The sequence below is a fragment of the Salmo trutta genome, chromosome 3, assembly GCF_901001165.1.
Source record: "Salmo trutta chromosome 3, fSalTru1.1, whole genome shotgun sequence".
NCBI lineage: Eukaryota > Metazoa > Chordata > Actinopteri > Salmoniformes > Salmonidae > Salmo > Salmo trutta.
The window spans coordinates 70,700,610-70,771,090 of record NC_042959.1 but is presented as its reverse complement, the minus strand read 5'-3'; the positions used below and the strand labels follow the sequence as shown (position 1 = coordinate 70,771,090).

The 70,481-nt window shown below is 47.0% G+C and overlaps 4 protein-coding genes and 1 long non-coding RNA gene across 10 annotated transcripts in view; 1 reads left to right on the top strand and 4 right to left on the bottom strand.

Moving 5' to 3' along the window:
• The window catches only part of LOC115165922 (uncharacterized), a 19,057-nt gene extending 14,375 nt beyond the window's left edge, over positions 1–4,682 (bottom strand). The window contains exon 1 of the mRNA XM_029719443.1: positions 4,160–4,682. The gene's annotated coding sequence lies outside the window, so the exon portion shown is untranslated. The remainder of the gene's footprint in view (positions 1–4,159) is intronic.
• A 5,879-nt stretch (positions 4,683–10,561) lies between these two features.
• Positions 10,562–11,114, bottom strand: LOC115186651 (uncharacterized). The gene is made up of 2 exons (XR_003875821.1): positions 10,966–11,114; positions 10,562–10,741 (listed from the first exon to the last, which is right to left on the bottom strand). It is a non-coding gene; the product is annotated as an uncharacterized LOC115186651 (long non-coding RNA).
• Positions 11,115–11,144: 30 nt separating this feature from the next.
• Positions 11,145–16,306, top strand: LOC115186632 (uncharacterized protein C1orf43 homolog). Of its 2 annotated transcripts, none has more exons than XM_029746205.1 (7): positions 11,145–11,380; positions 13,388–13,489; positions 13,577–13,676; positions 13,785–13,838; positions 14,268–14,434; positions 14,568–14,626; positions 14,708–16,306. In XM_029746205.1, the coding sequence occupies exons 1-7, from the start codon at positions 11,318–11,320 to the stop codon at positions 14,934–14,936; spliced, it is 774 nt and encodes a 257-aa protein (XP_029602065.1). In that variant the 5' UTR covers positions 11,145–11,317; the 3' UTR covers positions 14,937–16,306. The 2 variants fall into 2 exon arrangements, with proteins under 2 accessions (XP_029602065.1, XP_029602069.1); XM_029746209.1 differs by having other exon boundaries at positions 11,148–11,380; positions 14,726–16,306.
• A 1,964-nt stretch (positions 16,307–18,270) lies between these two features.
• On the bottom strand, positions 18,271–44,682 carry LOC115186608 (tuftelin-like). Of its 3 annotated transcripts, XR_003875804.1 has the most exons (13): positions 44,430–44,682; positions 31,178–31,255; positions 29,611–29,721; positions 29,432–29,518; positions 29,259–29,321; positions 28,419–28,505; positions 27,069–27,179; positions 26,662–26,885; positions 26,329–26,434; positions 24,406–24,489; positions 22,543–22,637; positions 19,755–20,458; positions 18,271–19,709 (listed from the first exon to the last, which is right to left on the bottom strand). XR_003875804.1 is itself a non-coding variant. In XM_029746190.1 (12 exons), the coding sequence occupies exons 1-12, from the start codon at positions 44,490–44,492 to the stop codon at positions 20,386–20,388; spliced, it is 1,182 nt and encodes a 393-aa protein (XP_029602050.1). In that variant the 5' UTR covers positions 44,493–44,682; the 3' UTR covers positions 18,271–20,385. The 3 variants fall into 3 exon arrangements, 2 of the variants coding, with proteins under 2 accessions (XP_029602050.1, XP_029602056.1); XM_029746190.1 differs by having other exon boundaries at positions 18,271–20,458; XM_029746196.1 differs by lacking the exons at positions 18,271–19,709; positions 19,755–20,458 and adding an exon at positions 22,249–22,455 and having other exon boundaries at positions 22,520–22,637.
• A 17,490-nt stretch (positions 44,683–62,172) lies between these two features.
• The window catches only part of LOC115186570 (cingulin), a 24,967-nt gene continuing 16,658 nt past the window's right edge, over positions 62,173–70,481 (bottom strand). For all 3 annotated transcript variants that reach the window (XM_029746172.1, XM_029746166.1, XM_029746177.1), the window contains 13 exons: positions 70,451–70,481; positions 69,015–69,163; positions 67,690–67,810; positions 67,400–67,612; positions 67,076–67,297; positions 66,714–66,962; positions 66,382–66,552; positions 65,844–66,095; positions 65,546–65,629; positions 65,347–65,465; positions 64,935–65,043; positions 64,684–64,847; positions 62,173–62,465 (listed from right to left, as the gene is read on the bottom strand). The exon at positions 70,451–70,481 is cut by the window's right edge and continues 182 nt beyond it. In XM_029746172.1, coding sequence (XP_029602032.1) covers positions 62,327–62,465; positions 64,684–64,847; positions 64,935–65,043; positions 65,347–65,465; positions 65,546–65,629; positions 65,844–66,095; positions 66,382–66,552; positions 66,714–66,962; positions 67,076–67,297; positions 67,400–67,612; positions 67,690–67,810; positions 69,015–69,163; positions 70,451–70,481 — 2,023 coding nt within the window. In that variant the 3' untranslated portion in view covers positions 62,173–62,326. The remainder of the gene's footprint in view (positions 62,466–64,683; positions 64,848–64,934; positions 65,044–65,346; positions 65,466–65,545; positions 65,630–65,843; positions 66,096–66,381; positions 66,553–66,713; positions 66,963–67,075; positions 67,298–67,399; positions 67,613–67,689; positions 67,811–69,014; positions 69,164–70,450) is intronic.

The window sequence follows — 70,481 nt, the reverse complement described above, 5'->3', positions numbered from 1 at the left end:
TCCTCCAGCATGACCGGTTTGGCGGTGGGTCAGTCATGGTGTGGGGTGGCATTTCTTTGGGGGGCCGCACAGCCCTCCATGTGCTCGCCAGAGGTAGCCTGACTGCCATTAGGTACCGAGATGAGATCCTCAGACCCCTTGTGAGACCATATGCTGGTGCGGTTGGCCCTGGGTTCCTCCTAATGCAAGACAATGCTAGACCTCATGTGGCTGGAGTGTGTCAGCAGTTCCTGCAAGAGGAAGGCATTGATGCTATGGACTGGCCCGCCCGTTCCCCAGACCTGAATCCAATTGAGCACATCTGGGACATCATGTCTCGCTCCATCCACCAACGCCACGTTGCACCACAGACTGTCCAGGAGTCGGCGGATCCCTCAGGAGACCATCCGCCACCTCATCAGGAGCATGCCCAGGCGTTGTAGGGAGGTCATACAGGCACGTGGAGGCCACACACACTACTGAGCCTCATTTTGACTTGTTTTAAGGACATTACATCAAAGTTGGATCAGCCTATAGTGTGGTTTTCCACTTTAATTGTGAGTGTGACTCCAAATCCAGACCTCCATGGGTTGATAAATTGGATTTCCATTGATTATTTTTGTGTGATTTTGTTGTCAGCACGTTCAACTATGTAAAGAAAAAAGTATTTAATAAGATAATTTCTTTCATTCAGATCTAGGATGTGTTGTTTAAGTGTTCCCTTTATTTTTTTGAGCAGTGTATAAGAAAGTTTGAAGATCCCAAAAATGAATAGAACAGGGCTCCGGGCAGCCGAGCGGAAATGGAGGAAAACTCGCCTCCCTGCGGACCTGGCATCCTTTCCCTCCCTCCTCTCTACATTCTCCTCTTCTGTCTCTGCTGCTAAAGCCACTTTCTACCACTCTAAATTCCAAGCATCTGCCTCTAACCCTAGGAAGCTCTTTGCCACCTTCTCCTCCCTCCTGAATCCTCCCCCCCCCTCTCTGCGGATGACTTCGTCAACCATTTTGAAAAGAAGGTCGACGACATCCGATCCTCGTTTGCTAAGTCAAACGACACCGCTGGTCCTGCTCACACTGCCCTACCCTGTGCTTTCACCTCTTTCTCCCCTCTCTCTCCAGATGAAATCTCGCGTCTTGTGACGGCCGGCCGCCCAACAACCTGCCCGCTTGACCCTATCCCCTCCTCTCTTCTCCAGACCATTTCCGGAGACCTTCTCCCTTACCTCACCTCGCTCATCAACTCATCCTTGACCGCTGGCTACGTCCCTTCCATCTTCAAGAGAGCGAGAGTTGCACCCCTGAAAAAACCTACACTCGATCCCTCCGATGTCAACAACTACAGACCAGTATCCCTTCTTTCTTTTCTCTCCAAAACTCTTGAACGTGCCGTCCTTGGCCAGCTCTCCTGCTATCTCTCTCAGAATAACCTTCTTGATCCAAATCAGTCAGGTTTCAAGACTAGTCATTCAACTGAGACTGCTCTTCTCTGTGTCACGGAGGCGCTCCGCACTGCTAAAGCTAACTCTCTCTCCTCTGCTCTCATCCTTCTAGACCTATCGGCTGCCTTTGATACTGTGAACCATCAGATCCTCCTCTCCACCCTCTCCGAGTTGGGCATCTCCGGCGCGGCCCACGCTTGGATTGCGTCCTACCTGACAGGTCGCTCCTACCAGGTGGCGTGGCGAGAATCTGTCTCCGCACCACGTGCTCTCACCACTGGTGTCCCCCAGGGCTCTGTTCTAGGCCCTCTCCTATTCTCGCTATACACCAAGTCACTTGGCTCTGTCATATCCTCACATGGTCTCTCCTATCATTGCTATGCAGACGACACACAATTAATCTTCTCCTTTCCCCCTTCTGATAACCAGGTGGCGAATCGCATCTCTGCATGTCTGGCAGACATATCAGTGTGGATGACGGATCACCACTTCAAGCTGAACCTCGGCAAGACGGAGCTGCTCTTCCTCCCGGGGAAGGACTGCCCGTTCCATGATCTCGCCATCACGGTTGACAACTCCATTGTGTCCTCCTCCCAGAGTGCTAAGAACCTTGGCGTGACCCTGGACAACACCCTGTCGTTCTCAACTAACATCAAGGCGGTGACCCGTTCCTGTAGGTTCATGCTCTACAACATTCGCAGAGTACGACCCTGCCTCACACAGGAAGCGGCGCAGGTCCTAATCCAGGCACTTGTCATCTCCCGTCTGGATTACTGCAACTCGCTGTTGGCTGGGCTCCCATCCTGTGCCATTAAACCCCTACAACTCATCCAGAACGCCGCAGCCCGTCTGGTGTTCAACCTTCCCAAGTTCTCTCACGTCACCCCGCTCCTCCGCTCTCTCCACTGGCTTCCAGTTGAAGCTCGCATCCGCTACAAGACCATGGTGCTTGCCTACGGAGCTGTGAGGGGAACGGCACCTCCGTACCTTCAGGCTCTGATCAGGCCCTACACCCAAACAAGGGCACTGCGTTCATCCACCTCTGGCCTGCTCGCCTCCCTACCTCTGAGGAAGCACAGTTCCCGCTCAGCCCAGTCAAAATTGTTCGCTGCTCTGGCACCCCAATGGTGGAACAAGCTCCCTCACGACGCCAGGACAGCGGAGTCAATCACCACCTTCCGGAGACACCTGAAACCCCACCTCTTTAAGGAATACCTGGGATAGGATAAAGTAATCCTTCTAACCCCCCCCAAAAGATCTAGATGCACTATTGTAAAGTGGTTGTTCCACTGGATATCATAAGGTGAATGCACCAATTTGTAAGTCGCTCTGGATAAGAGCGTCTGCTAAATGACTTAAATGAATAAATAACACCTATCAACAAGAAGACTAAATCCATGAGAGTGTATTAATTCCATATGGATGGTAATGTGTGTTTTTCTATGTGTGTACCAGTTATTTTTTGACTCAGGTAAGTCCCAGTGTCCGTTTACAGAAACACCTGTTCTCCCAGCTCTCAAAGCCTCCCACCTGCGTATCCGTTGGCAACAACATGGCCCCATTCACTCTAAAGCCAAATTAAACAAAAGACACAGAAACACACCTTACCTTCAGAGAAACTTAGGAGTCCAAGCTGATCCAATTAGAAGCTGTGTTTTGGGGTAGTAGTGGGAGAGAGTACTGTTACGATCATCCTCCTCCCAGCTCCCTCTCCCAGCTCTCTCTCTCTGTGTGTGTTCTCTGTCATCTTTGCATTATGTATCTATACAGTAACACAAACCTACCCCACTGGTTTACCCCCCCCCTCTCTCTCTCTCTCCTCCCCCTTCCATTGTTACTCCCTCCTTCCTTCTTGCTCACAGGATGGCGTTCCAGACTCGCTCAGTGTGTCACCTTCTGACCACACACACACACACGCACTTATACTGTATGTACACATGCATATGTATCATCCCCTTCCACACACACATACAGTACAAACACACGCTGCCATTTTGTATTGATCAGTTGACCCTGAAGTCAGTCAGTAGATTTACAACTACACTACATGAGATGTGACGCTGTACAACACACACACACACACACACACACACACACATCAAAATCAATCTCTCTGTGTCCTACTGTGACATCACCACAGCCAGAGGAAGAAGGGACAGGGTTCTGATAATGATGTGAAACTGAGAGAAGAAAAGAGAGAAGGAGAGAGGGAAAGGGAGAGAGCGAGAGAGAGCCTAACCCTTCTCAGCCCACCCTAGGTAACCTTTCCAGGTGAAACAACATGGGATGTATAACTCTAACTGTACAGAGTGAGAATGTTAGATTACATGAGCGGAGACCAAGCTGAGTCGGGTTACCTGTGTAATGGGGAATCGACAAAGGCTTGCATTAGGAGACCTCCACACAGCTCATATGAGCCTATAATTTCAACACTCCTTTTCCCCAAGGGAGTTCCTTTTTGGAGATGTCTAAAAGATAGGTAAGACAGAGGGAGTCTTGGGGCAATGTGAGGGTTGGCCAGTTCAGGGCTCTGACTGAGATAAATAATATCAACTTATCAATAGCACAGGTCAATAGGTCTAAAGGTACTGCCACATATTGATTATATATCTGTCAGTGTGTTCAGTGTCATGTTGATGCCCTGGAACAGAGCAGATCTAGACAAGACAATATTTGCATTATAATAAATATATGAAAAGGTTGAAAATGACTTTAAAATTAGGGTTAAAAAACATTTACCTCAGACTTGTAGATGTTCCGCTCTGCCGTCTGAAGCGTGAGCTGAGAGACTTCCTTCCTGAGGGTACAAAGAAGCATCACACCACCGGTAGAGACATCAGTATCACACTTTCATTTACATATACAGTGTGATGTGTCCCTAACAGCATCCTTTCCTTGTCTCCTTTCCTTTATGACCACTGTCTCGTTAGCAGTATTCCTCCTTCATGACCACTGTCTCGTTAGCAGTATCCCCCCTTCATGACCACTGTCTCGTTAGCAGTATTCCTCCTTCATGACCACTGTCTCGTTAGCAGTATTCCTCCTTCATGACCACTGTCTCGTTAGCAGTATTCCTCCTTCATGACCACTGCCTCGTTAGCAGTATTCCTCCTTCATGACCACTGTCTCGTTAGCAGTATTCCTCCTTCATGACCACTGTCTCGTTAGCAGTATTCCTCCTTCATGACCACTGTCTCGTTAGCAAATCAAATCAAATCAAATGTATTTATATAGCCCTTCGTACATCAGCTGATATCTCAAAGTGCTGTACAGAAACCCAGCCTAAAACCCCAAACAGCAAGCAATGCATGTGAAAGAAGCACGGTGGCTAGGAAAAACTCCCTAGGAAAAACTCCCTAGAAAGGCCAAAAACCTAGGAAGTCCTCTTCTGGCTGTGCCGGGTGGATATTATAACAGAACATGGTCAAGATGTTAAAATGTTCATAAATGACCAGCATGGTCAAATAATAATAATCATAGTAGTTGTCGAGGGTGCAACAAGCACATCCGGTGAACAGGTCAGGGTTCCATAGCCGCAGGCAGAACAGTTGAAACTGGAGCAGCAGCACGGCCAGGTGGACTGGGAACAGCAAGGAGTCATCATGCCAGGTAGTCCTGAGGCATGGTCCTAGGGCTCAGGTCCTCCGAGAAAAAGAAAGAAAGAGAGAATTAGAGAGAGCATATTTAAATTCACACAGGACACCGGATAAGACAAGAGAAATACTCCAGATGTAACAGACGGACCCTAGCCCCCCGACACATAAACTACTGCAGCATAAATACTGGAGGCTGAGACAGGAGGGATCAGAAGACACTGTGGCCCCATCCGATGACACCCCCGGACAGGGCCAAACAGGCAGGATATAACCCCACCCACTTTGCCAAAGCACAGCCCCCACACCACTAGAGGGATGTCTCCAACCACCAACTTACCGTCCTACGACAAGGCCGAGTATAGCCCACAAAGATCTCCACCACGGCACAACCCAATGGGGGGGAGGGGGCGCCAACCCAGACAGGAAGACCACGTCAGTGACTCAACCCACTCAAGTGACGCACCCCTCCCATGGACGGCATGGAAGAACACCAGTAAGCCAGTGACTCAGCCCCTGTAATAGGGTTAGAGGCAGAGAATCCCAGTGGAGAGAGGGGAACCGGCAAGGCAGAGACAGCAAGGGCGGTTCGTTGCTCCAGCCTTTCCGTTCACCCTCACACTCCTGGGCCAGACTATACTTAATCATAGGACCTACTGAAGAGATAAGTCTTCAGTAAAGACTTAAAGGTTGAGACTGAGTCTGCGTCTCTCACATGGGTAGGCAGACCATTCCATAAAAATTGAGCTCTATCGAAGAAAGCCCTACCTCCAGCCGTTTGCTTAGAAATTCTAGGGACAATTAGGAGGCCTGCGTCTTGTGACCGTAGCGTACGTGTAGGTATGTACGGCAGGACCAAATCGGAAAGATAGGTAGGAGCAAGCCCATGTAATGCTTTGTAGGTTAGCAGTAAAACCTTGAAATCAGCCCTTGCCTTAACAGGAAGCCAGTGTAGGGAGGCTAGCACTGGAGTAATATGATCACATTTTTTGGTTCTAGTCAGGATTCTAGCAGCCGTATTTAGCACTAACTGAAGTTTGTTTAGTGCTTTATCCGGATAGCCGGAAAGTAGAGCATTGCAGTAGTCCAGCCTAGAAGTAGCAAAAGCATGGATACATTTTTCTGCATCATTTTTGGACAGAAAGTTTCAGATTTTTGCAATGTTACGTAGATGGAAAAAAGCTGTCCTTGAAACAGTCTTGATATGTTCTTCAAAAGAGAGATCAGGGTCCAGAGTAACGCCGAGGTCCTTCACAGTTTTATTTGAGACGACTGTACAACCATCCAGATTAATTGTCAGATTCAACAGAAGATCTGTTTGTTTCTTGGGACCTAGAACAAGCATCTCTGTTTTGTCCGAGTTTAAAAGTAGAAAGTTTGCAGCCATCCACTTCTTTATGTCTGAAACACAGGCTTCTAGCGAGGGCAATTTTGGGGCTTCACCATGTTTCATTGAAATGTACAGCTGTGTGTCGTCCGCATAGCAGTGAAATTTAACATTATGTTTTCGAATGACATCCCCAAGAGGTAAAATATATAGTGAAAACAATAGTGGTCCTAAAACGGAACCTTGAGGAACACCGAAATGTACAGTTGATTTGTCAGAGGACAAACCATTCACAGAGACAAACTGATATCTTTCCGACAGATAAGATCTAAACCAGGCCAGAACTTGTCCATGTAGACCAATTTGGGTTTCCAATCTCTCCAAAAGAATGTGGTGATCGATGGTATCAAAAGCAGCACTAAGATCTAGGAGCACGAGGACAGATGCAGATGCAGTTAGCAGTATTCCTCCTTCATGACCACTGTCTCGTTAGCAGTATTCCTCCTTCATGAGCACTGTCTCGTTAGCAGTATTCCTCCTTCATGACCACTGTCTCGTTAGCAGTATTCCTCCTTCATGACCATTGTCTCGTTAGCAGTATTCCTCATTCATGACCACTGTCTCGTTAGCAGTATTCCTCCTTCATGATCACTGTCTCGTTAGCAGTATTCCTCCTTCATGACCATTGTCTCGTCAGCAGTATTCCTCATTCATGACCATTGTCTCGTTAGCAGTATTCCTCCTTCATGACCACTGTCTCGTTAGCAGTATTCCTCTGTTTCCTCTAGATGTTTCAGACTGCCAAGGCTGTGAAGGCAGCATGGTTTATTCTCAGTAGCAGAATGTGGTCTGAGAGGGCAGCTGAACAACCACACCGGTTTATACTGCATGGGAATATAAACAGACACAGAGGCAGGCGGGCGAGCAGACATTTACTCAATCAGTCACTGTCTTACTCAGGCACTGTCTCACTCACTCATTCATTCACTCAGTCACTGTCTTATTCGGTCACTGTCTTACTCAGTCACTGTCTTATTCAGTCACGCGCTCGCTCACTCACTCACTCGTATGTTCAGGAGACATAAGATTTGGCATGAGTCCTCAGATCCTCAAAAAGTTCTACAGCTGCACCATCGAGAGGATCCTGACTAGTTGCATCACCGCTTGGTATGGCAACTGCTCGGCATCCAACCGCAAGGCGCTACAGAGGGTAGTGCTTACAGTCTAGTACATCACTGGGGACAATCTTTCTGCCATCCAGCAGTAGGCTCCCAAGTGGCGCAGCGGTCTAAGGCACTGCATCTCAGTGCTAGAGGCGTCACTACAGACCCTGGTTCGATCTCGGGCTATATCACAACCGGCCGTGATCGGGAGTCCCATAGGGCGCACAATTGGCCCAGCGTCGTCCAGGTTAGGGGAGGGTTTGGCCAGGGTAGGCCATCATTGTGAAATAACAATTTGTTCTTAACTGACTTGCCTAGTTAAAAATATATATATACCAGGCGGTGTAGGAGGAATACCCTAAAAACTGTCAAAGACTCCAACCACCAAAGTCATAGACTGTTCTCTCTGCTACCGCATGGCAAGCTGTACTGGAGTGTCAAAGTCCAAAAGTCTCCTTAATAACAGCTTCTACCCCCAAGCCATGACTGCTAAACAGTAAATCAAATGGCTACCCAGACTATTTTCATTGACCCCCTTTTTTAGACTGCTGCTTGCTGTTTAGTATCTATGCATAGTCACTTTACCCCTACCTACAGTCATGTCCAAACGTTTTGAGAATGACACAAATATGAATTTTCACAAAGTTTTCTGCTTCAGTATCTTTAGAAATGTTTGTCAGATGTTACTATGGAATACTGAAGTATAATTACAAGCATTTCATAAGTGTCAAAGGATTTTATTGACCATTACATGAAGTTGATGCAAAGAGTCAATATTTGCAGTGTTGACCCTTCTTTTCCAAGACCTCTGCAATCCGCCCTGGCATGCTGTCAATTAACTTCTGGGCCACATCCTGACTGATGGCAACCCAATCTTGCATAATCAATGCTTGGAGTTTGTCAGAATTTGTGGGTTTTTGTTTTTCCACCCGCCTCTTGAGGATTGACCACAAGTTCTCAATGGGATTAAGGTCTGGGGAGTTTCCTGGCCATGGACCCAAAATATCAATGTTTTGTTCCCCGAGCCACTTAGTTATCACTTTTGCCTTATGTCAAGGTGCTCCATCATGCTGGAAAAGGCATTGTTCGTCACCAAACTGTTCCTGGATGGTTGGGAGAAGTTGCTCTCGGAGGATGTGTTGGTACCATTCTTTATTCATGGATGTGTTCATAGGCAAAATTGTGAGTGAGCCCACTCCCTTGGCTGAGAAGCAACCCCACACATGAATGGTCTCAGGATGCTTTACTGTTGGCATGACACAGGACTGATGGTAGCGCTCACCTTGTCTTCTCCGGGACAAGCTTTTTTTCCGGATGCCCCAAACAATCAGAAAGGGGATTCATCAGAGAAAATGACTTTACCCCAGTCCTCAGCAGTCCAATCCCTGTACCTTTTGCAGAATATCAGTCTGTCCCTGATGTTTTTCCTGGAGAGAAGTGGCTTCTTTCCTGCCCTTCTTGACACCAGGCCATCCTCCAAAAGTCTTCGCCTCACTGTGCATGTAGATGCACTCACACCTGCCTGCTGCCATTCCTGAGCAAGCTCTGTACTGGTGGTGCCCCGATCCCGCAGCTGAATCAACTTTAGGAGACGGTCCTGGCGCTTGCTGGACTTTCTTGGGCGCCCTGTTGCTTTCTTCACAACAATTGAACCACTCTCCTTGAAGTTCTGATGATCTGATAAATGGTTGATTTAGGTGCAATCTTACTGGCAGCAATATCCTTGCCTGTGAAGCACTTTTTGTGCAAAACAATGATGACGGCACGTGTTTCCTTGCAGGTAACCATGATTGACAGAGGAAGAACAATGATTCAAAGCACCACCCTCATTTTGAAGCTTCCAGTCTGTTATTTGACCTCAATCAGCATGACAGAGTGATCTCCAGCCTTGTCCTCGTCAACACTCACACCTGTGTTAACGAGAGAATCACTGACATGATGTCAGCTGGTCCTTTTGTGGCAGGGCTGAAACGCAGTGGAAATGTTTTTGGGGGACTCAGTTCATTTGCATGGCAAAGAGGGACTTTGCAATTAATTGCAATTCATCTGATCACACTTCATAACATTCTGGAGTATATGCAAATTGCCATCATACAAACTGAGGCAGCAGACTTTGTGAAAATTAATATTTGTGTCATTCTCAAAACGTTTGGCCACGACTGTACAGGTTACCTCAATTACCTCGACTAACCTGTACCCCCGCACAGTGATTCGGTACTGGCACCCCCTGTATATAGCCTCATTATTGTTATTTTATTGTGTTACTTTAAAAATCTGAATTGTTGGTTAAGGGCTTGAAGGTAAGCATTTCATGATAAGGTCTACACCTGTTGTATTCGGCACATGTGACATATAACATTGTAACATTTATGTATAATCTGTAATAAGAAAGGTACAGTACTTACATATGTTTGTGCAATCTGTAGTGAAGCAACAAGTCACAGCCATTACCCCTTACATCCACCAATAACAGATAGTCAGCCAGGGGTAGTCAGCCAGGGGCAGTCAGCCAGTAGCTTAACGGAAGCAGGGAAGTGGTTTGGGTTATAGATGACTTGACTGTCACAGTGTACAGACAGATATCTCGTGGCTGTGTGCAGATACAGTATCAGCCAAATGAGCCAATCTCAAAGTCTCCCCATGCTATCATGGACTATGGAAGGTTGACATTAGCCTATATCTATATCATGAATGACCAAAGTCCATGCAATGACAACACATAGGCAAACTTACTTGTCACCTATATATCACAGAAAAACAAAAAAGAGAAAAATATAATGTTTATGCAGAAACAGTTCAGTTTCAGGAGATGCCAATTAAGATAAATGGTTTGCTTTCTTGACAGTTCAATGTTTGTATAGGCCATTGTATAGGCTAGGCACCATCTCTGTTGACCACTACCCAAAAGCATTAGCTGTAAATGGAATGTTTTGGTGTCAGAGGCCCTGGGTTTTGCTTTGAGAGATTTCCCACCCAGCCAAGCAATAATCAATAGGGGAAACACTGTAGAGTCAGAGAAATCAGATGGGTGCTACACATTGGTAATGGATGAGGCGAGTTTCTGTTTCCACCCATGTACAGCTTTATTAGTGCTATATAAAATGTAAATGAAGATCTCTGCTGGACAGAGTAGCGCTGGTCTGGCTATGTGAGGGTATGATCCCAATGTTCACATCTGCAACTCCGAAATCTTTTCAGCCTCCCACCGCAGTCTCCTCCAGAATAATGGCTTCTCTGTCTATTGGGACAAATAGGATCGTAAATCATCAACCAACTCACATTGCCTTCATAGAGAACTGACAGATTCTTAGTATTTCCCGTAGGCTTCAGAGGATAAGATAACCATACCCCTTCACAAAGGCAATATTAGGCCTACTACAGGCCTATCAAATTAGCAGTTGCAAATGACATTAAACAGTTCATGGCACATGAGAAAATTGTAATACTGTTCTTGTTTCTCACCGACAAACTGGTTCGTAGAGAATGGAGACCACTATAGAGGTTGATACTCACTCATTGGAGAGGAGCGCCTGTGTTTCGTGGGGTTTCGAACAGCAGGTGGCGGTGAAGGACCTTTGTAGGCTACGTCATCGAAACCAGAAGGCAGGAAATAGATCACGTGACAATCCCGGATGTCAACAAACGATATCAACAACAGGGAAGTGTCAACGCTTCGTTGTTACAGATTTTACAATGGATTAACCGACATTTGATAATTACTTAATGTTACAGTCACTCGTGTACCTTCTGAAAGGAACTATGAGTGCGTTCTGTTGATTCTACGCTAGTTTAGCTTTTGACGAAGACTTTCAACATGAGGTCCGATTCTCCTCTCTCCAGCGTCAACGTAGTGCTTGTTATGGCCTACGGAAGTCTGGTAAGTCTTAAATGAATGTGTTCTCGTGTTTTTCCTTAATATAAAGAATGCTTGACAAAACTAGCTAGCTGTTGCGTTTCTCAGGACTCCTGTGTAATGGAATTAGCTTGCTAGCTACAGTATAGAGACAGGCAACACAGCAGAAGTGTCAAACAATGTGTAACAAAAAACAGGTTATATGACAGGCAATGAAGACGAACTGGGCACTTGTACGGAAAGCACACAACACAGTAAAATATAGCTAGCTTTTATTAAAGGTATAATTCTCCCAAATTACAAAATGACACATTGGTTTCCTTACCCTGTAAGTTGTGACAACAACCCACGCCTTGGTTTGATTCCCCTTGCTTTGGTTTTGTTTCTAAATGCTGACCTTTTAGCGTTTGTGGCACAAACCCCATTCAAGTCATGGGACCGATGTTAGTATTTTTTTGCGCATCACGTCCAAATCATCCGAAAGTATCTCAAATTGATTCTGAAGCTCATCAAAGTCACTTCTAGATGATTTGAACATGCTAAATGGGATTTGTGTCACATGCATTTGGAAACAGTGCCAGGGAAACTTAACTAAAGCATTGATTGCGGTCATACCATAGACTGCTTACAGGGTATTGACACCAAAATGTCATTTTGTAATTTAGGTGAACTAAGAATGTATCTATTGTGGACAGGGTTTACGTGAGATTTTAGGTTCAAAACGTTTTGCAACGGAATCCGACTAATGAATACCCCCAAGTGGAAGTGCATTCTCCAGAGTGATACCTGCAACTAATCATAACACAAACAATAATTCAAACGGACCAATAAGATGACACTTACAAATTATATGATTACTGTAATTGACTTTATGGAGGCACCTCCACCCTGTTACAGTACATGCAAGCTGTGTCAGAGTATGCTGAACAAAAATATAAACGCAACAATTTCAAAGATTTGACTGCGTTAAAGTTCATATATGGAAATCAGTCAATTTAAATACATTCAATAGGCCCTTACCTATGGATTTGACATTACTGGGAATACAGATATACATCTGTTGGTCACAAATACCTTTAAAAGAATGTAGGGGCGTGGATCAGAAAACCAGTCAGTATCTGGTGTGACCACCATTTGCCTCATGCAGAGTGGCACTGTTGATTGTGGCCTTTGGAATGTTGTCCCACTTCTCTTCAATGGCTGAACAAAGTTGCAGGATATTGGCGGGAACTGAAACACGTTATCGTACACATCGATCCAGAGCACCCAAACATGGTGACATGTCTGGTGAGTATGCAGGCCATGGAAAAACTGGGACATGTTCAGCTTCCAGGATTTGTGTACAGATCCTTGCGACATGGGGCTGTGCATTATCATGCTGAAACATGAGGTCATGGTGGTGGATGAATGACACAACAATGGGCCTCAGGATCTTGTCACGATATCGCTGTGCATTCAATATAATGCAATTGTGTTCATTGTACGTGGTTAGAGCGTTGGGCCAGTAACCGAAAGGTTGCTAGATCGAATCCCCGAGCTGACAAGGTAAAAATCTGTCGTTCTGCACCTCAACAAGGCAGTTAACCCACTGTTCCTAGGCCGTCATTGTAAATAAGAATTTGTTCTTAACTGACTTGCCTAGTTAAATAAAGGTTAAATAAATAAAATAAAAAAATTATGCCTGCCCATACCATAACCACACTGCCACCATGGGGCAGTCTATTCACAACGTTGACATCAGCAAACCGCTGGCCCACACAATGCCTTACAGGTGGTCTGCGGTTCTCTCTTCTAGGACACACTCCTCTGGATAGGTTGATGTCTCTTCTAGGACACACTCCTCTGGATAGGTTGATGTCTCTTCTAGGACATACTCCTCTGGATAGGTTGATGTCTCTTCTAGGACACACTCCTCTGGATAGGTTGATGTCTCTTCTAGGACACACTCCTCTGGATAGGTTGATGTCTCTTCTAGGACATACTCCTCTGGATAGGTTGATGTCTCTAATGTACAGAGGTCTGTGTCTCCAGGTGTTTGTGCTGCTGTTCATCTTTGTGAAGAGGCAGATCATGCGCTTTGCCATGAAGTCTCGTAGAGGACCACATGTACCCCTGGGCCACAACGCTCCAAAGGTAAGACACACACACACTCAGTCTGACTTATTTTTACATGACTTTTCTATACACGTGTTAATTTTCTCTACTTCCTTTGTCCTTTAGGAGCTGAGACAGGAGATAGACTCTCGTCTGTCCAAGGTTCAGGAGATCCGCTTTGAGCCGCGCCTGCTGTCTGAACAGGACGACAGACTACTGAGTGGCGGTGAGAGAACACATATACACACACCATGCAGATATCTTTTCTACCCATTCTTTAGCTACAGTAGCCTTCTGTGAACTAAAAAAGATGATCAATGTGTGTATTTTGCAGGTTGCTATGACTACCTGTACAGAATGAGGGCACTAGATGCCATAAGAGACTCTGGTAAGTCCTCTCCTGCCGTTTCACCCTGGCCTGTACATCTCACTGTCATCATCCCAGTCCAACAGCACCCCCTGCTGGGGCATTATGTAGTAACTATGGTATACTTAAGCAATAAGGGCTGTTCTTATGCACGACGCAACGCGGAGTATATGGATACAACTCTTAGCCGTGGTATATTGGCCATATACCACAAACCCTGTTGCTATTATAAACTGGTTACCAATGTAATTAGAACAGTAAAAATACAAGTTTTGTCATACCTGTGGTATACCACGGCTTTCAGCCAATCAGCATGCAGGGCTCGAACCACCCAGTTTATAATGCTGCACATCCTCTTCACCTACTGTACTACCTTATGAATCAGTGGCCTTCGACCTCTAGATCCATAACTCCAATTTGATCATAAAACATATTCTCATCTCCTGTCAGATATTCCGTTCAGTGAGTTGGGAGGGACTCCCACAGCTGTGACAGGGAGGAGATTCCGCGCCTGGCTTCTAGATCTGAGGAGTTCCCATTCCCTGTTCCGCAGCAGCCGCAGTTCCCTCATAGACACACTGCTGGAGGGCTACCACAACGCTCGCCACGGCACCGGGGTCAGTGTGTGTGTCTCTCTTGATTTTATCTGGGGGAGGGGGAGAGGAAGATGCCTGTGTCTCCACATGACATTGTGTCTGCCACTTACTGGTCTATAGTGTGTGACTCCTGTCTGTCTCTCTGTGTCTGAAGGTGTTTGGAGAAGCAGAGTTTGTCAAATACAAGGAAGCCCTGAACGAACTGGCCTCTGTGTGAGTATAGACACACACTGCCATTTATTTAAGCACTACTCATGTGTTTTAATGAAGGTTTTTCGTGTTTGACTCGAGTAGTTATTCTTCTCTCCCCAGTGTGAAAAGCCACTCCAGCTCCACCAGTCTGGACCAGCATCACCAGTTAGCAGCTAAAGACCTGACCAGTACCCCAGAGCCCACCCCCCCCTCTCCCCCCTCCCAGGTCACATACCTACCGTCAGCTGGGCAACGCACCAAACGACCAAAACACTTCCTGGAACTCAAGAACTTTAAAGACAAGTACAACACCTTGGAAAGCACATTCTGAGAACTACAATCTCCTATGGCATAACACGAGAAACTACAATTCCCTACAGCATACCTTGAGAAACCACAACTTGCTGCCTCTGACAACTGCAACTCCCTACAACCCTGAGAACTTACAACTCCCTAGAAAACAACCTGAAAACTACAACAACTTCTCTGCTACCACTTTAAATCTGCTTTGTTACGAGTACTGGACTCACTTTTCCTTCTCTATTTCCAAAGTAGATAGCCTAGTGAAAAAAAAATCTGTCGTTCTGCCCCTGAACAAGGCAGTTAACCCACTGTTCCTAAGCCGTCATTGTAAATAACAATTTGTTCTTTTCTGACTTGCCTAGTTAAATAAAAGATAAATTAAGGTAGTGATGATAAGTAGAGCTCCTGGAGGTGACAGCTCCTGGAGGGGACAGATACTGGGGTTTGTGGTTGGTGAGTTAGTTTAGTGAGAGACTTGTTAGTGCCAGCGGAGAGAGAAGAGACTTGGTAGGGTTGGTACTTGGTACAGTTGGGAAGACTGGAGCACAGCAGGATTAACAGTAGCATAGCACAGCAGTATAGGAATGACAGTAACATTACGCTGCCTTACTAGTCCTGAGGAAAAACACTGCCTACTATCTGTCATGCGTCTCACATAATAAATAGTGCACTAGATTTAAGCTTATTTGACCTTAAACATCGTTGTGAACTTTTGCACAGACTTTGCAGGTAGATCATCATGTAGGGCTATGCAAAAAGAGATGAGACCAGACAAGCTACATGCAGTTTCTATGCAGAATGCATTAATGCAGGGTTTCCCAAACTTGGTCCTGGGGACCCCAAGTGGTGCACGTTTTGGTTTCTGCCCTAGCACTACACAACTAACTCAAATAATCAACTAATCATTTAGCTTTGATTATTTGAATGAGCTGTGTCGTCCCGGGGCAGAACCTGAAACGTACATCTCTTTGGGTCCCCAGGGCTGAGTTTGGGAAACCCTGCATTAACGCACAGTGTTAGAGTAAGACTTGTTTATAGTGTGTTCAGTGCTAACTAAGCTATTGATGGACTAATGTTATAGCAGACCAGCGTTCCTCACAATGGCCCTGGACAGCTACAGTACAGGCTGTGCAGGCTTTTGTTCCCGCCTAGCACTAACATACCTCCAATCAAGATGATGAGTAGAATCCGGTTAGTCACTGTTGAGCTGGAACAATACAGCCTGTAACTCTGCAGGACCAGGACAGAAGAACTATGAATTATTCAAGTATTACTGCTAGACATTTCCAGTATTATTGTCCTGTTGCCAGCACTTGTTTAGGGCAGAGCCATGTATTTACATATATATTGCTCTGGTTTAGGGCTAGTGTTACAAGGAAATAAACATGCTACACAGTTTGACTGTTGTCCATTTGCTGCATAAAAATTGTACTTTTTATTGTACAATTCTTTTTTTTTGCAGATTTTTTTTTTTGTATTCCATTTTTAAAGATAATATGAATGCTTTATTCTAATTAATGAAGTGCCCTTTTTCCTGAATGGATGATTTTAATACAATTAACTTATTACGTGTCTGTATGGTTGAATACTAAAACCGTAATATATTCTTGAGGTGTGAGTTGGCTATATAGACTGGGTTCTAGTCCGATATATTCATAATGAGGTGTGAGTTGGCTATATAGACTGGGTTCTGGTCCGATATATTCATAATGAGGTGTGAGTTGGCTATATAGACTGGGTTCTGGTACGATATATTCATAATGAGGTGTGAGTTGGCTATATAGACTGGGTTCTAGTCCGATATATTCATAATGAGGTGTGAGTTGGCTATATAGACTGGGTTCTAGTCCGATATATTCATAATGAGGTGTGAGTTGGCTATATAGGCTGGGTTCTAGTCCGATATATTCATAATGAGGTGTGAGTTGGCTATATAGGCTGGGTTCTAGTCCGATATATTCATAATGAGGTGTGAGTTGGCTATATAGGCTGGGTTCTAGTCCGATATATTCATAATGAGGTGTGAGTTGGCTATATAGGCTGGGTTCTAGTCCGATATATTCATAATGAGGTGTGAGTTGGCTATATAGGCTGGGTTCTAGTCCGATATATTCATAATGAGGTGTGAGTTGGCTATATAGACTGGGTTATAGTCCGATATATTCATAATGAGGTGTGAGTTGGCTATATAGACTGGGTTCTGGTACGATATATTCATAATGAGGTGTGAGTTGGCTATATAGGCTGGGTTCTAGTCCGATATATTCATAATGAGGTGTGAGTTGGCTATATAGGCTGGGTTCTAGTCCGATATATTCATAATGAGGTGTGAGTTGGCTATATAGACTGGGTTATAGTCCGATATATTCATAATGAGGTGTGAGTTGGCTATATAGGCTGGGTTCTAGTCCGATATATTCATAATGAGGTGTGAGTTGGCTATAAAGACTGGGTGCCAGTCAGTTTCTGCTTTAACCAATCCCCACTCTCTTACAGCAGAAACAGACTGGTATGGTACCCAGGCTCATATGAATCGTCAGTGGAGTTATCTAAAGCACCTACAGATGTGGGACCAGGCTAGAGATTTATGGATTGAGTAATATTGATGTATGATTGTAGCACAATGCTCCTCCAATCAAATGTGAACAGCTTTAGAAGTGTGTTCGAATCTAATGGGTTGTGTGTATGATTGATGTATGATTGGGACCAGAGGAGGCTGGTGAGGAGAGTACGCCTCATAATGGATGGAATTGAATGGTAACAAACACATGAAAAAAAATCAAGTGTTTGATTTGTTTAATACCATTCCATTTATTCCGTCCCAGCCATTACTATGGCCTGATAATAGTGCTGAATAGGCTGCTTTGTTTTAATGGACTCCCCTGATCTATCCTCTGTGCATTGTAATACATACTGTAGCTGCCATTCCATTAAAGTGGTACCACTGGACCAGAGAGATTATTGACTGATGATGATATCTTGTGACATTGTTTTCAAAGAACATTTGAGATACAACTCAATTCTAGTGGTGTAGGCTACATTTCTCCCCCAAGAACACAAGTTGCTCATTTCTTTAATAGCCTTCATCTGTAAAAGGGGAACATGCCCAAGTGTTATGGCTTCATGTGCCTTTTCTCCCAGCACTTGTTGGTCTATCTTGTGACTCACCACCAGGGGGCGAACATTCACTATGCATAACCTACAGTGCTGCACAAACTACAGGACATAAACTACAGTACTGCACTATACATAAACTACATAATATATAATTCAATTATAATGAATTTAGATGTAATATAGAAATGTGAATGAGAATATTTGACTCACTAGTACCCCCTCAAAAAACATTAAAAAAAAAACAATTATTTTCATACATTTATTAAAAAACTAAAACAAAGTATATGTTGTTAGCACACACTAAAATGTCTACTGAAGTTGTATTTTCGCATAAATACATAAAGATGATTGTCAGGCCAAACATTCCTGTCTGAAGGATAAAACAAACAAAAGAAATCCCAGAGTAAGACTACAGGGATACCAAAGAATACCACATAAACAAATAAATATAGTTATGTACAAGAGCTGGTGATAGTGGATGAAACTTCAGGTAACTGAAATGCATGCAAAAATGTGGATAATGTCAACAAGACTTCTTGCAAGGTTAGTAAGTACTTGTCAGAATGAATCATCTTCATTTTCTTCAGACTTTAAAGTGACATCAGTATTGGTGAGGGGGACTTCTAATCCACACATATTAGACCAAACATCTCACTTTCTCAATGAACAAAATAACAAACATGGGCTTTAACTTTGTATTCAAACCATGACACATCACTGTGGCCGCTGCGTGACCATATAAGTATATTTACAAAAAGTCAAAGATTGTCTTCCTCCCTTTCAGGTGTCAAATAAAGAGGATTCTAACAGTGGACTCTAGGCCACAGACACAGGAAGTAGGTTAATGGGTTACAGAAGGGTTTGATGGAAAACTATATCCTCTATCCTTAATGTGTTTCTGCTTCTCCAATACCTATATACTGTAGCAACACTCCCTCTATCCTGCCTTGGTGCCATGGTAAAATGATGACAAACTGGTTGTATTCTGATCCATTAATACAGATTTCTTACCCTCCATCTCTCTTGCTCTCTCCGATCCCCCTCTCACTCGTCGGCCATTTTATTTCTCTGTTATGGCCCAACCTGGCATGGTTGCCTCCTCTCTGAGGCCAAAGTACTCGGTCTGTTATCAGACCCTCACTGACCACAGGGTACTGCTATCACACTGTCTCTGGTCCTCTCTCTCAGTAGTAAAGTCCTTCAGACTGACTTCAACAGATGACAATAGATTATGACACTGGGTTAGAAAGAATAAATCTGTCTGCTATGAATAAATAGACTTCTATTGTGAATCAACTCTATCAGTATATCTATCTACATCAAAGTCCATACACAATCCAAAACCGTACACACACACACACACACACACACACACACACACACACACACACACACACACACACACACACACACACACACACACACACACACACACGAGGAGGCTGGTGGGAGGAGCTATAGGAGGAATAAATGGAACGGTATGAAACACAGTAAACATATAGAAACCATTTTGACTGTTCCATGCATACCATTCCAGACATTACAATGAGCCCCTCCTCCTATAGCTTATCCCACCAGCCTCCTCTGACACACACACACATTGCATAGTGTCCTATCGAAGGAGTGTGGCCATGGGTGGTTGATGGTCGTGGCTGGTGGTCAGTTGATGTGATGTTGTGGTCACCTCAGTTTAAACTTCACACGTGTACTGTGATGTTGTTGTGGTCACCTCAGTTTAAACTTCACACGTGTACTGTGATGTTGTTGTGGTCACCTCAGTTTAAACTTCACACGTGTACTGTGATGTTGTTGTGGTCACTTCAGTTTAAACTTCACACGTGTACTGTGATGTTGTTGTGGTCACCTCAGTTTAAACTTCACACGTGTACTGTGATGTTGTTGTGGTCACTTCAGTTTAAACTTCACACGTGTACTGTGATGTTGTTGTGGTCACCTCAGTTTAAACTTCACACGTGTACTGTGATGTTGTTGTGGTCACCTCAGTTTAAACTTCACACGTGTACTGTGATGTTGTTGTGGTCACTTCAGTTTAAACTTCACACGTGTACTGTGATGTTGTTGTGGTCACCTCAGTTTAAACTTCACACGTGTACTGTGATGTTGTTGTGGTCACTTCAGTTTAAACTTCACACGTGTACTGTGATGTTGTTGTGGTCACTTCAGTTTAAACTTCACACGTGTACTGTGATGTTGTTGTGGTCACCTCAGTTTAAACTTCACACGTGTACTGTGATGTTGTTGTGGTATTTATGTGGTGGTGGTCTACTTCAGTCCGTTGTTGCTTAGCTTAGCAGGTTTGGTGTCGTTAGATTAGCCCCTTCTCCCTCGCTTTCACCAGTTCAGGACTTGGTCTCAATGATTTTGATGAAGGGAAGAGGCTTGTTGGACGAGTTGGTTGGCTTCAAAGGCTTACTGTGGAGGAGAGGGAGAAAGAGAGAGAGAACAGAGAGAACAGAGAGAGAAATGAGATCGATGCCAAGGTTTTACTCTGGGGAACACATTACTAGTGAACAGTTGAGGGACACTATGGGGATGTGCTGGGGTTAGAAGTGTGTGTGGAGGGCTGTGTGAGGCCAGGCGGATGTTTCTGGTCAGTCAGGGGAATGAGGGGCCAGGTGTGTGGCGAGTTGATGACAGGTCAGGTGTGTGGTGAGTTGATGACAGGTCAGGTGTGTGGTGAGTTGATGACAGGTCAGGCGTGTGGTGAGTTGATGACAGGTCAGGCGTGTGGTGAGTTGATGACAGGTCAGGCGTGTGGTGAGTTGATGACAGGTCAGGCGCGTGGTGAGTTGATGACAGGTCAGGCGCGTGGTGAGTTGATGACAGGTCAGGCGCGTGGTGAGTTGATGACAGGTCAGGCGCGTGGTGAGTTGATGACAGGTCAGGCGCGTGGTGAGTTGATGACAGGTCAGGCGCGTGGTGAGTTGATGACAGGCCAGGCGCGTGGTGAGTTGATGACAGGCCAGGCGCGTGGTGAGTTGATGACAGGCCAGGCGTGTGGTGAGTTGATGACAGGCCAGGCGTGTGGTGAGTTGATGACAGGCCAGGCGTGTGGTGAGTTGATGACAGGTCAGGCGTGTGGTGAGTTGATGACAGGCCAGGCGTGTGGTGAGTTGATGACAGGCCAGGCGTGTGGTGAGTTGATGACAGGTCAGGCGTGTGGTGAGTTGATGACAGGTCAGGCGTGTGGTGAGTTGATGACAGGTCAGGCGTGTGGTGAGTTGATGACAGGCCAGGCGTGTGGTGAGTTGACAGGTCAGGCGCGTGGTGAGTTGTTGACAGGCCAGGCGTGTGGTGAGTTGTTGACAGGCCAGGCGTGTGGTAAGTTGTTGACAGGCCAGGCGTGTGGCGAGTTGATGACAGGCCAGGCGTGTGGCGAGTTGATGACAGGCCAGGCGTGTGGCGAGTTGATGACAGGCCAGGCGCGTGGTGAGTTGATGACAGGCCAGGCGCGTGGTGAGTTGATGACAGGTCAGGCGTGTGGTGAGTTGATGACAGGCCAGGCGTGTGGCGAGTTGATGACAGGCCAGGCGTGTGGCGAGTTGATGACAGGCCAGGCGCGTGGTGAGTTGATGACAGGCCAGGCGCGTGGTGAGTTGATGACAGGCCAGGCGCGTGGCGAGTTGATGACAGGCCAGGCGCGTGGCGAGTTGATGACAGGCCAGGCGCGTGGTGAGTTGATGACAGGCCAGGCGCGTGGTGAGTTGATGACAGGTCAGGCGCGTGGTGAGTTGATGACAGGCCAGGCGTGTGGTGAGTTGATGACAGGCCAGGCGTGTGGTGAGTTGATGACAGGTCAGGCGTGTGGTGAGTTGATGACAGGTCAGGTGTGTGGTGAGTTGATGACAGGCCAGGCGCGTGGTGAGTTGATGACAGGTCAGGCGTGTGGTGAGTTGATGACAGGTCAGGCGTGTGGTGAGTTGATGACAGGTCAGGCGTGTGGTGAGTTGATGACAGGCCAGGCGCGTGGTGAGTTGATGACAGGTCAGGCGTGTGGCGAGTTGATGACAGGTCAGGCGTGTGGTGAGTTGATGACAGGTCAGGCGTGTGGTGAGTTGATGACAGGCCAGGCGTGTGGCGAGTTGATGACAGGTCAGGCGTGGTGAGTTGATGACAGGTCAGGTGTGTGTGTGAAAGAGAGCTTAAGTACTAATTTGTATATGAGGGGGCAGGTGTGTGCTGAGTTGATGACAGGTCTATGATGGGTGTGTGTCTGCCTGTGTTACTGGATGTGAATTACCTGTAGACAATCTGACAGGTCTATGATGGGTGTGTGTCTGCCTGAGTTACTGGATGTGAATTACCTGTAGACAATCTGACAGGTCTATGATGGGTGTGTGTCTGCCTGAGTTACTGGATGTGAATTACCTGTAGACAATCTGACAGGTCTATGATGGGTGTGTGTCTGCCTGTGTTACTGGATGTGAATTACCTGTAGACAATCTGACAGGTCTATGATGGGTGTGTGTCTGCCTGAGTTACTGGATGTGAATTACCTGTAGACAATCTGGGCGTGGCGGTCTGATGAGAGGTGCGAGTTTGACCTTTCACCTCCCAGGAAGTAGTCCATCTGATCATGCATCTCCCGGTTCTAAACACACACACACACACACACACACACACAGTTGAAGTCGGAAGTTTACATACATTTAGGTTGGAGTCATTAAAACTCGTTTTTCAACCACTCCACAAATTTGTTGTTAACAAACTATAGTTTTGGCAAGTTGGTTAGGACTTCTACTTTGTGCATGATTCAAGTCATTTTTCCAACAATTATTTACAGACAGATTATTTCACTTATAATTCACTGTATCACAATTCCAGTGGGTCAGAAGTTTACATACACTAAGTTGACTGTGCCTTTAAATGATATCCTGAAAATGATATCATGGCTTTAGAAGCTTCTGATAGGCTAATTGACATCATTTGAGTCAATTGGAGGTGTACCTGTGGATGTATTTCAAGGCCTACCTTCAAACTCAGTGCCTCTTTGCTTGACATCATGGGAAAATCAAAAGAAATCAGCCAAGACCTCAGAAAAAAAATTGTAGACCTCCACAAGTCTGGTTCATCCTTGGGAGCAATTTCCAAACGCCTGAAGGTACCACGTTCATCTGTACAAACAATAGTACGCAAGTATAAACACCATAGGACCACGCAGCCGTCATACTGCTCAGGAAGGAGATGCGTTCTGTCTCCTAGAGATGAACGTACTTTGGTGCAAAAAGTGCAAATCAGTCCTAGAACAACAGCAAAGGACCTTGTAAAGATGCTGGAGGAAACAGGTACAAAATTATCTATATCCACAGTAAAACAAGTCCTATATCGACATTACCTGAAAGGCCGCTCAGCAAGGAAGAAGCCACTGCTCCAAAACCGCCATAAAAAAGCCAGACTATGGTTTGCAACTGCACATGGGGACAAAGATCGTACTTTTTGGAGAAATGTCCTCTGCTCTGATGAAACATAAATAGAACTGTTTGGCCATAATGACCATCGTTATGTTTGGAGGAAAAAGGGGATGCTTGCAAGCCGAAGAACACCATCCCAACCGTGAAACACGGGGGTGGCAGCATCATGGTGTGGGGGTGCTTTGCTGCAGGAGGGACTAGTGCACTTCACAAAATAGATGGCATCATGAAGAAGGAAAATTATGTGGATATATTGAAGCAACATCTCAAGACATCAGTCAGGAAGTCATAGTTTGGTCGCAAATGGGTCTTCCAAATGGACAATGACCCCAAGCATACTTCCAAAGTTGTGGCAAAATGGGGCAAAAAGGACAACAAAGTCAAGGTATTGGAGTGGCCATCACAAAGCCCTGACCTAGAAAATGTGTAGACAGAACTGAAAAAGCATGTGCGAGCAAGGACAAACCTGACTCAGTTACACCAGCTCTGTCAGGAGGAATGGGCCAAAATTCACCCAACTTATTGTGGGAAGCTTGTGGAAGGCTACCCGAAACGTTTGACCCAAGTTCAACAATTTAAAGGCAATGCTACCAAATACTAACTGAGTGTATGCAAACTTCTGACCCACTCGGAATGTGATGAAAGATATAAAAGCTGAAATAAATCATTCTCTCTACTATTATTCTGACATTTCACATTCTTAAAATAAAGTGGTGATCCTAACTGACCTAAAACAGGGAATTTTTACTAGGATTAAATGTCAGGAATTGTGAAAAACTGAGTTTAAATGTATTTGGCTAAAGTGTATGTAAACTTCCGACTTCAACTGTAGGGTCAGAGGAAGTCAAACCCTACTCTGTGTTGCAGGCAAAAAAGACTACAGTTCAGAGCTACAGTAGCTGGTGAACAAAATACTACAAATCCCAGGTATGGTTAGTTGGTACTGACCTCTGCCTCCAGGAAAGCCACCTTCTCCTCCAGGTCTCTGATAACACGGTCCCTCTCCTGGATCACCATACGAGAGTTCTGCAGCTGTACACACACACACATCCATGTTATAGTCCTGTCATAGCATGTTATAGTCCTGTTATAGTATGTTATAGTCCTGTCATAGCATGTTATAGTCCTGTTAAAGCATGTTATAGTCCTGTCATAGCATGTTATAGTCCTGTTAAAGCATGTTGTAGTCCTGTCATAGCATGTTATAGTCCTGTTAAAGCATGTTATAGTCCTGTCATAGCATTTTATAGTCCTGTTAACCTCACTAGGGTAGGGGGCACTATTTTCACCTCCGGATGAAAAGCGTGCCCAAGGTAAACTGCCTGCTACTCAGGCCCAGAAGCTAGGATATGCATATAATAGAAAACACTCTAAAGTTTCCAAAACTGTTAAAATAATGTCTGTGAGTATAACAGAACTGATATGGCAGGCGAAAACCTGAGAAAAATCTATCCAGGAAGTGGGACTATTTTATGTTTGCAGTTTTCTATTGAATGCCATTACAGTATCCATTGACTTAGGACTCAAATTGCACTTCCTATGGCTTTCACTAGATGTCAACAGTCTTTAGAAATTGTTTCAGGCTTGTATTCTGAAAAATAAGAGAGTAAGACCACTCTGAATGAGTGGACACTGCAGTGTCCCAGAGGTTTTTCCATACGCGTGACCGAGAGCATGCTTTTCTTGTTTTCCTTTTATATTGACGAAGCTTTTGTCCGGTTGAAATGTTATTTTTTAGTCATAATAATCACAACCTGAGGATTGATTATAAACATCGTTTGACATGTTTCTACGAACTTTACTGATACTTTTCGTATTTTTCGTCTGTCTGTTGTGACTGCATTTGAGCCTGTGGATTACTGAACAAAATGCGGCAACAAAACGGAGGCTTTTGCATATAAAGAGGGACTTTATCGAACAAAATGAACATTTATTGAGTAAATGGGAGTCTTGTGAGTGCAACCATACGAAGATCATCAAAGGTAAGTGATACATTTTATTGCTATTTCTGACTTTTGTAACTCCTCTACTTGGCTGGTAACTGTTTGTAATGATTTGTCTGCTGGGCGCTGGTCTCAGATAATCGCATGGTATGCTTTCGCCGTAAAGCCTTTTTGAAATCTGACACCGTGGTTGGATTAACAAGAAGTTAATCTTTAAACCGATGTATAACACTTGTATGTTTTATGAATTCTTAAAATGAGTATTTCTGTTTTTGAATTTGGCGCTCTGCAATTTCACTGGATGCTGGCCGAGTGTCCCACACCCCCTAGAGAGGTTAAAACATGTTATAGTCCTGTTAAAGCATGTTATAGTCCTGTTAAAGCATGTTATAGTCCTGTTATAGTACTGTTGAAGCATGTTATAGTCCTGTTAAAGCATGTTATAGCATGTTATAGTCCTGTTAAAGCATATTATAGTCCTGTTATAGTACTGTTGAAGCATGTTATAGTCCTGTTATAGCATGTTATAGTCCTTTTAAAGCATGTTATAGTCCTGTTATAGCATGTTATAGTCCTTTTAAAGCATGTTATAGTCCTGTTATAGTCCTGTTATAAGTCCTTTTAAAGCATGTTATAGTCCTGTTATAGTCCTTTTAAAGCATGTTATAGTCCTGTTATAGTCCTTTTAAAGCATGTTATAGTCCTGTTATAGCATGTTATAGTCCTTTTAAAGCATGTTATAGTCCTGTTATAGTCCTGTTATAGTCCTTTTAAAGCATGTTATAGTCCTGTTATAGCATGTTATAGTCCTTTTAAAGCATGTTATAGTCCTGTTATAGCATGTTATAGTCCTGTTATAGCATGTTATAGTCCTGTTATAGCATATTATAGCATGTTATAGTCCTGTTATAGCATGTGTGCGTCTCACCTGTTCGATCATGTGTCTGACTTTCCTCTGCTGGCTCTTCAGCATGTCATCTAGATGATGGATCTTCTCCTTCAGAATGGCCAGCTCCTTCTCCAACTGCTCTGACCTGAGAATAACACACAGCGTGAGTAGCTGGGAACACTCCTCGTCTATATGTGTGTGTGTGTTTGTGTCTTGGTGTTTGTGTGTGAGCTCTGTGTCAACTCAAATCACGTACACAGATTTGCAGATGTTATCGCAGGTGCAGTGAAATGCTTGTGTTTCTAGCTCCAACAGGGCAGTGTGTGTATTTGTGTGTGTGTGTGTGTGTGCTCTGTTTATTGTCCTCCTCACCTCTGCTCCTCGTTCCTGCCCTCCTCTCTGATTTTGCGTAATTCCCTGAGTTCCTCCTCTCTGTTCCTCAGTGTGTCTCGTAGGGCTTGGCTCTCCTGCGCCATGCCTCCCAGCAGCCTCTGGAGCTCCTCAATCCTCTGGTCCTTCCTCTCACTACTCTCCTCCACCCCTTTCAGCTTCTCCTCCTGCTCCCCCAGACGCTGGCGCAGATCCACACCCTCAGCCTGCACAGGAAAAGGACAGAGTTAACTCATGAAACTATGACCTACAGCACTTTGGTGGGTGTGTGTGTGTGTGTGTGTGTGTGTGTGTGTGTGTGTGTGTGTATATATGTATGTATGTATGTGTGTATATGTGTATATGTATGTGTATGTATGTATGTATGTATGTATGTATGTATGTTTTACCTGCAGTCTCTCTCTCTCCTCCTGGTGTTTCTTCTCGGCCTCCTGTAGCTGAGCATACAGACGCTTACTGACCTCCCTCATCTTCGCCCTCTCCACCTCATCCTCCCCTCCCTGAAGACAGAGAGAAAGAAAGAGGGAATAAAGGAACTGTTTGTTTCCATAGATTTGAGTGAAGCTCCAAGAATCCACTAATATCCTGTTCATAAACTAATTCAGCCAACAGACTGATCAAAGCACTGTAAACTCCTGGCTCCCCCGGTTCAGGGAAGTACTGTATTGTATACGGTTGTGTACTACTGTATTGTAAAGCCTTGTACAGTAGTGTATAGTATAGTGTTCGTCTCGGGCCTAACACCACCCGTGCCAATAAATCCTCCAAACACCGTCTACTCTGGGATTATCACTTAAGTACAGTATTGTGTAGTACTGTATTGTGTAGTATTGTTTTGTATAGAATTGTGCAGTACTGTATAGTACTCTATTGTATAGTGTAGTATTGTATAGTGTTGTGTAGTATTGTATTGGTTTCTCAGTGTTGATTCTACTGTAGTGGGAGTGGCTCGGCCCTTTGTTTACACAGGTGGATCAGATTAATGACAATAGAGAGAGAAAGAGAGAGAATGAGAGAGAGAGAGAGAAAGAGAGAGAATGAGGAAACGCAAAATGCTAATATGCAAATAATTACAGAACAATCTATTTTTACATTTCAATGACAGAGGGAGAGAGTGAGAAAGAGTGAGGTGTGACTGTATGTGTCTGTGTGTCATAGCAGGGGTTACAAAGGGAGAGATTCTGATGTAAGCTGAACAAAGGCGAAAGTTTTCCACTCATATTTCATGCGTCATTCACACGCTGCACGCACACAAACGGTTAAAGTCAGCCCTATTCACTCTTCTGAAAAGGTTCCTGAATCCTGACATGAATAGCCTTGGGACCGCCCATTACCTGCTTGGCCCCAAGACTAAACCAAAGCTATTAAACAGGCAGTCATCTGGGGAATGTAGAACAATGGAGGGAGAAGAACACAGACACACTCAACAACACAGGAGGAGAGGAGGAACGGACTGTACCAGGCCTTCCAGATCTCTCTCCTGGGTGGTGTCCCTCTCCCTCACCTCTCTTTCTTCTTCTCTCACTCTCTCACCCTCTCTGTATTTGTGAATACACTCACACTAAAATGGACACACACACACACACACACACAAATGATCTCAGAACTGGGTCAGTCTAAGACTTGATATGTAGGTGTTAGACGCACACATAAGCTCTCACACACATTTAAGCTCTCACACACACACACACACACCCCACATGAACCTGTGTGTATAGGGCATGTGAAAAGCCCCTCACCTGCCCATCATCTTTAGCTCCTCCCTTTGAGGAAGAAGAGATGTTCTGATTGGAGGGAGTGCTGACTCTGTAGCCACTAGCAAGAAACTGGGGGGAGAGAAGGATGAAAAAAGAGGGAATAGTGAGGGATGGAGAGAACGAGAGGAGATATGAGACACACATTTAGGTAGAAGTGACACAAACAGGACATATTTCATATGTCATCATTAGGTATCAAAATGAATGATGACACTAAACAACTGCTTCCATAACAACCCGTGTACACATAAACATTATAAATGTGTTCCATAACAACACGTGTACACATAAACATTATAAATGTGTTCCATAACAACACGTGTACACAAACATTATAAATGTCTTCCATAACAACACGTGTACACATAAACATTATAAATGTGTTCCATAACAACACGTGTACACATAAACATTATAAATGTGTTCCATAACAACACGTGTACACATAAACATTATAAATGTGTTCCATAACAACACGTGTACACAAAACATTATGTGTTCCATAACAACACGTGTACACATAAACATTATAAATGTGTTCCATAACAACACGTGTACACATAAACATTATAAATGTGTTCCATAACAACACGTGTACACATAAACATTATAAATGTGTTCCATAACAACACGTGTACACATAAACATTATAAATGTGTTCCATAACAACACGTGTACACATAAACATTATAAATGTGTTCCATAACAACACGTGTACACATAAACATTATAAATGTGTTCCATAACAACACGTGTACACAAAACATTATGTGTTCCATAACAACACGTGTACACATAAACATTATAAATGTGTGCACATACCTTGTGTTGTCCTTTGTTCTTGGTTGCCATCTGTTCCCTCAGGGTCTTCAGACAGTATCTCACCTGAGCAACACACACACACACACACACACACACACACACACACACACACACCTGTTACTGACAGACTCACAGAGAGAGAGAGAAAGTGAGAGAGCGAGAATGTGTCTTACCTCCTGTATCTGGGAGACTTCATCTGACAACATCTTGAGGCTCTGCTGGTGTCTCTGCTGCTCCTGTCTACGATCCTCCAGATACACCTGCAACACATGGAATACAGACGCATTACACACACATTACACATTACACACCCTGGTAACACACACACCCTCAAACATTAAGCCCCACCCACCTTGATGACCTCAACCTGTTCAGCCTTCTCCTCAGAGGGTTTGATTGGTTCACGATTCAGAGCAGGCCTATCACTGGTTGGCTGCACCAGAGCAAACGCTCGTCCGATTGGCTGAAAAATCAGGGAGGGAGAGGAGTTTGTGATACTTGGAATAGTGTGAAAATATTTCCAATTCTCCAGCATGTGTGAACATGAAGAGATTCTGAGTGTGTTGACATGAATGTGTGAAAGGAGTTACGTGTTGCAACACTAGATTAGGTAGGACACTCAGTGACGGACCAACAGGATATGACATCAAGATGTTCCATTCAGTCCCATATACAGTAGTAGGTATGATATTCAGAATAGCACTGAGAATGTCTGACAGGTTACAAACTAATGGAGGTTCTGTGAAACAGAAGGGGAGTTGTAGAATGTATACAGCATTATAACACATCTGTCATTTAGGTCCACCGCTTCAAGAACAAACTCTGGAAACTATTTATCTGTGTATACAGGATTCCTGTGTTTGTGTGTGTGTGTGTGTGTGGACAGTGTTCCCGTGTGTGTGTGTGTGTGTGTGTGTGTGTGTGAGCAGTGTTCCTGTGTGTGTGTGTGTGTGTGTGTGTGTGTGTGTGAGCAGTGTTCCTGTGTGTGTTTGTGTGTGTGTGTGGACAGTGTTCCCGTGTGTGTGTGTGTGTGTGTGTGTGTGTGTGTGTGTGTGTGTGTGTGTGTGTGAGCAGTGTTCCTGTGTGTTTGTGTGTGTGTGTGTGTGTGTGTGTGTGTGTGTGTGTGTGTGTGTGTGTGTGTGTGTGTGTGTGAGCAGTGTTCCTGTGTGTGTGTGTGTGTGTGTGTGTATAAAGCCCCCATAATCAGCAGACATTACATTTAGCCCTGATTGCTATGGTGATCACCAACATTCCATAAACTCTAAACTTCTGTGGGACTGGTCAAAGAAAGAAAGAAGAGGGTTAGAGAGCGCGAGGGAGAAATAGAAAGCATGAGAGAGAGAGAGAGTTACACTGTATAAGTTTAGTAAGCTGGGCAGTGGTCTGTCTCTCCTCTCCAACATTGCTGTCTTAAGAACAGTCTTAAGAACAGTTTCAAGAGCAGTTGCATAAGACTCTGATGGAAACCGAATGGCAGCCATGACATTTTATGACCTGTTTGTGAGTCTGTGTGTGAACTAGCACCGTGTGTGTGTGTGTGTGTGTGTGCTACTCTTTTCTGATTCAACACACTATCAACGTGTGTTAGGGACAGTGATCCCAGCCATCCCCTGGTCCACTAAAACACACTAAAACCCTCAGCGATTTCAGAAGGGCTTAACACCATGTATGTATATTCATTTACAGTAACAGTGAAGGTTCAGAATTCTGTTCTGCCATGGACATTTGTCCACATAGTACACATAGTACACATAGGGATACAATTCCATCCATCCAGGGATGGAGTTCCATGACTTCCTTCCTGTCCCCTCTGTTGTAATTGTAGTAGTTGGCTAATGCAGACAGAATTCTAGGTGTGTGTTGAGGGTCTAGGTCTGGTTTAGAGGTTAGGGTTCTAGGTCATGGTTCTAGGTTCTTACCTTGCTCCTGGGTTGTTCTGTGATCCTCCCGGACTGGTTCTGCTGGTGGAGAGTCAGCCTCAGTCTCCTGCACCCATCCTGACGAACGAGACGAAGAAAAGATGAAATGAGAAGCGGTTACAAAGAGCCCGTTATGGGATGGCGAGAGAGAGAGGTGGGGGTAAGGAGGGAACTACTGTAAACGGAGGAGGGAAAAAAGAGGGAGGAGAAAATGAGTAATACTGTGTAGGACAGAGAGGAAGAGGGAAGGTGGGAGGGAGAGAGGGAGAGACTGACTGGAGGCCAGTACCCAGTAAACTAGTGTGTAGGACAGAGAGGAAGAGGGAAGGGAGGGAGAGACTGACTGGAGGCCAGTACCCAGTAATCTAGTGTGTAGGGAGCCTGTGGTTAGAGAGAGAGAGAAAGAGAGAGAACAGAAGCATAAAGTTGCTCAGAGACAGAATGTTCCATTTGAATGGCGTTCCAACTTGGAAAACCCAGAACTAGAGATCGATGCCAGCACCAATAGGAATCTCCATTAGAATTCCGGGAGACAGTGGGCAGAAAAACTGTACTGAAGTGGGAAGGAACATTTCCATGGTAACCAAGTCTCCCAGTAACCATAAACTAAACTATCTGGCTCCAAAACAATGCAACTCAGGAAGAGTTGGTCAGGGTGAAAACACACACACACACACACACACACACACACACAGTAATATACAGAAACCTAAACTCTCTTCTCACACACATAATACTGTTCCATGAGTCACTATGAGGGCAGTGAGGTCTGGTTGTGTCTCTCCTCTGGACAGGAAACCCCCATATAACCAGCTGAGAGGGGGGTGTGTGTGGTTGTGTGTGTGTGGTTGTATCTCTCACTGGACAGGGAACCCCCATATAACCAGCTGAGAGGGGGGTGTGTGTGGTTGTGTCTCTCGCTGGACAGGGAAGCCCCATGTGTGTGGTTGTGTGTGTGGTTGTGTGTGTGCATGAGGCTGAGGGAGCAGGGTTATAGAGATGATAAACCAGACTAACTGGAAACCAACAACACATCATGTTCTCTTTACTCTCCTCTGGACAAGGAACCCCCATATTACCAGCTGAGAGGGGGGTGCGTGGTTGTGTGTGTGGTTGTGTGTGTGCATGAGGCTGAGGGAGCAGGGTTATAGAGATGATAAACCAGACTAACTGAAAACCAACAACACATCATGTTCTCTTTACTCTCCTCTGTGTACATTTCTGTGTCCTGAAGTCTAAACTCAAGTTAACTCTGAGACAAGACAGACACAACAAATACTGTGGAGTTGTAAAGTGTTTGAACCCACAGAAACACACTGTGGTTAGCTACTGTTCCGCTGCATATTGACTGTGTTGTTTTGACCCATCCAGTCAGGCCAGTTAGGAGAGTTACAATATGTGAGGTATGTTGACGTTCTCTGTAGCTCTCTACCCTGCCAGCATTATGTTGGCGCACCAGAGTAGTGCATCACAAAGCCTCCTTTCATCAGCGGCCATTTTAAAACCATTACCCAGAAACCACCCACTAAATGTCTCATTCCTCACTACTGACTCACACTGACAGCCATCACAATGATGTAATGACACTTTGGACAAAAACTCCTCCGGACAGATATAAGTAGCACTACATTAAGTAGTATTCACCTGGTAATTACTCAGGAAGTATGTTTTAAGATTGGGTAGGTGATTTTCGGTATACTTACGTGAAAGAACACTTAACCAAATGGTATGTAGTAGTGCTTGTTTCAGTCAGTGAGGTAGCCATGGGCAGCGCCAGCGGGCATCTCTGGCACATACAGTACACAGTACCTACCAGGCCCGTGTGGATCAGGACAAATGAGGTAACAACAGGTATGTGTGTTGCGTAACGATGATGATTGTGTTGTTAGAGAGAAGTGGTGTATGACAGACAGACACGGGTACCACTGATTACCTGTTAGGACAGGACACACACTCAACAAAGACACATGCAGGAAAAGGAGAGAGGATGGAGAGAGGGAGCAGGGGAGGAGAGGACAAGGGAGTGGGAAGAGAGGGAAGATAGTGTCAAAAAGGGAGAGAGGGTGAACCTAAATTCTATCAGACTGCTGACTGAGCGCAAACAACCCTCCCCCTCTCCCTCTCCCCCCTCTCACCATCTCACCATCTATCTCTCAATTCTGTCTATTGCCACCTGACAGTAGGACTAATCCAGCAATATAAAGAAAGACAGAAAACAATGAGGGAGACAAAGACCAGCAGAGAGACAGAGAGAGAGAAGCGAGATAGAGAGTAGAGATTGAAATTGAATTGAGAAAGAGAGAGGGAGAGAGAGAGACAGAAAGAGAGAAAGAGTAGAGAGAAATAAAGAGAGAATGTTCTGTTAGAGGAACAGTAATGTGTCCCTAGAGACAGGTCCCCTGGCCTCTCATATAGAAACCATCATCGCCAAACCCACTGGCTCCAGGTCATCTATAAGTCTTTGCTAGGTAAAGCCCCACCTTATCTCAGCTCACTGGTGACCATAGCAACACCCACCCGTAGCACACGCTCCAGCAGGTATATCTCACTGGTCACCCCCAAAGCTAATTCCTCCTTTGGCCACCTTTCCTTCCAGTTCTCTGCTGCCAATGACTGGAACAAATTGCAAAAATCACTGAAGCTAGAGACCCATATCTCCCTCACTATCTTTAAGCACCAGCTGTTAGAGCAGCTCACAGATCACTGCACCTGTACATAGTCCATCTGTAAATAGGCCATCCAACTACCTCATCCCCATACTGTTATTTATTTTTTTGCTCCTTTGCACCCCAGTATCTCTACTTGCACATTTATCTTCTGCACATCTATCACGCCAGTGTTTATTTGCTAAATTGCAATTATTTCACCACTATGGCCTATTTATTGCCTTACCTCCCTTATCTTACCTCATTTGCACACACTGTATATAGACTTTTTTTCTCTATTGTGTTATTGATTGTATGTTTGTTTATTCCATGTGTAACTCTGTGTTGTTGTATGTTGTCGAAACTGCTTTGCTTTATCTTGGCCAGGTCGCAGTTGTAAATGAGAACTTGTTCTCAACTGGCCTACCTGGTTAAATAAAGGTGAAATAAATCAAATAAAATAGAGAAGCAGACAAAGGTTCATCTAATCCACCACCAAACAGACACACCTTGGCCTACTCTGTACACTATCACAAACAACAAGGATCGGGTAATGGCAGCCATCCACAGGGAAAACAGACTATGGCGACACAGACCCAGTCTGCTGCCCAGAGACCCAGTCTGCTGCCCAGAGACCCAGTCTGCTGCCCAGAGACCCAGTCTGCTGCCCAGAGACCCAGTCTGCTGCCCAGAGACCCAGTCTGCTGCCCAGAGACCTAGTCTACCATTATAATAGAGCAGTAATGTAAAACCAGACTCAGCATGGTCTACAGCCACAAGGGATCATAGGACATTGACAAGGCTTTTGTTTGTGACTGTGGTGTCAGCAGAGAGGGAGAGACAGATAGAGAGTAGAGAGAGAGAGTAGAGAGAGAGAGAGAGTAGAGAGACAGAGATAGAGTAGAGAAAGAGATAGTAGAGAGACAGAGATAGAGTAGATCAAGAGAGTAGAGAGAGAGTAGAGAGAGGGAGAGAGAGAGTAGAGAGAGTAGAGAGACAGAGATCGAGTAGAGAAAGAGTAGAGAGACAGAGATAGAGTAGAGAGAGAGTAGAGAGAGGGAGAGAGAGAAAGTAGAGAGAGAGGGAGAGACAGGCAAAGCAGAACAAAGGAATAGAGGGAGAGCTGTGTGATAGAGGCTGAATGACTCTTTCCACCCCTACACTGGAAACAGCAGACTACCTGCTTACACCAGTTGATAGGAGAGTGGAATAGAGACCCATATAAACAACATCAACACAGACAAATGTCAGTAAGAGCTCAGCGTTCAGTACTGTCCCTCCTCTGTCATAAACAGAACCTGAGAGAGCTGTAAACAGAGGTAGTGGAACAGGTATCAGGACCACATCACCTAGTACCTATGTTCCAGGCAGTACCACATCACCTAGCACCTACGTTCCAGTCAGTACCACATCACCTAGCACCTACGTTCCAGTCAGGACCACATCACCTAGCACCTACGTTCCAGTCAGTACCACATCACCTACGTTCCAGTCAGTACCGCATCACCTAGCACCTACGTTCCAGTCAGGACCACATCACCTAGCACCTACGTTCCAGTCAGTACCACATCACCTACGTTCCAGTCAGTACCGCATCACCTAGCACCTACGTTCCAGTCAGGACCACATCACCTAGCACCTACGTTCCAGTCAGTACCACATCACCTAGCACCTACGTTCCAGTCAGTACCACATCACCTAGCACCTACGTTCCAGTCAGGACCACATCACCTAGCACCTACGTTCCAGTCAGGACCAAATCACCTAGCACCTACGTTCCAGTCAGTACCACATCACCTAGTACCTACGTTCCAGTCAGTACCACATCACCTAGTACCTACGTTCCAGTCAGTACCACATCACCTAGCACCTACGTTCCAGTCAGTACCACATCACCTAGCACCTACGTTCCAGTCAGGACCACATCACCTAGCACCTACGTTCCAGTCAGTACCACATCACCTAGCACCTACGTTCCAGTCAGGACCGCATCACCTAGCACCTACGTTCCAGTCAGTACCACATCACCTAGCACCTACGTTCCAGTCAGTACCGCATCACCTAGCACCTACGTTCCAGTCAGTACCACATCACCTAGCACCTACGTTCCAGTCAGTACCACATCACCTAGCACCTACGTTCCAGTCAGTACCACATCACCTAGCACCTACGTTCCAGTCAGTATCACATCACCTAGCACCTACGTTCCAGTCAGTACCACATCACCTAGCACCTACGTTCCAGTCAGTACCACATCACCTAGCACCTACGTTCCAGTCAGTACCACATCACCTAGCACCTACATTCCAGTCAGTACCACATCACCTACATTCCAGTCAGTACCACATCACCTAGCACCTACGTTCCAGTCAGTACCACATCACCTAGCACCTACATTCCAGTCAGTACCACATCACCTAGTACCTACATTCCAGTCAGTACCACATAACCTAGCACCTACGTTCCAGTCAGTACCACATCACCTAGCACCTACATTCCAGTCAGTAGCACATCACCTAGCACCTACGTTTCAGTCAGGACCACATCACCTAGCACCTACGTTCCAGTCAGTACCACATCACCTACATTCCGGTCAGTACCACATCACCTACGTTCCAGTCAGTACCACATCACCTAGCACCTACGTTTCAGTCAGGACCACATCACCTAGCACCTACATTCCAGTCAGTACCACATCACCTAGCACCTACGTTCCAGTCAGTATCACATCACCAAGTACCTATGTTCCAGTCAGGACCACATCACTTAGCACCTACGTTCCAGTCAGTACCACATCACCTACGTTCTGGTCAGTACCACATCACCTAGCACCTACGTTCCAGTCAGCACCGCATCACCTAGCACCTACGTTCCAGTCAGTACCACATCACCTAGCACCTACGTTCCAGTCAGTACCGCATCACCTAGCACCTACGTTCCAGTCAGTACCACATCACCTAGCACCTACATTCCAGTCAGTACCACATCACCTAGTACCTACATTCCAGTCAGTACCACATAACCTAGCACCTACGTTCCAGTCAGTACCACATCACCTAGCACCTACATTCCAGTCAGTAGCACATCACCTAGCACCTACGTTTCAGTCAGGACCACATCACCTAGCACCTACGTTCCAGTCAGTACCACATCACCTACATTCCGGTCAGTACCACATCACCTACGTTCCAGTCAGTACCACATCACCTAGCACCTACATTTCAGTCAGGACCACATCACCTAGCACCTACATTCCAGTCAGTACCACATCACCTAGCACCTACGTTCCAGTCAGTATCACATCACCAAGTACCTATGTTCCAGTCAGGACCACATCACTTAGCACCTATGTTCCAGTCAGTACCACATCACCTACGTTCTGGTCAGTACCACATCACCTAGCACCTACGTTCCAGTCAGCACCGCATCACCTAGCACCTACGTTCCAGTCAGTACCGCATCACCTAGCACCTACGTTCCAGTCAGTACCACATCACCTAGCACCTACGTTCCAGTCAGTACCACATCACCTAGCACCTACGTTCCAGTCAGTACCACATCACCTAGTACCTACGTTCCAGTCAGTACCACATCACCTAGCACCTACGTTCCAGTCAGTATCACATCACCTAACACCTACGTTCCAGTCAGGACCACATCATCTAGCACCTACGTTCCAGTCAGTACCACATCACCTAGCACCTACGTTCCAGTCAGTACCACATCACCTAGCACCTACGTTCCAGTCAGTACCACATCACCTAGCACCTACGTTCCAGTCAGTGCCACATCACCTAGCACCTACGTTCCAGTCAGTATCACATCACCTAGCACCTACGTTTCATTCAGTACCACATCACCTACGTTCCAGTCAGTACCACATCACCTAGCACCTACATTCCAGTCAGTACCACATCCCCTAGCACCTACGTTCCAGTCAGTACCACATCACCTAGCACCTACGTTCCAGTCAGGACCACATCACCTAGTACCTACGTTCCAGTCAGTACCACATCACCTAGCACCTACGTTTCATTCAGTACCACATCACCTAGCACCTACGTTCCAGTCAGTACCACATCACCTACATTCTGGTCAGTACCACATCACCTACGTTCCAGTCAGCACCACATCACCTAGCACCTACGTTTCAGTCAGGACCACATCACCTACGTTCCAGTCAGTACCACATCACCTAGCACCTATGTTTCAGTCAGGACCACATCACCGAGCACCTATGTTCCAGTTAGTACCACATCACCTAGCACCTACGTTCCAGTCAGTATCACATCACCAAGTACCTATGTTCCAGTCAGGACAACATCACCTAGCACCTACGTTCCAGTAAGTATCACATCACCTAGCACCTACGTTCCAGTCAGTACCACATCACCTAGCACCTACGTTCCAGTCAGTACCACATCACCTACATTCCGGTCAGTACCACATCACCTACGTTCCAGTCAGTACCACATCACCTAGAACCGACGTTTCAGTCAGGACCACATCACCTAGCACCTACATTCCAGTCAGTACCACATCACCTAGCACCTACGTTCCAGTCAGTATCACATCACCAAGTACCTATGTTCCAGTCAGGACCACATACTTTAGCACCTACGTTCCAGTCAGTACCACATCACCTACATTCCGGCCAGTACCACATCCCCTATGTTCCAGTCAGTACCACATCACCTAGCACCTACGTTCCAGTCAGAACCGCATCACCTAGCACCTACGTTCCAGTCAGTACCACATCACCTAGCACCTACGTTCCAGTCAGTACCGCATCACCTAGCACCTACGTTCCAGTCAGTACCACATCACCTAGCACCTACGTTCCAGTCAGTACCACATCACCTAGCACCTACGTTCCAGTCAGTACCACATCACCTAGCACCTACGTTCCAGTCAGGACCACATCACCTAGTACCTACGTTCCAGTCAGTACCACATCACCTAGCACCTACGTTCCAGTCAGTACCACATCACCTAGCACCTACGTTCCAGTCAGTACCACATCACCTAGCACCTACGTTCCAGTCAGTACCACATCACCTAGCACCTACGTTTCAGTCAGGACCACATCACCTAGCACCTACGTTCCAGTCAGTACCACATCACCTACATTCTGGTCAGTACCACATCACCTACGTTCCAGTCCGTACCACATCACCTAGCACCTACGTTTCAGTCAGGACTACATCACCTACATTCCAGTCAGTACCACATTACCTAGCACCTACGTTTCAGTCAGGACCACATCACCTAGCACCTACGTTCCAGTCAGTATCACATCACCTAGCACCTACGTTCCAGTCAGGACCAATATCACCTAGCACCTACGTTCCAGTCAGTACCACATCACCTAGCACCTACGTTCCAGTCAGTACCACATCACCTAGCACCTACATTCCAGTCAGTACCACATCACCTAGCACCTACGTTTCAGTCAGTACCACATCACCTAGCACCTACGTTTCAGTCAGGACCACATCACCTAGCACCTACGTTCCAGTAAGTATCACATCACCTAGCACCTACGTTCCAGTCAGGACCATATCACCTAGCACCTACGTTCCAGTCAGTACCACATCACCTAGCACCTACGTTCCAGTCAGTACCACATCACCTAGAACCTACGTTCCAGTCAGTACCACATCACCTAGAACCTACGTTCCAGTCAGTACCACATCACCTAGAACCTACGTTCCAGTCAGTACCACATCACCTAGCACCTACATTCCAGTCAGTACCACATCACCTACGTTCCAGTCAGTACCACATCACCTAGCACCTACGTTCCAGTCAGTACCACATCACCTAGCACCTACATTCCAGTCAGTACCACATCATCTAGTACCTACATTCCAGTCAGTACCACATCACCTAGCACCTACGTTCCAGTCAGTACCACATCACCTAGCACCTACATTCCAGTCAGTACCACATCACCTAGCACCGACATTCCAGTCAGTACCACATCACCTAGCACCTACGTTCCAGTCAGTTCCACATCACCTAGCACCTACGTTCCAGTCAGGACCACATCACCTAGTACCTACGTTCCAGTCAGTACCACATCACCTAGCACCTACGTTTCAGTCAGTACCACATCACCTAGCACCTACATTCCAGTCAGTACCACATCACCTAGCACCTACGTTTCAGTCAGGACCACATCACCTAGCACCTACGTTCCAGTCAGTACCACATCACCTAGCACCTACGTTCCAGTCAGTACCACATCACCTAGCACCTACGTTCCAGTCAGTATCACATCACCTAGTACCTACATTCCAGTCAGTACCACATCACCTAGCACCTATGGGAGAAAACCCTCTTCCTCTGTATTGCATTCCATAGGAGAGAATGAACCATCCATAACCAATCTTACTGTTTGTGTGTGTGAGAGAGAGAGTGTTAAATCTTATAAATCTGTCTCCAGTTAACCTCCGGAGTGGTCTGATTCCCATACCCGAGTTCAGGTGTGATGTGTGCAGTGAGGGGTGAGGAATGAGGAACGAGGGGTCAGGTAGAGCGAGACACATCAGAAAACGAGGGAGCAGAGAACAAACATTCTCTCAGACATTCCTATACAATCACTGGTGCAGTGTTACAGTCAGAAGGGAATACAACAGATGGCCTAGAGTTAACGCCAGGACAAAAGGGATTCCAGTTGAAGAGAAGCTGTAAGACCTGCACACGGGTAAATAAGACGAGCACACGGGTAAATAAGACGAGCACACGGGTAAATAAGACCTGCACACGGGTAAATAAGACGAGCACACGGGTAAATAAGACGTGCACACGGGTAAATAAGACCTGCACACGGGTAAATAAGACCTGCACACGGGTAAATAAGACCTGCACACGGGTAAATAAGACCTGCACACGGGTAAATAAGACCTGCACACGGGTAAATAAGACCTGCACACGGGTAAATAAGACGAGCACACGGGTAAATAAGACGAGCACACGGGTAAATAAGACCTGCACACGGGTAAATAAGACCTGCACACGGGGTAAATAAGACCTGCACACGGGTAAATAAGACCTGCACACGGGTAAATAAGACCTGCACACGGGTAAATAAGACCTGCACACGGGTAAATAAGACCTTCACACGGGTAAATAAAGAAAGTGTTATGTGCATTGTCTGTTCTTTCCTCTGGGGGTACTAGGTGATAAATCTGTACAAATAATGACAGAGTTATGGTCTCCTGTGGAATGAGTTCTAGGCATGTACCTATTCATCTTTACTGAGGGAGTAGTACTTTCTACCCTAGCAACATACATACTTAGCAACAAGACCTGCATGAGTTACTGCTTCCTATAGTGTGGAAATGGAATGAGGTTGTCTTGTTTAGTGTCTGAGTTACTGCTTCCTATAGTGTGGAAATGGAATGAGGTTGTCTTGTTTAGTGTCTGAGTTACTGCTTCCTATAATGTGGAAATGGAATGAGGTTGTCTTGTTTAGTGTCTGAGTTACTGCTTCCTATAGTGTGGAAATGGAATGAGGTTGTCTTGTTTAGTGTGTGAGTTGATGCTTCTTCTACTAGTTCCTGGTGGTGGGAAGACTGTTTCTGGTTCCTCCTCATAGATGAGTCAGAAGGTCATGTCTTGCACAGTTCCAGACAGTGATGTCACATTCTCCATAGCGAGGTAATGGGGAGGAATGGGTGAGCTCAGTAAACATGAGGAATCAGGGTGGATCATGAGGCATTATTTAAAAAGTAGGAATGCTGACAAAAGCCTAGTGACGGAAAATAAGAGAATTACCAAAACTCTGGTGACTGGATGGATGTTATATTTAAGAATGAATGAGAGTGTGGATTAATAGATAGTCATGAGGAATGTACTGGCTGTTCTGTCAATGTTCTGCATAATATCAATACTCACTCTCACACAGAGTTCCTTCTATCCAGGCATAGTTCAACTACAGCTGGAGGGCACACATACCTGCATACACACACAAACACACCCTTCATTGTTGCAATTTGGGAACATTTATTTTCCTTATATTTCGCAGTCCTCCTCTTCTCATAACTTTTAGCCTAAATGGACTTTAAAAGGTCTTTCACAAGGCTATAGCACAGAATCAGCCCGTCCTCCTATATTTATTCCATGTTGTTGTATCTCCCTGGTCTTAATAACCATATTCCTCCTATATTTATTCCATGTTGCTGTATCTCCCTGGCCTTAACAACCATATTCCTCCTATATTTATTCCATGTTGCTGTATCTCTCTGGCCTTAATAACCATATTCCTCCTATATTTATTCCATGTTGTTGTATCTCCCTGGTCTTAATAACCATATTCCTCCTATATTTATTCCATATTGCTGTATCTCCCTGGCCTTAATAACCATATTCCTCCTATATTTATTCCATGTTGCTGTATCTCTCTGGCCTTAATAACCATATTCCTCCTATATTTATTCCATGTTGCTGTATCTCCCTGGTCTTAATAACCATATTCCTCCTATATTTATTCCATGTTGCTGTATCTCCCTGGCCTTAATAACCATATTCCTCCTATATTTATTCCATGTTGCTGTATCTCCCTGGTCTTAATAACCATATTCCTCCTATATTTATTCCATGTTGCTGTATCTCCCTGGCCTTAATAACCATATTCCTCCTATATTTATTCCATGTTGCTGTATCTCCCTGGTCTTAATAACCATATTCCTCCTATATTTATTCCATGTTGTTGTATCTCCCTGGTCTTAATAACCATATTCCTCCTATATTTATTCCATGTTGTTGTATCTCCCTGGTCTTAATAACCATATTCCTCCTATATTTATTCCATGTTGCTGTATCTCCCTGGTCTTAATAACCATATTCCTCCTATATTTATTCCATGTTGTTGTATCTCCCTGGTCTTAATAACCATATTCCTCCTATATTTATTCCATGTTGCTGTATCTCCCTGGTCTTAATAACCATATTCCTCCTATATTTATTCCATGTTGTTGTATCTCCCTGGTCTTAATAACCATATCAGATACAATAAGTCAAGAATGTGGGTGTAGAATGTTTGTTGTTCCATTGTATCTGATAAGGACGACGTTGTATTAGGGGGTGATTCTAATTTGAGAGCTGCATCGTTCCCACACCCCTAGTTGTTTATGTTCAAATATAAAACAAGATAAACCCGACTAGCATGAACAAAGCATAGGTTATGTATATAGCCGTGTGCTTCATCATTTGACTGTGTACCTTGACCTTATAATCCAGTTTTATAGCCCTATACCATGCTGATAGGTAAGTTAAGTTCTTAAATTCTGATAGGCTGTTGCTCCTGGTCGAGGTTACCTACAGGCACATATCTAGGATCAGTGTATCATTCTTAAGTCCAAACCTTGACCAAAGGGAATGAAAAGTTAAGGGCCAACATCATGCTAGTGCTGATAGCTGTTGTATGGCTCTGCAGGAGACTGTGTTTATCTGGTGAACGTGTCATGTTGTGGGCCAATGGTCAGGCCCCAGATAGAACACAGACCATCATCAGAGCCATTTGTCTAACAGGGTCAATGATTAACCTTCTCCAGCCAGACAGGAGATTAAGAGCTTCTATACCAGGGATAATGACTGGTGATGTAAACATGTAGGTGGAGCAGAGCTCAAAGGACCTTATAAGGTTGTATAAGCCTGGTTCTCAGTCTGGATGTAGTGTGCCTGCCCTGTGGATCACTGGTTCAATGCCCCTCACAGATGTGTTACACCCTAAATCACTACAATTATGGTACATGACAATGTCTAACGGGCATAGAGCAGGGGTGTCAAACATACGGCCTGGATCCCGCCCGCGATGGGGACCAATCCTGCCCACTGCTGGTTTAAGGAAAAATAAAAAATGAAAGTGTTTCTTTTTGGGGGGGGGGGGGCAAACACAATATACTTTAAAATGACTAAAAGCAAATAATGGACCTACATTCATACAGTCTAATAATCACAGAGGAAGGAGGAAGACCGAATGCGCCCCCGCGGGACAAAATGAGTTTGACACCCCTGGCATAGAGAGAGGACACTGAGGAAGCTGTCTTACTGTAGGGTAAGTAGGCTAGTCTTCTGGCTGACACTACTGTAAGCCCTACATGAAGATGCTCACTTGTGACAGCAGTCTGGTCCCTCTGGCCAGATCACAGATGTTATTTGGGCTAATATGGTGCGTGCGTGCGTGCGTGCGTGTGTGTGAGCCTGATAAGACTTCAGTCAGGAGGATCTAAGACCAATACTCAGAAGGAAATTCATCTCTTCTTGCTTATTCTTACTTTGGGACACAAAATGATACCACTAAAGTAAGGTATTGTGCTATCGGTTAAATTAAATATTGTAATTGATCTCAGATTATAATGTAAAACATATTTGCATATCCAACAGGTTGGCATGAATAAATGAAAAAAATATATTTTTAAAAAAGTGTGAAAAATAAAGCAGCCACACATAGTGATAACATAACATAACCTTTGACACACGTCAGTGGCGCCTCTCCGTCTGCCTGCCTCTCCGTCTGCCTGCCTGCCAGACTGTCTAGCCATCCGGAACGCAGTGACAAGGATAGTAAAACATGTTCACTTAAATAGTTTTTGTCTTACCGCTGTTCTCTCATCAGCTCTGATGTCCTCAAATGTACACAGACTCCGCGTTACCCCGTTCATCTTCACACAGATAAGATAATTATATAGCTCAAATATGAAAGAGTTGTTCAACGTTGCTTATATAGAATTATTTTCTCTAAACAAACAGGGAAAACGGGTTTTCGTCCTCTTGTCTCCCTCTTGCCCTCGCAGACGGAAGATCACGGTTGATTTGAACAACAGTCGACGCTGCTCTTTACTACCTGTTTAATCAGGCAGTTCCCTCCACTCCCGCCCTCCCTCAGGAATGTATGCGCGTGACCTCAGTGCACAGGCAGCAAAGACGTTGAATAACTAAAGATAGTTCACTCAGGACGTTAACCATCGAACAAAAAATGATCAGTTCCTGTCTACTTAAGGGGGTGGCTCTCCCATAGACACCAATACGAAAGCAGCTGGGTCTGGTATTCTTCTTAGTTCATTGACGTCCATGAAACAGAACAAAATAGGGAGTGGGATGTCTCGCTGCCTCTTCTTTCTCTGTAGCCAGCTCGCTCTGTCTCACGTCACGCCCCCGCGCTGCGCGCTACAACTGAAAAAGTCAGAGGAGCGCGGACTACGCAGGTAAATACCTATCAGATAGCAAAAGAATAAAACTCAATCTCTTTCCATCCGAAACTCAATCTCATACCATGCCGATCACATATTAGGAAAATTGTTAGGAAAATTACGATTTTATTTCAGTTGAGTATTGCATTCAGGTTTGAGGGACACAAATAATGTTGTTCCACAGACAAATAGGATACTCATGACCACAAAAACACAGGGTAACTGAACCAGACAGTCAGACAGACAGACACAGAGAGAGAGAGGGAGGCAGTGCTCCATCAGAGTGTCCACAGCAGCAGTAGCATGCAGGTCTCAGTGGTCTGATCCAGAGCTCAGGCTGCACACAGAACCCAAATTGGATCAAGATTTATTAATGGTCATTAATGGAGCCTCCATCTTTTTTTGTGTGTATGTGTGTGTGTGTGTGTGTGTGTGTGTGTAAATCAGTCTCTTAACCCCATCACGTTGTCAGGCATATGCCTGAGTGAGGACAGACCCAGACAGCTAGGGTCTCAGTGAGTACAGACCCAGACAGCTAGGGTCTCAGAGTGAGGACAGACCCAGACAGCTAGGGTCTCAGAGTGAGGACAGACCCAGACAGCTATGGTCTCAGTGAGTACAGACCCAGACAGCTAGGGTCTCAGAGTGAGGACAGACACAGACAGCTATGGTCTCAGAGTGAGGACAGACACAGACAGCTATGGTCTCAGAGTGAGGACAGACACAGACAGCTATGGTCTCAGAGTGAGGACAGACCCAGACAGCTAGGGTCTCAGAGTGAGGACAGACCCAGACAGCTAGGGTCTCAGAGTGAGTACCACAGAGACGAGGCAGCACAGATATGAACAGGAGTTTGAACAGTGAGACAGACTACCACTGAATATGTCACTGAGGTACTGTTCTCCATACATGCCCCTGTTCCTACCCAACCTTTCAGTTACTGGCCCAACACTCTTAACCGGTAGGCTACCGCTGCTGATGTAGAGATTTAGGGGGCAAATAGAACAGAACACACAATCCATGCCATTTAACAGGGAGAAACTCAGTTCAACTTCAGTCAATTTAGAACAATAATTGACTAACCCAAATACTTGCCAATGAACTTAGAACAGTAGGATTGATGGGCAAGTTTATGGCCACAGATAGGGGGAAATGACAGAGAAATATATCAGGGTGAATAGGCTAATCTTTCTGTTCTTCTGGCAGGGTAGAATACATGCTGTGCTGAACACAGTGGGTTGACTGAGATAGGAAACAGATGATATCCACTCCTCTGCTCCTCTCTTTCACACCTAGAGTAACACTATCTGATCCCGACCACTCACACGACAGCCGTTACACTACAGTAACACTATCTGATCCCGACCACTCTCACGACAGCCGTTACACTACAGTAACACTATCTGATCCCGACCACTCTCACGACAGCCGTTACACTACAGTAACACTATCTGATCCCGACCACTCACACGACAGCCGTTACACTACAGTAACACTATCCGATCCCGACCACTCACACGACAGCCGTTACACTACAGTAACACTATCCGATCCCGACCACTCACACGACAGCCGTTACACTACAGTAACACTATCTGATCCCGACCACTCACACGACAGCCGTTACACTACAGTAACACTATCTGATCCCGACCACTCTCACGACAGCCGTTACACTACAGTAACACTATCTGATCCCGACCACTCTCACGACAGCTAGTTTACACTTCCCCCAGATTATCTGGTTCTATCTTTCAAAATCCATTCATATGTAGTGGTGGAAATATTTGCATTATGTCACATGAGAATATAGAAATGTGAATATCTGTAGTGATCTAGCAGGTACTGTATATATCACTCCCCTATGGAGAATGTTACGGCACAACATAGCCCACTTACACAACACTAACACACCCTGGGGAGGATTTCTATACAAATATTGTTTGGGAAACATTGCATTCCATAACCACAGGTGGGGACAGCCCAGTGTTCCACTGTGCTGTCAATATTGACTGGTTTACCATCAGGAAAAACTGGAATACTGGCAGGACATAGAGTACTGTACATACAGACTACTGGTATGGAAACACTATTGCAAAGTGCTTTGTGCAAAATACTAGAGAACACAAACATATAAATGAATAATCAATTATTATTACAGAAAAAGTGTGGAAACATGAAAAATGTATCACAGATAGAACTGGGATGTAGTAACTCAAAGTAAAGAGTTTGGAAAAGGAAATGTATTCCCAGTTACATGCAAAAACTAAACTTCCTTTCATAACGCTTGATAATCAGTCACACAAAAGATGTAGAACATCTGAGAAAACAAAAACATTCTTCACACAGAGAATGCCCTTGAGTCGTCTCACTATAACAGATAGTAATTGTAGCTCATTCTTGTCCTTGAAGAATACTATGTGTACAGATATACAGGGAGTTCTTGTCTTATCTCTGGATATTCAATAGCAAAGTAATTAGAACCATTTTCTGTATGTTTTATTGTCACATACACCGGATGGGTGCAGTGAAATGTGTTGTTTTACAGGGTCAGCCATAGTAGTACAGCACCCTTGGAGCAAATAAGGGTTAAGTGCCTTGCTCAAGGGCACATTGGCAACTTTTTCACCTTGTCGGCTCGAGTATTCTAACCCGCAACCTTTCGGTTACTGGCCCAACGCTCTAACCTCTAGGTTATCTGCCACCCTACAAATCAATATGCTGTAGTGTCCTGGGATGATAGGCGATCTATGATTAAACAAGAAAACAATACCCCTCCATACTGACCCTATTCAGCTAACACTGATCATTAAAACCAACTGGCCGTCTTTCCCACAACTCCAATATAACCGGTTCTTTAGAACAACGTTCGACCAGGACAACACAGATACGTTGGTATCGCAGTACTAGCATACTCCTGTTCAGTCCTGGTCATTCTCACACCATCCAATCAGTCCTTTCTCAGTAGCTGTTGCTTCAGTAGTTGTTGGGAGTGGTACACAGAACAGAAGACATCCATCAAACCAACTAACTTACAGTAAATCCCTGTTTTCATTGCAAACCTAGCTGAACAGAAAACAGTGGGAGTTGGTATCTGCCCTGAAAACCAGAAAAACTAAGTGTGGCAAGTTTATTACAAAGCTAATTCCAACTGAATACTATGAAAGGTAAAGAGAGTTTGGCGTCTGCAGTAATGCTGCCTCTATCTGTGCTCTATTTGCTTTACACGCCTGCATGGCCTTATCTGCCAATCAGAGAACTGTGATGTTCATGGAGTAAATGGAATGGTATCAAACACATGAAAGCCCTGTGTTTTATACCATTCCATGCCGGCCATTATTATGAGTCATCCTCCCCTCAGCAGCCTCCCCTGGTGAACATCATCAGGGTTTATGTATGCAACATGTGTATGTGTATGGGCCAGTGAGCATCAGTGCTTTAGCAGAGATGAGTGAGCGGTTAATTGTTAAAGGTTAATTGACCCGTTTCACCTCTATAAAACACGTGGATGCCACACACACACACACACACACACACACACACACACACACACACACACACACACACACACACACACACACACACAAATAAAATTTTATTTGTCACATGCACCGAATACAACAGACCTTACCCTGAAATACTTACTTACAAGCCCTTAACCAACAGTGCAGTTAAGAAAAATAAAGTTAAGAAAATATTGACTAAATAAGCTAAAATAAAAAGTCTGGGTGACCATATGATTCATTGTTCAGCAGTCTTATGGCTTGGGGGTAGAAGCTGGAAAAGAGCTTTTTGGACCACACACCTGATGGAAGGCCTAAATAACACACGGCTGAGAGTACAGCTTTTAGGGAGACAGACTCCCACTCCCTCCCTCCCTCCCCACAGTATCAAAGCACCTCTCTGCCACAAGGGATAAAAGTTCAGACATTGATAGAGAAACACACAGGACTGTACAGTGGGTTCTATAAATACATCAACAGGACTGGATCTACACGCTCTACTTCCCCACATGAAAGGCTGTTTGTAACACACAACAATAAGGGTGTGGTGTGTGTGGTGGGAGGTAGAGGTATCTAAATAGAGAGGCAGTGAGGGGACTGGAGGTAGGTGGGGGGGTAGAGGTAGAGGTATCTAAATAGAGAGGCAGTGAGGGGACTGGAGGTAGGTGGGGGGGTAGAGGTATCTAAATAGAGAGGCAGTGAGGGGACTGGAGGTAGGTGGGGGGGTGAGGTATCTAAATAGAGAGGCAGTGAGGGGACTGGAGGTAGGTGGGGAGGTAGAGGTATCTAAATAGAGAGGCAGTGAGGGGACTGGAGGTAGGTGGGGGGGTAGAGGTATCTAAATGGAGAGGCAGTGAGGGGACTGGAGGTAGGTGGGGGGGGGTAGAGGTATCTAAATAGAGAGGCAGTGAGGGGACTGGAGGTAGGTGGGAGGTAGAGGTATCTAAATAGAGAGGCAGTGAGGGGACTGGAGGTAGGTGGGGGGGTAGAGGTATCTAAATAGAGAGGCAGTGAGGGGACTGGAGGTAGGTGGGGGGTAGAGGTATCTAAATAGAGAGGCAGTGAGGGGACTGAGGTAGGTGGGGGGGGAGAGGTATCTAAATAGAGAGGCAGTGAGGGGACTGGAGGTAGGTGGGGAGGTAGAGGTATCTAAATCGAGACTGGGCAGTGAGGGGACTGGAGGTAGGTGGGGGGGGGGGTAGAGGTATCTAAATAGAGAGGCAGTGAGGGGACTGGAGGTAGGTGGGGGGGTAGAGGTATCTAAATAGAGAGGCAGTGAGGGGACTGGAGGTAGGTGGGGGGGTAGAGGTATCTAAATAGAGAGGCAGTGAGGGGACTGGAGGTAGGTGGGGGGGTAGAGGTATCTAAATAGAGAGGCAGTGAGGGGACTGGAGGTAGGTGGGGGGTAGAGGTATCTAAATAGAGAGGCAGTGAGGGGACTGGAGGTAGGTGGGGGGTAGAGGTATCTAAATAGAGAGGCAGTGAGGGACTGGAGGTAGGTGGGGGTAGAGGTATCTAAATAGAGAGGCAGTGGGGGACTGGAGGTAGGTGGGGGGGAGAGGTATCTAAATAGAGAGGCAGTGAGGGGACTGGAGGTAGGTGGGGGGTAGAGGTATCTAAATAGAGAGGCAGTGAGGGGACTGGAGGTAGGTGGGGGGTAGAGGTATCTAAATAGAGAGGCAGTGAGGGGACTGGAGGTAGGTGGGGGGGTAGAGGTATCTAAATAGAGAGGCAGTGAGGGGACTGGAGGTAGGTGGGGGTAGAGGTATCTAAATAGAGAGGCAGTGAGGGGACTGGAGGTAGGTGGGGGGTAGAGGTATCTAAATAGAGAGGCAGTGAGGGGACTGGAGGTAGGTGGGGGGTAGAGGTATCTAAATAGAGAGGCAGTGAGGGGACTGGAGGTAGGTGGGGGGTAGAGGTATCTAAATAGAGAGGCAGTGAGGGGACTGGAGGTAGGTGGGGTGGGAAAGGTATCTAAATAGAGAGGCAGTGAGGGGACTGGAGGTAGGTGGGGGGTAGAGGTATCTAAATAGAGAGGCAGTGAGGAGACTGGAGGTAGGTGGGGGGGTAGAGGTATCTAAATAGAGAGGCAGTGAGGGGACTGGAGGTAGGTGGGGGGGTAGAGGTATCTAAATAGAGAGGCAGTGAGGGGACTGGAGGTAGGTGGGGGGGGTAGAGGTATCTAAATAGAGAGGCAGTGAGGGGACTGGAGGTAGGTGAGGGGGTAGAGGTATCTAAATAGAGAGGCAGTGAGGGGACTGGAGGTAGGTGGGGAGGTAGAGGTATCTAAATAGAGAGGCAGTGAGGGGACTGGAGGTAGGTGGGGGGGGTAGAGGTATCTAAATAGAGAGGCAGTGAGGGGACTGGAGGTAGGTGGGGGGTAGAGGTATCTAAACAGAGAGGCAGTGAGGGGACTGGAGGTAGGTGGGGGGGTAGAGGTATCTAAATAGAGAGGCAGTGAGGGGACTGGAGGTAGGTGGGGGGTAGAGGTATCTAAATAGAGAGGCAGTGAGGGGACTGGAGGTAGGTGGGGGGGTAGAGGTATCTAAATAGAGAGGCAGTGAGGGGACTGGAGGTAGGTGGGGGGGTAGAGGTATCTAAATAGAGAGGCAGTGAGGCGACTGGAGGTAGGTGGGGGGGTAGAGGTATCTAAATAGAGAGGCAGTGAGGGGACTGGAGGTAGGTGGGGGGTAGAGGTATCTAAATAGAGAGGCAGTGAGGGGACTGGAGGTGGGTGGGGGTAGAGGTATCTAAATAGAGAGGCAGTGAGGGGACTGGAGGTAGGTGGGGGGGTAGAGGTATCTAAATAGAGAGGCAGTGAGGGGACTGGAGGTAGGGGGGGGGTAGAGGTATCTAAATAGAGAGGCAGTGAGGGGACTGGAGGTAGGTGGGGGGGTAGAGGTATTTAAATAGAGAGGCAGTGAGGGGACTGGAGGTAGGTGGGGGGGGTAGAGGTATCTAAATAGAGAGGCAGTGAGGGGACTGGAGGTAGGTGGGGGGGTAGAGGTATCTAAATAGAGAGGCAGTGAGGGGACTGGAGGTAGGTGGGGGGGTAGAGGTATCTAAATAGAGAGGCAGTGAGGCGACTGGAGGTAGGTGGGAGGTAGAGGTATCTAAATAGAGAGGCGGTGGGGGGTAGAGGTATCTAAATAGAGAGGCAGTGAGGGGACTGGAGGTAGGTGGGGGTAGAGGTATCTAAATAGAGAGGCAGTGAGGGGACTGGAGGTAGGTGGGGGGTAGAGGTATCTAAATTGAGAGGCAGTGAGGGGACTGGAGGTAGGTGGGGGGTAGAGGTATCTAAATAGAGAGGCAGTGAGGGGACTGGAGGTAGGTGGGGGGGGTAGAGGTATCTAAATAGAGAGGCAGTGAGGGGACTGGAGGTAGGTGGGAGGTAGAGGTATCTAAATAGAGAGGCAGTGAGGGGACTGGAGGTAGGTGGGGGGGTAGAGGTATCTAAATAGAGAGGCGGTGGGGGGTAGAGGTATCTAAATAGAGAGGCAGTGAGGGGACTGGAGGTAGGTGGGGGGTAGAGGTATCTAAATTGAGAGGCAGTGAGGGGACTGGAGGTAGTTGGGGGGGTAGAGGTATCTAAATAGAGAGGCAGTGAGGGGACTGGAGGTAGGTGGGGGGGGTAGAGGTATCTAAATAGAGAGGCAGTGAGGGGACTGGAGGTAGGTGGGGGGGTAGAGGTATCTAAATAGAGAGGCAGTGAGGGGACTGGAGGTAGGTGGGGGGTAGAGGTATCTAAATAGAGAGGCAGTGAGGGGACTGGAGGTGGGTGGGGGTAGAGGTATCTAAATAGAGAGGCAGTGAGGGGACTGGAGGTAGGTGGGGGGGTAGAGGTATCTAAATAGAGAGGCAGTGAGGGGACTGGAGGTAGGTGGGGGGGTGTAGAGGTATCTAAATAGAGAGGCAGTGAGGGGACTGGAGGTAGGTGGGGGGGGGTAGAGGTATCTAAATAGAGAGGCAGTGAGGGGACTGGATGGTAGGTGGGAGGGTAGAGGTATCTAAATAAAGAGGCAGTGAGGGGACTGGAGGTAGGTGGGGGGTTCAGAGGTATTAAATAGCAGAGGCAGTGAGGGGACTGGAGGTAGGTGGGGGGTAGAGGTATCTAAATAGAGAGGCAGTGAGGGGACTGGAGGTAGGTGGGGGGTAGAGGTATCTAAATAGAGAGGCAGTGAGGGACTGGATGGTAGGTGGGGGGTAGAGGTATCTAAATAGAGAGGCAGGAGGGGACTTGGAGGTAGGTGGGGGGTAGAGGTATCTAAATAGAGAGGCAGTGAGGGGACTGGAGGTAGGTAGGGGGGTAGCGGTATCCTAAATAGAGAGGCAGTGAGGGGACTGGAGGTAGGTGGGGGGTAGAGGTATCTAAATAGAGAGGCAGTGAGGGGACTGGAGGTAGGTGGGGGGTAGAGGTATCTAAATAGAGAAGCAGTGAGGGAGCTGGAGGTATGTGGGGGTTAGAGGTATCTAATAGAGAAGGCAGTGAGGGGACTGGAGGTAGGTGGAGGTAGAGGTATCTAATAGAGAGGCAGTGAGGGGACTGGAGGTAGGTGGGGAGGTAGAGGTATCAAAATAGAGAGGCAGTGAGGGGACTGGAGGTAGGTGGGGGGTAGAGGTATCTAAATAGAGAGGCAGTGAGGGGACTGGAGGTAGGTGGGGGGGTAGAGGTAGAGGTATCTAAATAGAGAGGCAGTGAGGGGACTGGAGGTAGTGGGGGGGTAGAGGTATCTAAATAGAGAGGCAGTGAGGGGACTGGAGGTAGGTGGGGGGGTAGAGGTATCTAAATAGAGAAGGCAGTGAGGGGACTGGAGTAGGTGGGGGGTAGAGGTATCTAAATAGAGAGGCAGTGAGGAGACTGGAGGTAGGTGGGGGGTAGAGGGTTTTAATAGAGAGGGCCAGTGAGGGGACTGGAGGTAGGTGGGAGGTAAGGTATCTAAATAGAGAGGCACGTGAGGGGACTGGAGTTGGGGGGAGAGGTATCTAAATAGAGAGGGCAGTGAGGGGACTGGAGGTAGGTGGGGGGTAGAGGTATCTAAATAGAGAGGCAGTGAGGGGACTGGAGGTAGGTGGGGGGGGGTAGAGGTATCTAAATAGAGAGGCAGTGAGGGGACTGGAGGTAGGTGGGGGGGTAGAGGTATCTAAATAGAGAGGCAGTGAGGGGACTGGAGGTAGGTGGGGGGGTAGAGGTATCTAAATAGAGAGGCAGTGAGGGGACTGGAGGTAGATGGGGGGTAGAGGTATCTAAATAGAGAGGCAGTGTGGGGACTGGAGGTAGGTGGGGGGATAGAGGTATCTAAATAGAGAGGCAGTGAGGGGACTGGAGGTAGGTGGGGGGGTAGAGGTATCTAAATAGAGAGGCAGTGAGGGGACTGGAGGTAGGTGGGGGGTAGAGGTATCTAAATAGAGAGGCAGTGAGGGGACTGGAGGTAGGGGGGTAGAGGTATCTAAATAGAGAGGCAGTGGGGGGGACTGGAGGTAGGTGGGGGGTAGAGGTATCTAAATAGAGAGGCAGTGAGGGGACTGGAGGTAGGTGGGGGGTTAGAGGTATCTAATAAAGAGGCAGTGAGGGGACTGGAGGTAGGTGGGGGGGTAGAGGTATCTAATAGAGAGGCAGTGAGGGACTGGAGGTAGGTGGGGGGTAGAGGTATCTAAATGGAGAAGCAGTGAGGGGACTGGAGGTAGGTGGGGGGGTAGAGGTATCTAAATAGAGAGGCAGTGAGGGGACTGGAGGTAGGTGGGAGGTAGAGGTATCTAAATGGAGAAGCAGTGAGGGGACTGGAGGTAGGTGGGGGGGTAGAGGTATCTAAATAGAGAGGCAGTGAGGGGACTGGAGGTAGGTGGGGAGGTAGAGGTATCTAAATGGAGAAGCAGTGAGGGGACTGGAGGCGGTGGTGGGTAGAGGTATCTAAATAGAGAGGCAGTGAGGGGACTGGAGGTAGGTGGGGGGGGTAGAGGTATCTAAATAGAGAGGCAGTGAGGGGACTGGAGGTAGCTGGGGGGGGGCATTCAGTATCCAACCATGTCATCATTCTATTAAATATGACAGAATTGACATAACAAACACAGGTGAATAACAAAGATAACCATAGAGAGGATGAATGACTGTCAAATGTTAGTTTTTTTTACAGGATGTTGAAGACAAGGAGATTATAGACAGCCCACTAACACAGACAGAGTAATGACCCATTGCAACAGAAGAGCCATAACAACAATGAAGTGCTTTACCAGTGTAGTAAGGTGGGGTACCTAGCTAAACATAGACGGTGATGTTTTGTTTGTGAAGGCTAGACTTCCAGAGAAGGATCAACTGTGGTTAGAAAGGAATTACTGTAATTAATCAACCACCCAATAAGTACACTTTGGTAAGACACATCACTGACTAATGCTTTCTGTTTGAGCGGGCTGCTCTTCCACAGAAAGAGTTTTGGAATGATGTCAGGATGAGGAAGAAAAACAGAACAGTTCTAAGTAAGGAAGACTAAAGGAGGTACAGTACATATATGGTTGATGAAGTAAACTCAGCAAAAAAATAATCCTCTCACTGTCAACTGCGTTTATTTTCAGAAAACTTAACGTGTAAATATTTGTATGATCATGACAAGTTTCAACAACTGAGACATAAACTGAACAAGTTCCACAGACATGTGACTAACAGAAATGGAATAATGTTTCCCTGAACAAAGGGTGGGGGGTCAAAATCAAAAGTAACAGTCAGTATCTGATGTGGCCACCAGCTCCATTAAGTACTGCAGGGTATTTCCTCCTCATGGACTGCACCCGATTTGCCAGTTCTTGCTGTGAGATGTTACCCACTCTTCCTTCAAGGCACCTGCAAGTTCCCAGACATTTCTGGGGGGAATGGCCCTAGCCCTCACCTTCCGATCCAACAGGTCCCAGACGTGCTCAATGGGATTGAGATCCGGGCTCTTCGCTGGCCATGGCAGAACCCTGACATTCCTGTCTTGCAGGAAATCACGCACAGAACGAGTAGTATGGCTGGTGGCATTGTAATGCTGGAGGGTCAAGTCAGGATGAGCCTACAGGAAGGGTACCACATGAGGGAGGAGGATGTCTTCCCTGTAACACACAGCGTTGAGATTGCCTGCAATGACAAGCTCAGTCCGATGACGCGGTGACACACCGCCCCAGACCATGACGGACCCTCCACCTCCAAATCGATCCCGCTCCAGAGTACAGGCCTCGGTGTAACGCTCATTCCTTCGACAATAAACGCAAATCCGACCATCACCCCTGGTGAGACAAAACTGCGACTCGTCAGTGAAGAGCACATTTTGCCAGTCCTGTCTGGTCCAGTGACGGTGGGTTTGTGCCCATATGCAATGTTGTTGCTGGTGATGTCTGGTGAGGACCTGCCTTACAACAGGCCTACAGCCCTCAGTCCAGCCTCTCAGTCTATTGCGGACAGTCTGAGCACTGATGGAGGGATTGTGGGTTCCTGGTGTAACTCGGGAAGTTGTTGTTGCCATCCTGTACCTGTCCTGCAGGTGTGATGTTCGGATGTACCGATCCTGTGCAAGTGTTGTTATACGTGGTCTGCCACTGCGAGGACGATCAGCTGTTTGTCCTGTCTCCCTCCAGCGCTGTCTTAGACGTCTCACAGTACAGACATTGCAATTTATTGCCCTGGTCACATCTGCAGTCCTCATGCCTCCTTGCAGCATGCCTAAGGCACATTCACGCAGATGAGCAGGGTCCCAGGCATCTTTCTTTTGTAGTTTTTCCAGTCAGTAGAAAGGCCTCTTTAGTGTCCTTAATAGCCTACCGTCTGTAAGCTGTTAGTGTCTTAACGACCGTTCCACAGGTGCATGTTCATTAATTGTTTATGGTTCATTGAACAAGCATGGGAAACACTGTTTAAACCCTTTACAATGAAGATCTGTGAAGTTATTTGTATTTTTACAAATTATCTTTGAAAGACAGGGTCCTGAAAAAGGGCCGTTTCTTTTTTTGCTTCTCCCCTGTAACAGCCTTCCCTGTAGCTCAGTTGGTAGAGCATGGTGTTTGCAACGCCAGGGTTGTGGGTTTGATTCCCACGGGGGGCCAGTACAGAACATTTTTTAAAATGTATGAAATGAAATGTATGCAGTCATTCTGTTTAAGAGCGTCTACTAAAATGTAAATGTATAACTACACCCATTTGCGTTCCAGCTGAAGAGGACTCTCCTTCCAAAGAAAATAACACAGAGAAACAGAATCCATTCCATTGAAGGCTGACAGTGGTGGATTATTGGCTGTTGTTTCAACTTGTGCCAGAAAGACAATGAAACACATATTGGACTTCGATTGCCACACAATATTTAATTCAATAGAAAACAGATTGGTATTGTGAAGTAGAAATTCAGTGGAAAAATACCTAATCAGTAATCATGTACCACCTTCTGTACTCATAGTTACAACAAAGCCATACAGTATGGTAGTCTAGTGCTTCATATATACTAAACAGTAAGTACTGTATGTGTAGGGTATAACAAACACTAGAGTACCATACTCTATACAAAATATTTCAAGCCAACTGAACAGTTGGAAGATATATGAACATTGCAGCAATTTCACTTACAGTTGTAACTACTGTATCACTGAATGAAAATACAAGCTCTCAGATCTCCCCCAAAACCACTGAAATAGAAACAAATCATTTAGAAAATCTATCCAGAGTACACCGGAACAAGTACAACTGAAAACCATGCATTACAAAATCATTTAAACAACTTTTAAGGCAGAGTGATTAAGATCTTCACAAGCTTCTCTGAGTATTAATTGTAAGGACTGCATAGAAGTTGTGCACAGATGCAGGAAATACAATGTGTAAAGTGTGTGTGTGTGAAAATGTGGAGAGAGGATTGGTATCAGAGCAAACTCCATACATGCACCTGTAGTGGCAGGCAGTCAAGTAGGAGAACATACAGCAGAACAGGAATCAAACAGTCAGATATGGTTTCTAAAACAACGATAACTATGACATCACGTTCAGCAGAATATTGTTGATTTCATGAATTAGAAAAACTATCTACATTTGTTCATCATTCTCATATATCTGGCAGCATTTGGTCCAGCCGTGTTTTAAAAAGTACACTTGCATATCAGATATCCATTAAGGACAGGATGGAATAGTGTTGGCTGTGCATCAGGTCAGTGTGACCAGACAGCAGTAGGATCAGATGAAACAGTGTTCCCCAGTGAAAGCAGACATTAACCAGCTACAGTGTTAAACAGTCACAGTACATGTTGGTGAGGCTGCTCCTATCACTATTCAGTCAGTGTAATCATGTGACCAAACTCCTTTTCACTAGAGTAATAGAGTATTGAAGAGAACCATAATAATGACCGTATTAAACAGCACCACAGAGTATTGAAGAGAACCACAGCGTAATTCTGTGTATTAAAGAGCCCCATAGTATTTACAGTATCATAGCATACCATAGAGTACCACAGAGTAATGATGATATTGAAGATTGCAACAGTGCATTACTGTTAAGTCCTGTAAGTCCTGTAAGTCATTGTAAGTGATTGTAAGTGCTTTAGACAGCGAGTCATCCTGCCGGTTATTCTCAGGGGTAGAATGTGTTAGTGTTCTGTTACTGTATTCATGTTTATTGTCTTGTGTTCCTCCTGGGCATCAGAGCTTATTCACCCCCACAATCCTCCTCTTCAGTACCACGAGGAGTCTATTGACCAGCGTAGTGAGTCATCCTCCTCATCCTCTCCTTCTCCCTGAACCTGTGATCCCTCTCCATCCTCTCCTTCTCCCTGAACCTGTGATCCCTCTCCATCCTCTCCTTCTCCCTGAACCTGTGATCCCTCTCCATCCTCTCCTTCTCCCTGACCTGTGATCCCTCTCCATCCTCTCCTTCTCCCTGAACCTGTGATCCCTCTCCATCCTCTCCGTCTCCCTGAACCTGTGATCCCTCTCCATCCTCTCCTTCTCCCTGAACCTGTGATCCCTCTCCATCCTCTCCTTCTCCCTAACCTGTGATCCCTCTCCATCCTCTCCTTCTCCCTGAACCTGTGATCCCTCTCCATCCTCTCCTTCTCCTGAACCTGTGATCCCTCTCCATCCTCTCCTTCTCCCTGAACCTGTGATCCCTCTCCATCCTCTCCTTCTCCTGAACTGTGATCCCTCTCCATCCTCTCCTTCTCCCTGAACCGGTGATTCCCTCTCCATCCTCTCCTTCTCCTGAACCTGTGATCCCTCTCCATGCCTCTCCTTCTCCGAACCTGTGATCCCTCTCCATCCTCTCCTTCGCCCTGAACCGGTGATCCGCTCCATCTTCTCCTTCTCCCTGAACCTGTGATCCTCTCTCCAATCCTCCTCCTTCTCCCTAACCTGTGATCCTCTCCATCCTCCTCCTTCTCCATGAACCTGTTGATCCCCTCCTCCATCCTCTCCTTCTCCCTGAACCTGTGATCCCTCTCCATCCTCTCCTTCTCCCTGAACCTGTGATCCCTCTCCATCCTCTCCTTCTCCCTGAACCTGTGATCCTCTCCATCCTCTCCCTTCTCCCTGAACCTGTGATCCCTCTCCATCCTCTCCTTCTCCCTGAACCTGTGATCCCTCTCCATCCTCTCCTTCTCCCTGAACCTGTGATCCCTCTCCATCCTCTCCTTCTCCCTGAACCTGTGATCCCTCTCCATCCTCTCCTTCTCCCTGAACCTGTGATCCCTCTCCATCCTCTCCTTCTCCCTGAACCTGTGATCCTCGCCTCCTCTCCTTCTCCCCTGAACCTGTGATCCCTCTCCATCCTCTCCTTCTCCTGAACCTGTGATCCCTCTCCATCCTCTCCTTCTCCCTGAACCTGTGATCCCTCTCGCATCCTCTCCTTCTCCCTGAACCTGTGATCCCTCTCCATCCTCTCCTTCTCCCTGAACCTGTGATCCCTCTCCATCCTCTCCTTCTCCCTGAACCTGTGATCCCTCTCCATCCTCTCCTTCTCCCTGAACCTGTGATCCCCTCTCCATCCTCTCCTTCTCCCTGAACCTGTGATCCCTCTCCATCCTCTCCTTCTCCCTGAACCTGTGATCCCTCTCCATCCTCTCCTCCCCCTGAACCTGTGATCCCTCTCCATGCCTCTCCTTCTCCCTGAACCTGTGATCCCTCTCCATCCTCCTCCTTCTCCCTGAACCTGTGATCCCTCTCCATCCTCTCCTTCTCCCTGAACCTGTGAGCCCTCTCCATCCTCTCCTTCTCCCTGAACCTGTGATCCCTCTCCATCCTCTCCTTCTCCCTGAACCTGTGATCCCTCTCCATCCTCTCCTTCTCCCTGAACCTGTGATCCCTCTCCATCCTCTCCTTCTCCCTGAACCTGTGATCCCTCTCCATCCTCTCCTTCTCCCTGAACCTGTGATCCTCTCCATCCTCTCCTTCTCCCTGAACCTGTGATCCCTCTCCATCCTCATCCTTCTCCCTGAACCTGTGATCCCTCTCCATCCTCTCCTTCTCCCCTGAACCTGTGATCCCTCTCCATCCTCTCCTTCTCCCTGAACCTTGTGATCCCTCTCCATCCTCTCCTTCTCCCTGAACCTGTGATCCCTCTCCATCCTCTCCTTCTCCCTGAACCTGTGATCCCTCTCCATCCTCTCCTTCTCCCTGAACCTGTGATCCCTCTCCATCCTCCTCCTTCTCCCTGAACCTGTGATCCCTCTCCATCCTCTCCTTACTCCCTGAACCTGTGATCCCTCTCCATCCTCTCCTTCTCCCTGAACCTGTGATCCCTCTCCATCCTCTCCTTCTCCCTGAACCTGTGATCCCTCTCCATCCTCTCCTTCTCCCTGAACCTGTGATCCCTCTCCATCCTCTCCTTCTCCCTGAACCTGTGATCTCTCTCCATCCTCTCCTTCTCCCTGAACCTGTGATCTCTCTCCATCCTCTCCTTCTCCCTGAACCTGTGATCCCTCTCCATCCTCTCCTTCTCCCTGAACCTGTGATCCCTCTCAATCCTCTCCTTCTCCCTGAACCTGTGATCCCTCTCCATCCCTCCCCTTCTCCCTGAACCTGTGATCCCTCTCCATCCTCTCCTTCTCCCTGAACCTGTGATCCCTCTCCATCCTCTCCTTCTCCCGGAACCTGTGATCCCTCTCCTTCCTCTCCTTCTCCCTGAACCTGTGATCCTCTCCATCCTCTCCTTCCCCCTGAACCTGTGATCCCTCTCCATCCTCTCCTTCTCCCTGAACCTGTGATCCCTCTCCATCCTCTCCTTCTCCCTGAACCTGTGATCCCTCTCCATCCTCTCCTTCTCCCTGAACCTGTGATCCCTCTCCATCCTCTCCTTCTCCCTGAACCTGTGATCCCTCTCCATCCTCTCCTTCTCCCTGAACCTGTGATCCTCTCTCCATCCTCTCCTTCTCCCTGAACCTGTGATCCCTCTCCATCCTCTCCTTCTCCCTGAACCTGTGATCCCTCTCCATCCTCTCCTTCTCCCTGAACCTGTGATCCCTCTCCATCCTCTCCTTCTCCCTGAACCTGTGATCTCTCTCCCTCCTTTATACAGTGTTATAGCAGGTCTATAGACCTGTCCCAGTGTACTGTACCTGTGTGTACAGTAGATGTCTATCTGTAGTGCTTAGCATAACCCCTTCTCTCCCTCTACTACCCTCCCCCCCAACCCTGTAGTGCTTAAAATACTCCCTTTAATCCACCTCCCTCTATCCTCCTACATTCCTCCCTCCCTCCTCCCTTTCTCTATAGTGCTCAGAATAGCCCTTGTTCTCCTCCTCCTACCACCACCATTACACTACCCCCCCTCCCTCCCTCCCTCTAGCAGGAGCTGGTGTGAAGGTTGCCACTACCCCTCCCTCCCTCCCTCTAGCAGAAGCTGGTGTGAAGGTTGCCACTACCCCTCCCTCCCTCCCTCTAGCAGGAGCTGGTGTGACGGTTGCCACTACCCCTCCCTCCCTCTAGCAGGAGCTGGTGTGAAGGTTGCCACTACCCCTCCCTCCCTCTAGCAGGAGCTGGTGTGAAGGTTGCCACTACCCCTCCCTCCCTCCCTCTAGCAGGAGCTGGTGTGAAGGTTGCCACTACCCCTCCCTCCCTCCCTCTAGCAAGAGCTGGTGTGAAGGTTGCCACTACCCCTCCCTCCCTCTAGCAGGAGCTGGTGTGAAGGTTGCCACTACCCCTCCCTCCCTCCCTCTAGCAGGAGCTGGTGTGAAGGTTGCCACTACCCCTCCCTCCCTCTAGCAGGAGCTGGTGTGAAGGTTGCCACTCCCCCCTCCCTCCCTCCCTCTAGCAGGAGCTGGTGTGAAGGTTGCCACTACCCCTCCCTCCCTCCCTCTAGCAAGAGCTGGTGTGACGGTTGCCACTACCCCTCCCTCCCTCTAGCAGGAGCTGGTGTGAAGGTTGCCACTACCCCTCCCTCCCTCCCTCTAGCAGGAGCTGGTGTGAAGGTTGCCACTACCCCTCCCTCCCTCCCTCTAGCAGGAGCTGGTGTGAAGGTTGCCACTACCCCTCCCTCCCTCCCTCTAGCAGGAGCTGGTGTGAAGGTTGCCACTACCCCTCCCTCCCTCCCTCTAGCAGGAGCTGGTGTGAAGGTTGCCACTACCCCTCCCTCCCTCCCTCTAGCAGGAGCTGGTGTGAAGGTTGCCACTACCCTCCCTCCCTCCCTCTAGCAGGAGCTGGTGTGAAGGTTGTCACTACCCCTCCCTCCCTCCCTCTAGCAGGAGCTGGTGTGAAGGTTGCCACTACCCCTCCCTCCCTCCCTCTAGCAGGAGCTGGTGTGAAGGTTGCCACTACCCCTCCCTCCCTCTAGCAGGAGCTGGTGTGAAGGTTGCCACTACCAATCCCTCCCTCTAGCAGGAGCTGGTGTGAAGGTTGCTCCCAGTGAGGATGGACGTGATGCTGGAGGGGTCATACAGGGCTTCATCATCTTCGTCAGAGCTCAGAGCCGACGAGTCCAGGGCCTGACGCTGCGCCTGATGCACCTTCCTCCTGAAACACACCATCATCAGCTTCAGAAATGTTATCTTCATCATCTATTGTTCACTATAACAGAGGCTGTAGGTGGGTCTCAGCAAACGTGTGGGAGTAGAGAGTTGACTTCTACAGTAGACAGTGTAGTTCCCTGTAGTATCTGTCAGGGAGAGAGCCCTCTGCTGGTCAGATATGGGAACTGACTGGTGTGGCATACAGGGATGACTGCTCTGTCTGCTAGATCTGTCTCTGCCTCCCCCTTCACAGCTGACCTGCACGTACGTACGTGTGTGTGTGTGTGTGTGTGTGTTCGTGTTCCCACAGCACTGTTGAGTGGGGTTAAATGAGACACTTTTACACAGCTGGGTGAGTGTGACTGACGAAGTGTGTGTGTGTGTGTGTGTGTGTGTGTGTGTGTGTGTGTGTTTGAATCCGACTGCTTTATTCTCTAATGACGTGTGTCTCATAGCAGCATCTCTGTTGAGGGATGAGAGAGGAGCTCAGTGATCCATAGAATGATACACAACACACACAGAGCACGCTAGTTTGGCTGTGGGGAGTGAACAGGCTGCCAGTAAATGTCAGCTCACTGAACTCATTACCAATGACAAGAGAGGAACAGAAAGAGGTCTGGAGGGAGTGGAGGAGAACAGAAAGAGGTCTGGAGGGAGTGGAGGAGAACAGAAAGAGGTCTGGAGGGAGTGGAGGAGAACAGAAAGAGGTCTGGAGGGAGTGGAGGAGAACAGAAAGAGGTCTGGAGGGAGTGGAGGGGAACAGAAAGAGGTCTGGAGGGAGTGGAGGAGAACAGAAAGAGGTCTGGAGGGAGTGGAGGAGAACAGAAAGAGGTCTGGAGGGAGTGGAGGGGAACAGAAAGAGGTCTGGAGGGAGTGGAGGAGAACAGAAAGAGGTCTGGAGGGAGTGGAGGAGAACAGAAAGAGGTCTGGAGGGAGTGGAGGAGAACAGAAAGAGGTCTGGAGGGAATGGAGGAGAACAGAAAGAGGTCTGGAGGGAGTGGAGGAGAACAGAAAGAGGTCTGGAGGGAGTGGAGGAGAACAGAAAGAGGTCTGGAGGGAGTGGAGGGGAACAGAAAGAGGTCTGGAGGGAATGGAGGAGAACAGAAAGAGGTCTGGAGGGAGTGGAGGAGAACAGAAAGAGGTCTGGAGGGAGTGGAGGGGAACAGAAAGAGGTCTGGAGGGAATGGAGGAGAACAGAAAGAGGTCTGGAGGGAATGGAGGAGAACAGAAAGAGGTCTGGAGGGAGTGGAGGAGAACAGAAAGAGGTCTGGAGGGAGTGGAGGGGAACAGAAAGAGGTCTGGAGGGAGTGGAGGAGAACAGAAAGAGGTCTGGAGGGAGTGGAGGGGAACAGAAAGAGGTCTGGAGGGAGTGGAGGAGAACAGAAAGAGGTCTGGAGGGAGTGGAGGAGAACAGAAAGAGGTCTGGAGGGAGTGGAGGAGAACAGAAAGAGGTCTGGAGGGAATGGAGGAGAACAGAAAGAGGTCTGGAGGGAGTGGAGGGGAACAGAAAGAGGTCTGGAGGGAGTGGAGGGGAACAGAAAGAGGTCTGGAGGGAATGGAGGAGAACAGAAAGAGGTCTGGAGGGAGTGGAAGGGAACAGAAAGAGGTCTGGAGGGAGTGGAGGGGAACAGAAAGAGGTCTGGAGGGAGTGGAGGAGAACAGAAAGAGGTCTGGAGGGAGTGGAGGAGAACAGAAAGAGGTCTGGAGGGAGTGGAGGGGAACAGAAAGAGGTCTGGAGGGAGTGGAGGAGAACAGAAAAAGAGGTCTGGAGGGAGTGGAGGAGAACAGAAAGAGGTCTGGAGGGAGTGGAGGAGAACAGAAAGAGGTCTGGAGGGAGTGGAGGAGAACAGAAAGAGGTCTGGAGGGAGTGGAGGAGAACAGAAAGAGGTCTGGAGGGAGTGGAGGAGAACAGAAAGAGGTCTGGAGGGAGTGGAGGGGAACAGAAAGAGGTCTGGAGGAAGTGGAGGGGAACAGAAAGAGGTCTGGAGGGAGTGGAGGGGAACAGAAAGAGGTCTGGAGGGAATGGAGGAGAACAGAAAGAGGTCTGGAGGGAGTGGAGGAGAACCGAAGAAGTGAAAGAGGTCTGGAGGAAGTAGAGGAGAACAGATATAATTGGGCTGGTTCAGAAGAAGAGCCACATCTAGGAGAAAGGAGATACTTAGTAATCTAACATGAAACAGGTAGAGTGTCAGACTTGGAAACACAACAACACACAGACTTACTTGAGCTCAGTCTCCAGCACGGTGACTCTGCCCTGCAAGGCCTCCTTTAGTTCCATCTGTTCCTCCATCTCTCTCTGGGCCTTCCTCCTCAATCCCTCCATCCTCTCTACCTCTGTCTCCCCCTCATCCACCTGTCTCTTCAGAGCCTTCACACGCAGAGACAGCTACAACACAGAGGAATCAGTCAGGGTGAGTGTGTGTGTGTGTGTATAGTGTGTGTATAGTGTGTGTGTGTGTGTGTGTGTGTGTACCTGGTCTCTCTGTTCTGTGTGTTGTTGTCTCTCTTCCTCCAGGGTAAAATTGAGCTCCTTCAGTTTCTTCTCCAGGCGACGCTGAGACGACAACATGGAGTTCTTCTCCCTAAGACACACACAGACAGACACACACAGACACACTTAACTCTTCAGCACAAACATGAACAAGGTGATTCTGGGTACAGATGTGTGACCAGTTCATAATATCATAAGCTTTACTTGTCATCAATAATGTGAATGTCAATTTGAAGTGAGGTACACTTCTCTAACTAATAGTAAACCACCATACCAACCATAAAATCATAAAAGCTTTTGTTACAAAATATCATATTCTGGACTCTGTGGTGCATTGTGGGGTCTGTAGTTCCTTGAATGTGGTGCATTGTGGGATGTGTAGTGTGCGGTGTACCTATCCTCGCTGTGGAGGCGTTCCTCCAACTCATGAACTTTACTCTCCAGCTGAGCCACTCCTACAGAGGAGCGAGACTGACCCTCCATATCAGATACTCTGGTCTTCAACTCCTTCATCTGGAGAGAGAGAGATTTAACATAATCAATCATCACTCAGACCTTAAGATCATTTCAGTGGAGACACAGACTTAACGTACATGTCTTTCTAGGGCATTCTTGTCCAGCTCCAGGTCCTGTCTGGAGGATCTCTCCTGCATCAGCTCTGAACGCAGCTGCTCCATCTTCACACAGACAGAGACAGAGGAGCGCCAGACAGAGGAGCGCCAGACAGAAGGAGCGCCAGACAGAGGAAAAAGAGGGTGAGTGGAGAAAGAGAGAGGAGAGAGTTAACGAATACATTATTTTCCTAGCTTGGTCCTGGTTCTTTCAACTGTTAACCAACAGACTGGTGAAAGCTGCTAGACACACATTTATAGTGTGTGTGTGTGTGTGTACCTGGTCTCTGGTCCTGGTGACTCTGTCAGTGAGTAGCTCCACAGATCCCTTCTCCTCCTCCAGCTCCAGCTCCAGTCGTTTCATCTTGTCCTCCGTGCTGCGGAGCTCCCTGCTCTTGTCTGTGAAGCTGCTCCTGCTGTTTTCCAGTTCAGCCTCTAGGTGGTGCAGGCGGTTGGTGAGCAGCTCCTTGTCCAGCTGAACATTGTCTCTCTCCTCAACCACAGACAGCAGCTCCTTCTTCTGACGGGACGCCTGGCGCACAACACACACACACACACACTCTGGATCAGCGTTAAAAACCAAACACCTTCACCCCTCAAACTCATCTCTGGACCTCAAAGCCAGTTCCACTGTGTTTTTTCATTGTTCCCATCTAATCAGGGACCGATGGGTGCAATTCATTACCAGGTAGAACAGAAAAGCAGCAGGCTCTGGACCTCGTAGGGTGAGAGTTGACTACCCCTGACCAATACCATCACCTCCTGAAGATCCTTTCCTCCTCCGTCTCCTCCCTCTTTTCCTCCTCCATCCCTCTCACCTCCTCCTCCAGTCTCTTGAGGGAGGTCTGGCTCCTCTCCAGTTCTACCAGTCTGTCGTTGCCCTGCCTCTGGGCCTCCTGTGTCTCCCTGCGAGATCTCTCTCTCTGTTCCTCCAGCTGGGCCCTGAGAACCTGCACCTCCTCACCAGACGACTGGAACAGAGACTCAAACTACATGGGCAGAGAAAGAGGCAGAGTGAGAGCAGGGAGAGAGCGAGGAGTAAGAGGACAGAGAAAGAGAGATTTTTATTTGCAGTGTACATTTGTAAATACAGCACTTCAATGCAGTACACAGAGCATCAGAAAAACCCATGTAGACACACACTCCTCACCTCCTTATTGAGGTTGTCCAGGGACCGCTCCTGCTGTCTCCTCTGTTCCTCCAGCTGTGTGTTGGTCTGTGTGAGCTGGTCCCTCTCCTTCTCCCTCTCCTCCAGACGCAGGCTGAGCTGCCGGTGGTCCTGGCCCAGCCGAGAGGCTCCTCTCCTGGCCTCGTCAAGCTCCTGCCTCAGCCCCCTCAACTCCGCCTGGAGGGACAGCTCTGCCTCCGAACTCTCTGATGCACTGGAAGCCAGCTGAGACTGGGGACACACACAAATACATACTGTGAAACACAACACACCCACTAACAAAGAGTTGTGAGAAAGAGGTAGTGTAATGTGTGTGTGTGTGTGTGTAGCAGTGTATGTCACACCTCCAGACGTGAGAGTTTCTCTCGGAGGCGTGTGTTAGCTGCCTCCTGCTCCTGCTGTGAGTCTCTGAGAGCGTTTAGTTCTGTCTGGGTTCTGGCCAGCCGCTCTGTGTTTGACTGCAGCTCCTGCTCAGTGCTGGAGAGTTTCTCTCCCAGTCTGTCTCTCTCCCCACGAGCATCAGTCAGCTCTGACTGCAGGCCAGACACTACCGACGGGTCAGGGAGCTATGGAGGTGAGTGGTTGAGAGAAGGATGGAGATTGTGAATATAAGGGAGGAAAAGTGGCCATCTTTCCCAGTCACATAGCTGGTACTACACAACACACACCTGTTTGGTTCTCTCCTGGGCTTTGGCCAGATCCTCTTTGGCCCGATTTGATTGGCCCCTCAGCCTGTCCATCTCATACTTAAGCTCCGCCTCCTGCTCCTGGTTGGTCTTCTTCAGGGAGATTACCTCCATGACCTTTTTATCGAGCTCCGCCCTTTTCTTCTCTGCCTCTGATTGGGCCTGCTGCAGATCGGCACGCAAACTCTGCAGCTCCTGACATGACAGTGGAGAACAGTGTCAGTGTGTACCTTGTTGAGTGTGTGTGTTTGTCAGTATCAGTGTGTGTGTACCTGGTTGAGTGTGTGTGTATGACTGGGGTCTGGTATCTGCTGTTTCATGGTGTTGACTCTCTCCTGTACTTCGTTCAGTTCTTCCTCAAGCTCCTCTTTCTCCAGACGAGCCTGCAGCATCCTGCAACACACACATTTTAACCAATACAAGATCCATTTCAAAATCTAGAAATCAAGTCACAGATCAGCACTGATCAGACACGTTTAGTTTGATCACAGAGGCTACAGTTCAATCTCCAATGCTGATATCAGTTCCTCAAAGTTGATCAAATGTTTTGTTGTTAAAATTAGGTCATTCTATGGTATCACAAATTCTTCAGTCAGTCAGTCAGTCAAATAGAGAAACACAGAAGCTGGTTTAACTAGAATGTCTGCTACACGGTCATAAAGCGCAGCTATTAAAACCCTCTAGAGTCTAAGCTGGGGGAGAGGGGTTCTAAAATATGGAATTGTTTTAAGATGGTCATACCACGGCTACTAAGATGCATGTAGCCCATGCAAAAAACATTTCTCTAGCTTAAACAGACACATTTTGATGGGATTTTTTAAATATGTTAATTACATTTCCGCGGAGGCGCGGACATTGTAGGCTAAGGGCTAGCACGGCTGGCTGCTAGCACGCTAGCACGGCTGGCTGCTAGCACGGCTGGCTGCTAGCACGGCTGGCTGCTAGCACGGCTGGCTGCTAGCACGGCTGGCTGCTAGCACGGCTGGCTGCTAGCACGGCTGGCTGCTAGCACGGCTATAACCTATATACAGCATAGACAGCACATATATAGGCTCCCTCACAGTGGCTCAGGGGTGATGGGACGGGTCTCTAGCCAATAAGACACAATGAGAGGAGACATTAACGGTACAGAACGAGAGAACAGAAATGGGACATGTGGATGGTTACATAGATCTATACATGGATGGTTACATAGATCTATACATGGATGGTTACATAGATCTATACATGGATGGTTACATAGATCTATACATGGATGGTTACATAGATCTATACATGGATGGTTACATAGATCTATACATGGATGGTTACATAGATCTATACATGGATGGTTACATAGATCTATACATGGATGGTTACATAGATCTATACATGGATGGTTACATAGATCTATACATGGATGGTTGAAAAACAGGAAGAGACTTTGTAAGTGAAGTGTGTGTGTGTACAGTACCAGTCAAACTTCCTTAGTTACTGTTATTTTTTACTTATCTATTTTACTTAAATCTTATTTTTCTCAAAACTGCATTGTTGGTTAAGGGCTTGTAAGTAAGCATTTCAAAGTAAGGTTGTATTCTCTGTACGTGCGTGTACTAACTCCTGTTTGGTGGTCCGTAGTTCATCTCTAGTACTGTGGAACTGCGTCATCCAGTGGCCACTCTCGTCCCTGCAGTCTTCCAGCTGCTGCTGTAGAGTACGCACCGACGCATTCACACGCAACCGCTCTGACTCGATACCCGCCTGAGACTGGGGAGAGAGAAGAGGGGGGGGGGGGCGGATATGAGAGAGTGTGGAGAGAGAGAGGGGGAGAGAGAAGAGAGAGGGAGGGCGGATATGAGAGAGTGTGGGGAGAGAGAGGGAGGGTGGAGAGAAGAGAGGGAGGGTGGATATGAGAGAGAGAGTGTGGAGAGAGAGGGAGGGTGGAGAGAAGAGAGAGGGAGGGTGGATATGAGAGAGAGTGTGGGGAGAGAAAAGGAGAGGGAGGGTGGATATGAGAGAGAGTGTGGGGAGAGAGAGGGAGGGGGGGAGAGAAGAGAGAGGGAGGGTGGATATGAGAGAGAGTGTGGGGAGAGAGAGGGAGGGTGGAGAGAAGAGAGAGTGGGGAGAGAAGAGAGAGTGGGGAGAGAAGAAGAGAGAGGGAGGGTGGATGTGAGAGAGAGTGGGGAGAGAAGAGAGAGGGAGGGTGGATGTGAGAGAGAGAGAGTGGGGAGAGAAGAGAGAGGGAGGGTGGATATGAGAGAGAGAGTGTGGGGAGAGAGAGGGAGGTTGGAGAGAAGAGAGAGTGGGGAGAGAGAGTGGGGAGAGAAGAGAGAGGAGAGAGTGGGGAGAGAAGAAGAGAGAGGGAGGGTGGATGTGAGAGAGAGAGTGTGGAGAGAAAAGGAGAGAGGGAGGGTGGATATGAGAGAGAGAGTGTGGAGAGAAAAGGAGAGAGGGAGGGTGGATATGAGAGAGAGTGTGGGGAGAGAGAGGGAGGGGGGGAGAGAAGAGAGAGGGAGGGTGGATATGAGAGAGAGAGTGTGGGGAGAGAGAGGGAGGGTGGAGAGAAGAGAGAGTGGGGAGAGAAGAGAGAGTGGGGAGAGAAGAAGAGAGAGGGAGGGTGGATGTGAGAGAGAGAGTGGGGAGAGAAGAGAGAGTGGGGAGAGAAGAAGAGAGGGAGGGTGGATGTGAGAGAGAGAGTGGGGAGAGAAGAGAGAGGGAGGGTGGATATGAGAGAGAGAGTGGGGAGAGAGAGGGAGTAAGACGTGTCATTAAGAATGTGAGATCAGCTGATGTACTGCTAGTCTGCTGCTTGTGGTTTTGTCTGTGCAGTCAAGCGTAACGGTGTAATCACTTGTTCCTGCTATAATGCCCCGGTGTGAAGCAAGTCCAGTGGGTCTCAGTCACTTCACGCTCTGCTGCTCCCTCAGTGCACACGTGTGTGTGGGAAAGAGCTCTTCTTGGGAAAGAGATCTCAAGTAAGATTTTGACTGTTCCGTTTTCCACCTGTTGTATCCTGTGGCCGTGGTGAATAAACGTTGAAACTTGTGTGTGTACCTGTGAGACCTGCTCCATGGTACTCCTCAAT

Bases quoted from the DNA above. Each gene is read 5' to 3' on its own strand.
- LOC115186632 (XM_029746205.1), top strand. From the start codon at position 11,318: ATGAGGTCCGATTCTCCTCTCTCCAGCGTCAACGTAGTGCTTGTTATG. The intron at 13,839-14,267 runs GTAAGTCCTCTC...ATCTCCTGTCAG, and splicing joins AGATGCCATAAGAGACTCTG to ATATTCCGTTCAGTGAGTTG. The intron at 14,435-14,567 runs GTCAGTGTGTGT...CTGTGTCTGAAG, and splicing joins ACGCTCGCCACGGCACCGGG to GTGTTTGGAGAAGCAGAGTT.
- LOC115186608 (XM_029746190.1), bottom strand. From the start codon at position 44,492: ATGAACGGGGTAACGCGGAGTCTGTGTACATTTGAGGACATCAGAGCT. The intron at 29,322-29,431 runs GTAAGACACATT...TGTGTTGCTCAG, and splicing joins AAGTCTCCCAGATACAGGAG to GTGAGATACTGTCTGAAGAC. The intron at 20,459-22,542 runs GTAATTCACATC...TCTCCTCCACAG, and splicing joins CACGCCCAGATTGTCTACAG to TAAGCCTTTGAAGCCAACCA.